This window comes from Adiantum capillus-veneris, chromosome 14 (assembly GCF_014529385.1).
Source record: "Adiantum capillus-veneris isolate H3 chromosome 14, ASM1452938v2, whole genome shotgun sequence".
Classification (NCBI taxonomy): Eukaryota; Viridiplantae; Streptophyta; class Polypodiopsida; order Polypodiales; family Pteridaceae; genus Adiantum; species Adiantum capillus-veneris.
The window spans coordinates 149,897,165-149,969,253 of NC_140944.1; the positions used below are offsets into that span (position 1 = coordinate 149,897,165).

Consider the following 72,089-nt stretch of genomic DNA (forward strand, 5'->3'; position numbering starts at 1 on the left):
AACAAAAAGTAGGTTACAAAGGGATTATACCCTTAATAGAGCTCCCACCTTGCTTCACTCTCACCACCTCACACCCACCTTGTTGCATCAACTTCACAATGCTACACAATGCTGCATTTTGTGAGTAGAAAAGGTCTGCTTTTATAGGCCACAAGGGCTACCCTCTCTCATGAGAGGCAACTATGTGTAGCCGCCCTTGTGTAGACAATTCCAAGCTGGACTCTCCAATGCGCCCATGTGTGGCCGTCCTTGAGAAGACAAGTCCGCCGTGAAATCGGCCATCGACCATTGACTTTTGACCACCGTCCACCGGCCATGTTTTCTCATCTACTTCTCAAACATCTCTCCCATAGCTATAGCCTCTTGTGGGCCTTTGCATGGAGGCTTAAGCTCAATTCCAATCTGTCTCTCTCTCTCTCTCTCTCTCTCTCTCTCACACACACACACACACACACACACACACACACATTTAGTATGTGGCACAAAGAGATAATAAATCTACTTTAATGGACAACATTAAGTTAGATATAAGGATCAAGTAGTGTGGGAAAGGTTATGTCATGTCACACTAACCTTAGGAATGATATCGTCTATCTAGTATGAGTGATTCGTGATTTGCGCCAAAATCTCTCAAGTCAATTATGTGAAGGCTAACCTTTCAACTAATGTGTGAATTTTGCCAATGGTGACCTATTCATTGCCCAAACTAATCGGTGGTACAACTTAAGTGTCCTACAATATAACCCAATGACATGCAAAACATAGTATATATGCCTTCAAGTGACAACAATTGTTAATATGGCTATTGGATCCATTAATTAACGATTAATAATTTGGTTTTACTTGATCATTTACCTCCTAGGCAACAAGGTAAGCCTCATGATGATAATTATCAATTGTTTTAACTCTCTACCTTCCTCTCCCCTAAAAAGAAAATTTTTGTTGACTTTTTGGTTAGCTAGTCAATTACTTCCCCACACAGTACATATACATATACACAAAGGTGACGGTATCATGTTCACAAAAAACCAACCTTTAGTACAATCTTGTACTAGATAAAATCACAAAATCCCGCACATATTTAAGGAGGAATTAAGTTCATCTTGAAGATAGGAGTGTAGCATGTGCTCTGATACCATTGCACGATGGGATTATGATGCACTTGTAAATATCAAAACAAACTTAGAGAGAGAGAGAGAGAGAGAGAGAGAGAGAGAGAGAGAGAGAGAGAGAGAGAGATTTTGTTGTCATCCTTGAAGATCAAATATGACCTATGGGACCAAAAGACAAATTGTGTGGGGTGTGTGGGTGATATAATGGAAATGAGTGTTGCCATAGAGAGTCCACATTATGGTTGGAGAGGAATGTGTGTAGGGAGAGGAGAGCTCATGGTTGAAAATGTGGGGAAAGCAAGCTCTAATGTATCAAAATTTGAGCACTGAAGTAGGGTGTGATGCTCATACTCACACACTTTATGTCTCCATAAAGTGCATAGTCGATGAGACTCATCGCTTGTGCCTCAACACAGTGTCTCACATCGTAGGAATGAGAGTCGAGCTAGATGAGGACCTAAGTTGCATTATGTGTTAAATGAAAAACAAATAATACACGTTTAATGCATGTTTTATACGATGGCTTGTATTAAACGAGCATAGTATACACTGCCACGTCAGACATTTTGTCGTTTCGTACAATTTTTTGTTTTTTCTATCGAAAACCATTTTCGATCGAAAGGCTCTTCAATAAAAGAATATTTTAAACAAAAACATTTTTTGATCGAAAAGTATTGTTATATATTCCACCACAGCAACCCTCTTCTCACAAATTCATTCATTTATGGTTTTGAATTCATCGCAAGCTAAAGAGTTTAGAAGGTGATTTTTCAAACTAAAACTATTTCAAAAAATTTGAGAGGTATTAAAATGAATAATTTAAAAAAATAGATTTGAATAGGTTAATTTGTTGTCTCTCTATTTTGTGTTTAAGCATAGCCTCATACTTAAAGAGAGACGTTAGGAACTAAATAGAGATTGTCTACCATTGTGTGGAGTGAAAGCTCACACTTGGAGATGGTTTAGGAATATTTACCTGCTATCTATCATTGTGTAGAGGGTAAATTCACACTTATAGATAGTTCAGGTTTAATTTAAATATAAATATTACCACTATTATGTAGAGTTATTAACTCACACTTAGAGGTAATTTAAAGTTTCATTTGTAATTTATTTATTCAATTTTGTTGTGTAGAGTCTATCACACTCCAAATTGAATAAAGAAATGGAGTTTCTCTCTGCATCTTTGTGCTCGAGCCATGGTCTCACACATGGATAGAGATTTACAATGAGATAAATATTGCTTTGCATGAGAAATATTGTGCAAAGTGATATATTAATACTTCAGAGATATTTTTAATATGTTATGTCAGAGCATATGTTCACACTTTGTATTGAATAGAGATATCTGTCCTATTGCGTTAAGAGTACAAGCTCACACTTCAGCTCGATAGTCACGACTTTGAGTGAAATGTTCAACAAAGCAAGGCTATCGTCCTCTTAATTTGGATAAACACAAGAAGCCATTCAAAGTTTAAAATTGTGGTCCTTAGACCAAAGTGTTTGCTTAAATCAACGGAAGCTCGATAGCTTTTCTTTACAAAATGTCAAGTTGTTAATAACGTGGAAAGCACAACACATAGAGATAGTAAATTGAATGAGCAAAGTGTATAGTGAATATGTTAGTTATTCAATAGGATAGACTTAACAAATTTTATTTATGATTTCATGTAATTTATTGTTCGTGTCCATCATGGTGAAAGGATCGGAGTGGAGTTATGAAGATGAGGTGGGGGTGAAAAAAACAACATCACGCTTAAGATGTAAGTCTTGTGCTCATTTTTTTAGCGCAAATGAAAGTAGAATAAAAAAACATTTATTTAAAGTACATGGCAATGTTGCATCTTGTAAGAGCATCCACCGAGAGAAATCTATGAAAGATTTTCCAAATATGCCAAGAAGGCGGAGGCAATCATATCCAATAAAGGAAAGGGTGCACCCAAGGGTTCGTCTCATCAATGGCCATGGAAGTGGAGAATTCTCTTAGAAATGAAGAGAGGCAACCAATGAGTAATCAATTTTCACCATCAATGAGTTAGAATAACTTACATCCTGCTGGAGCGTTGGGATCTACCTAAGCATCTCCATCAACATCAACATTTTCACATAGATCTATAAGTGTGTCAGCTCGTGGTGGTGCACAAATGCTACACCAAGCATTCAACAAACACTAGATGCTTGAGCTACATCTCAAGTGGATTCGAGCATTTGTCACATGCAGGATTTTGTTTAATGTGTTGCGCAATCTGATTTTTAAAGATGCATTGATGAGCAGTGCCAAAAAAGGGTTCATCATGCTAGATTATAATAAAATGCACATAGAAAACCTTGACAAAGTGAAAGATAGTTTTGAATCTATTCTCAAATGCACCTTGTTGGATTTTGTACCATCATATGGTTGCAAAATAGCACTTGATGGATTGACAAATTGTCAGAAGAAGCCATTGATCGATGTAATGTTAATTTGTCCGAAGGGGTCCATCTTTCTAGAGGCCATTGACGCATCCTTGAAAGAGAAAACTAGTACTTTTCTATCAAGGATTTATGAGAGTGCAATAGAAAAAGTTGGTGGTCCAAAAAATAATATGGCTATTGTTACAGACAATGCGTCTAACTATAAAGCAACTCGATATCAAATTTAGGTCAAATATCCCGAGATCACATGGGTACCTTGTACGGCGCACACATTAAATCTGCTTCTGAAAGATATTGGAAAATTGAAATGTGTGAAACAAACTCTCCTTGATGCAAATCACATAGTGAAGTCATCCGCGAGCATCAATTTTTGTATGCTCTCTTCAGAAGAATGTCTCCCAACAAGGCATTGCAATTTTTTTGTACAACAAGATTTGTGACAGCTTGTTATGTGCTATTAACATTGCAAGATATAAAGGCCACTCTGCTTGAAACAATTACTGACAAACACTGGGAAGCATGGCTCACCAAGTATTCTAACTATCAGGATGGGCCCATCAATGCTCTCAGTTTATTTATTCTTCAAGTTTTTGGAGAAATGTGGAGAAGATTGTGAATGTGACAAAGCCCTTTGTAGATTTGTTGCGGCTGGTGGACAGAGATTCATTTGTGTTTGGCAAAGTATATTGGTATATGTCTAAAGCCATTCAAAAAGTTACAAAAGGAACAGGGATGGTTGTTGCATTGTCCTCTTCTAGCAAAACCCCGTACACTCTAAAATAACATGCAACCTTGTTTTTTGAAATTTGTAGGCTGTTTTGTAAGTCTACAATGGTTGCTCAAAGGCTTGCCACTATCTTACCTTGGCTCACAAACTCTATCCCTTGTGTTGACATGGTCTCGATCACTGCGTGTTCTTTAGGAAGTAAGACAATTGGATGCTTGTGGGGAGGCAGGGGAGTGTTCTCCATGCTGGCAACCACTTTTTCTACAATTCGATCACGACCAACATCGGTTGTGCGTGGATGATCTTCCCAGTTCACTCGACTTCTTAAGATGTACTGGATGTAGCAATGCTGAATAGATGGCTACTTGATTATTGTTCGATAGCAATCACTCTTGATGTATAAACCATTGTAGCAGCACCCTTGTCAATCCCCCATGCTGGAGATTAGAGAGCTTTAATGGCACAATCTTTTTAGCGTTACCACTGACCATAAACAGGTTGGTGTGCACGAAGTGGTTGCTGCACAACTTTCTACACTCATTTAGGCTCAACGGCTCGTCCTTGAGCTCATCTTTGTCTTTCCGCTCGATAGATGATTTGTGCTTGCTCGTAATCTAATTCTTTGGCCATGACTGCAAACCAAAACATTGCCTTAGAGAATAGATTCTCTTTAGTACTTAAGTCATTAAAACCACACACATCACTTAATTCACTTGTACCAGTAAATTCTAAAGTCATTAAAATCAATTAATTCACTTGAATCACTCAAGTCATTGGCATGACTTGAAAACACTTAACTCACTTGAATCAATTAATCACTCACTTCATAAAACGCTTAACTCACTTGAATCACTTAATCACTCAAGACATTAAGCACTTAATTCACTTGAACCACTTAAAGTCATTAAAACCACTTGAATCACAGAATTCACTTACATCACTTAAGTCACTTATGCACTATAGTGAGAACGCAAAACATGAGATTTATATTCAATCATCGGCTGGTCGTAGACCAAAATTGGGTACAATATCATAACCATGTCAATGGGCTCCAGACATACATAGACATAGGTCAAATGCGTTGGGTCAACTTTCAAGATCATATCTTTTTTCGAAGATAAGGTGGCAATGCATCTTTTTTACAAAACATTTTTTTCCACGTTCCCCGGGATGTGGGAAACAATTTAGTATGTGATGCAAAGTGTGCCATACAATATATATGTGGGTTTCCTTAGAGAAAGGGGGAGGCTCGGTAGATATGCATTTTGGCGGAACCTAGGGGTAGTCTTTTCTCCTGCTTTGCCCTGACCTCCGATGATAGGGATGGAAGCTTTGGGAATGTCTTGGTGGTGGGAAAAGTGGTTGTCGACCCCCCCAATCACAGATGCTCGCATAGACGCCTTTGTCTCCAAAATGCAACATTAGGTTGCGACCATGCGGATCATTGTGAATGAAGTGATGGTTGTGGATAAACTTTATTGTCTACAAAACTGCATTGATAATGTGCAAAATATTGCTAAGGAATCTTTCTATTGTGCCACATGTGTCTAAGTAGTCTTTGATAGCAAGTTTGCTACCATCTAAGTTGCAACCTTGGATCCATTGCCGGATGTGGCCACCATTCTAGAGTTTGTATACAAGTGTAGGGCATGGACTGTAGAGACATATGGCCATTGACAATATCATCCCTTGATGTTGTATGTCTACCACCGTGGCTTCTTTAAGAGCTAGTTGCAGTGCCGACGTGCCATGAGGAAGGATTTTGAAACACTTCGCTGCACATATCGGATTTGGGAAGTGAGGATTGTGTATGGCAACTTGTTTCGCTACATCCCACCTACCCTTACCTAATTGTGACATCGACAAATGAAAAATGGCTTTGTCAGGAAGAAGATGTAGCACCGGAGGCTGGGTGCTCATTCAAGACTTGCTGCCTCTGAAATAGAAACTTGTGGCATTGCGAAGGCCACATGCTCCCTCTCTCCTTCGACTAGTGTACTAGATGCTGGCTCATTGTCTGTACGCTTGCACTTCGAACAAGACTCAATCTTTTCCTTGACCTTTAACTTTGCATGTGACTGCTTCATAAGTTGCATTCCGTCTCGCACACTAGGAAGTGTGTAAATGGGTCGGATCATGCAGCTATCGAATGAGACAATGATATGCCGACCATTTTTTGACTTGCATTTTCTATAACTCCATTCGAGATAAGGGTAGTGTGGAAGGAGCTGGTTAGGCATGCCTCCTGTAATTGAGCGAACGAGTGGTGGGAAATGTCTCTGATGAGACATGTAAAATTTGCAGGTGTGGTAGGCTCGATATGACGATGCAGGTCATTCTCATGCATCTGATGCAAAAAATGAACGCAACATCCCCCTATGTACTTGCAATGTATTCATGAACGTTTTGTCGCAACCATTCTAGTAAATACATAGCCATGTCAATGACAAGCACAATTAAAACAACAAAAATAATAAAAACTAAGGATAGACACACCAACTACCTTCAAACACCGTTACTATGTGAGACATACAGAGCATGTAGTATATACAGTCACGTTATTTGTTTTCACAAGAAATAGAAACATACAAAAGTGAGAGATAGAGAGGAAGAAAGAAAACATAGAGAAATCCAACCGTGTGAGACATCTATCTCTAACACAAACCTGGATGCTGCAATGGAAGTGCTGACAAATTGTTCAATCAAGCCATTGTTCGAGTGTGAGAACATGTCTCCAACACAAAGTAATAGTTGAGTAATTTTGAAAATACAAATTTAGCATTGGGACGCAAGTCAAACATGACAACTACGAAAATCTCAAAACTCTACACATACGATGCATCTAATAACTCGCACAATGATTGGAGACCAAGAGAAGAAAATTATAACTCAACGCTCGTCTCGTTGTTTCAGATACTAGATGAATAATATCTACACTCTCAAGCTACAATATCAGATACAGAGAGAAGATAAACTTCAACTCTATTCTTTTATCGTAGTTTGAGATAGAAGATATATAACAAATGTGAACTATTCTTGCGTAGCAAAGCACTATGTCGTGCAAACTGTAAACTGCAATCTAGAAATGTTAAATCTAGTTTGTGAAGTGTGAGGCAAGCCTCCGACACAGCACAAACTAGACACCAATCTATGCTCAAATCAGAAGTCTGAGGTTTCACAAAACCTCTAACACAGCATGAGTGAGACTCTATGCTCCATACCCACCCCTGGATCTTTCTAAACCCTCTTGCGAGTGTGACTACTAGAGTCTAACACAACACAAGATATGGAGTCTATCCACCCCTCTAAGCCCTCCCAGAAGTGTGACTTTGGACGTCTAACACAGCGTGGGATAGGGCTCTAAGACTCCCAGTGCTATTGCAGTGTGACCATAGGTCTAACACATGCAGTCCAACACTCTATGCACCTGCAAACCAACCTTGAAGGGCGAGGCATACCTATGCTCAACAAGGCTAGCACCAAAACATATGTAACATTAGATTAAAAAAACCTTGGTGAGGACAAAATAGCTACCTAAATTTTAATGTCGGCATATAGACTATTGCTATGCTATCCCTGCTACTGTTGCTAGTAGAAGCTCTCTCACACAAGTCACAAGAATGAGCTTTCGATCGAAAGTGTCGCCTGTTTTATCAGAATTTGTTTCCGATTGACATGGTTTTTGATGAAAGATCTTTCACTCGAAATTCATTTCGATAAAAAAAAAATCAAAATATATGGGGGGTACGTGTATAATTCAGATAATCGGCGTTTAATCTCGTTTTAAACGTATAGATTTTGTTATATGGGCATATAAGTGCAACCTAGATGGAGGCAATAGTACAGATTGCACGCAAGGAGAGGCTCGAGCATGCAAGGATGAGTTCGATTCCCTTATTCGGAGAAGAAGACAGTTTAGTAGTTATGTATGCGGTATAATGTATGAAGCATGAACCTCTCGATTTCTCCCAAGTCACGATAAATTGGCATTGTAGAAAAGCCTCATTTACTATGAGGCATCATGAAGCAAGTGTAATGCACCCCATCTTCCAAACCAATCCTTGATGTCTTGCACCCATCTTGCATCCATCTCGAACTTCATATTTTGCTTTTGTGTGCCTTTTGAAAAATTTTACTTGCTTCCCATGCAATTCTTGGAAGGGTTTTGTTGCATCTTAACAATGTACTCCACAACTCTCTCCATACCCATAATCTCAACGAGAAGTGATCCAAGAGGATATATGGTGTTTGTGTCTCATGAGAGAACACTTTGGGGCATTCTCAAAATTTTGCAAAGTAGATTCAGAGATGATACAACCCCATACTTCAACTCCATAAAGAAGCATGAGTGTTCCCAATGTGCCAAAGACATATTTCTTGAGAAACCAATGTTTAATCTCTCCTAAATTGCTCATGTTCTTGAACGGATATTAGGCTCTCTTTCCGGTTTCCAAGCATTGTTTATGAAAATCATTTTATTTATGATTGGCTGCAACCTCAAGGCCAAGGTACTTGAAGCTCTCTACCACTTAAAGGGGCTCTTCATTGTACAGTGCATGGCTACTCTTTCGTTGAGAGTATTCACAAGCATAACCTTTGTTTTGGAGCTATCCACAATGAGTCCACTATGCAATCATAAGCTTTTGTGCATATGCTAAAGTACGGGGCAAAAGGGCTACATCATCCACGTACAACAAAAGCATGATTACCACATTCTCGATCATAACCTCTTCAATGCCTCCTCACTCTAATACCTTGTGTTCCAAGTCGTCGATGAGCAGGCGAAGGAGAGTTGATGTATTAGTGTTTAAACAATGCTTAAAAATAACCTAGGATTGGTGTGACCCCACCTGCAAATTTTGAAATTTACCTCTAAGCACACAAAAATTTAAAGAAATTTAGTATTAGATATATTGGACTCTGGAGTGAGGGACAGGAGCTCCTGCACTGACCAGAGCCATGGCAAGCCGTAGCAATCCATGGCTCCTCAGAGGTAGTCACAGCTCACCGACGAGCAGACCCCTTCTTCGTCAGTCCCTTGTTTTTCTCGTAGCGTCGCTCCTTTTTCTGCTTGCAGCCTCATCTCTGCTCTCCTCGAGCTCCAGGTTTCCGCCTACAAAACCCAAGGTTCTGGCAGCCGAACGCTCATTTGTGAAGTCCTTGCAGAGCTTCCTCCTGAAGTATGCTCGAGGCTCTGGGATGGCAGATGAGAACATGGCCATCGAGGTTTCAACAGCAAAGGTCATCGATGTGGATACCATGCAAAAGGACACGTTCTCTGCATCTGCTGCGCAGGTGAAAGATCTTGACAGTGCTATTGGAAAAAGAGAAACTATAGATCTTCTTATTCCGAGTGGTTTGAATCGGCCCCTGAAAGTGTATGTGTACGATATGCCCAGAAAGTTTACATACGACCTTCTGCAACTTTTTCATGAGTCTTACAAAGAAACCGTTAATCTTACATCCAATGGCAGTCCTGTCCATCGGCTTATCGAGCAGGTACTACATTTGGGTTTGCATTGAGGTTGCATGGTTCAGTTTCTTCACGTAGACACAGTTCTTTGCAAACTTAATCTTGAAGATTTATGAGATCTTCCCATCGTTTCTTTTCAGTACTATTTAGCTAAAACGTTTGAGATCTCATAGACTGAAAAGAGGTTGCTTTCCATGGTTCGTGTACATTTTTGTGTGTTTTGGGAGCATCATATTTTTAGGTGAGATATTTCACTGGCTCTGATTCTTCTTTAGATGCATGTTTTGTCTGCACACATTAGTTATGCAGGGGGTAGAACTGTCAGTAAGCATTTCTTTGTGATCATATGCAAATTTTACAATGTTTAATCTGTTTTGCTTTGGACCACTGCAGCATTCCATTGACTATTGGTTATGGGCCGATCTTCTGGCTCCAGAGTCCGAACGTCTTGTAAAGACTGTTGTTCGGGTGTTTGAACAAGCGGAGGCTGACTTATTTTACATACCCTTCTTCACAACAATCAGTTTCTTTCTACTCGAGAAATCACAGCGCAGTCTGCTTTACAGGGTGTGGGCGCCAGTGCCAAGGTTTCCTTTTTTTGGCTGATAAATTATAATCAAATCAACCTATTGCGAGGATAAGGGCTTAGTCCATGCTTCTTCCTTGGAAAGGAATTTTTTATGAGAACAATGCATGGTTTCTAATCGTGACATGTCATAGTTGTTGACACAGAAATTGTGTGATATACAGGAGGCTTTAAATTGGGTGAGAAACCAGCCTGCGTGGCAGCGATCTGGTGGTCGGGATCATGTGCTGCCAGTTCATCATCCTTGGTCATTCAAGTCCCATCGTAGGTTCATGAAACATGCAATTTGGCTGCTTCCTGATCTTGATTCAACTGGCAACTGGTAAGCCCCTTTTAAACTAGTATTTTCTATATTTTGACCACCTTCGCTCTCCATCTACAAAGTTTTTTGTGTTGGCTTGTGAATTAGGTATAAACCAGGTGAAGTTTCCTTGGAGAAAGATGTTGTACTTCCCTATGTGCCTAATGTTGAGGTGTGCGATCACCGTTGTGCGGTCCAGCATGCGGCTGATCGGAAGACACTTCTTTTTTTCCGTGGTCGGATGAAACGTAATGCTGTAAGTGAATCTCATAGCTAGCAAAGTTTTGTTGTAGGGTTTTTTGGTTTCAACTCTTTCACTCCTTTGGTGTTAGCTTTTTTGCAGTGTCCATGCTCACCTAAAATTACCTTTCTCTTTTCGCTAGCTTGAGAGTTTCTGGCCATATAGAGGACAACAAAATTTTCTACCCTAGGACAATTTTCCTTTATCTCTTTTGCAAACCAGATTTAATGGGTTGTACCTTTCATTCATCATTCCAACCTTGTATAAAGCTTGCGCTATCTTGTTACAACTTTGCTAGTTGTATCTTTTGTTGTTTGTTTGAGTGCATGCATTGTAGGTCCCAAAAACCTTAGTTCCTTATTCTATGTTTGTCAAGTATCCACGTTTATGGTGTTGTGTAGCCAGTTCTATAATTAGAACCCACTCTCATGGGTAGTTCAAGTATTTAGATTTATGTGCATTGTGTAGCGAGTTCTAGTGCCTCAAAATTGCAACCCAATCTCATATAGTTCATGTTTAGAGTTTCACCTCTTGTCTTACGGTGGCTCTGGTATCTTCCAAGGCAGAAAAGGGAGTGGGGGCTGTTTTGTGGCTGTACCTAGCCCATGAGAGGTAGACATACCTCTACCGGGTGTGTTGAGCCATGTGTGGATAGCAACCTTGTAGGCTTGCTATTGGTCGATTCCTTTTCCTAGGTTCCTATGGGATCAGTGTCTTGTTTTTTTTGGTGATCTGGCATTTCGATAGGTTCCACACATTGGATCGGTCCCACACATGCACATACACTTGAAAATAAAGAGAACTCAATGAAGAGCAAAATGGGTCTCAATTGCTACCAAATTTCATGTCCAACTTCTCTCTTTAGAGTCGACCATTTTAGTGAGGGAAAATTAAAAAATAGTAAAAGGGTTAATAATGTAAAATGGGTAGTAAAATGTATTCCGAGACTTGAGATTTCAGTAGGTGAATGCATTTTATAGAAGTGCCAACACAATTCTATAAGGATTTAATTGGGATTTTACAGAATGAAACTGGATATTTATGAGTCCAATAGAGTCTGGAACGGATCTCGAAAGCACGTGAAAGTGGAAGTATGGCTAATCAAAAGGTGGGATGGGAGCCAAGGTTTTGTTATGTCACGTGCACATCTAACCCTATCTGCATGTGGACAAGCTATTCCTACTTCTAGGGTTTAGGTAGCCTAGGAAGTGTTCTGGAAACCTTGTGAGCTTGTACGCAGGCTGTGCATGTCTAGGCACTTAGAGTAGCTGCATACGCTCTGATCGCACAACCCATGATCACTAGCGTTACAGTGCATGAACCCCTTTTTGCCAAGTACACATGAACCACCTTATTTCACTTATTATTAATAAGTGACTTTTCTAATCCAAATCGTGGAGGCTGTGGGAGCATTGCTCGACCGAGAAGTTTGCACCCATATATGTGGGCCAAGGGGCGCCATTAAGAGGCAGAAGACTCAGGTGAAGAAGACCAAGGAGCGGAGACCATCAGTGCCCCTCAAGACCTAGCAGTGTGGCGCAGTGTGGCGTTTTCTCAATCTAGGTTTTTGCTAGCAGATGCATTAGCGTTTTCAGATTTCAGCCCCTAGCGTTTTGCATCAACAAACCAGCCAGTAGCTTCGCAGTGCCACACCATCCCCGTACCAGGTCCTCAGTGGAATCCACTAGCGCCATCAGATTCAGCCAGCGTTTTCAGATTTCAGCCATCATTGTTTTTGCATAACCTTGTTGTCCGGCACAGTTGCAGAATTCAGCCCTAGGATAGCGCTCAGTTTTCAGCCAGCCTTCAGCCTAGCGTTTTTCATTTTCAGCCCTCAGTCTCCGTAGTCGTCGTTGCCGACATCATCGCCATTGTCGTCGTCATTGTCTTCGACATCATCATCGTCAAGTACCACAACATCTAGTAGCATTGTACCACTTTGCAATCTAAAGCAAATACCTCTCTAGCAATAGAGAGGGGCCCTTGGAGGGGGGTTTGGGACCCTCCATTTGGTGTCGTCTCTTCCTCTCTCTCTAGCACTCATGCACTTTGCACTCAATTTTCCACTCCCTTGCACATTTTCTCTCTAAGCAAGGAAGGCTCTCCCTTCCTCTAGGAAAGGAAACCTTGAGCACTCACTGTTTTACTCATCCTGAGCTTACACCATCATTCACTTCCGCCGCACATTACATTGGTATCAGAGCTCTTTGGCAGTGGTCGGTATTATCACTCAAGGAAAGAAGCATAAGGAACCAGAGTAATTTTTTTCTGCTTGTTGTGGTCGCACGTTACCCAAGATCACTTGGGCGTTTCGATCCCTAATCTGTGTTTTTGAAGAGAGGATTTTCCGAGAGCATCGATCTTTTGAATGGTTTGGCACTCCGTCTCTTTGTTTATCTGCATTGCATGCACAGTCATTTAGGGAGAAAAGTATTTTTCCAGTTACTCTACATGGGATGGGTATGTTTATGGTTTTGTGTTGGAAATGGTTGCAATAATTTTCCTCCTCGGAGATTCTTAAAGAAGTTGGAGCCACGACCATAGACGCAGTTGGAGCATTGAAGCCGCAACACATCATTTTGTGTCGCTTTCGGCACAACCCAAAGAAGCAAGCATTGCAGACCTTCATGAAGTTCAAGCATCGCACGATCCACGCATCAGAGTGGGCCAGCGAAGAGTTCTTCGCAAGATTCCATGAGTTGTTGGTGCACTCTTTCGACGCTATACAGCTCGGTACCAGTATCTCGCTTTGAGGACTTGATGAGTGTAAGGTGCAGCGGAATGAATGTTTGAACTTTGCTCAAGATGAGTGCTCCGAACTGTGCTCAAGGTTCCTTTTGTTCTTATGGAAGGGAGAACCTTCCGTTCTTAATGAGAGAGTGCAATGGACACAAACAAAGTAAATGGACACTGTGAATGGAAGTGTCTGAGACTGAGAGATAGAGAAGAGAATACGACACCAGAGATGTTGTAAAACCCTCCTCCGAAGGCCCCACTCTCTATGGCGAGAGTGGTCTACTTATGATTGCACAAATCTCTACAATGCTTGGACTTGCCGACGAGGTCGACGACGACGAGACGGGCTGAAATGTGAAAACGTTAAGGGCTGAAATCTGCAAATCTTCTATCTGTTGAATTCTGACTCTATATCGGTGACGATGTCGATGACGACGATGCGACGACGACGCGCTGAAAACGCAGATGCTGAAATCTGCGTTTTCCGGGCTGAAATTGTAAACCTTGTAGAAACTGACCGTGCGGCGAGGAACTGCTGCAGGAAGGTGAGATCTGCGAGGTTCGGGACTTGATCTGCGGTGTCTAAAGGCTGAAAACTGAAAACGCTGGTTCTAGGGATGATTCCGTCGCAAAGATTTGCAAAAACGCCGAGGAGTCAGGCTGATGCAAAAACGCTAGGGCTGATTTGTCTTGATCTGCAAAAACGTTGTTGATCTGCTGGTGCAAACTGCTAACACTAGGGTTGATCTGTCTTCTGCTGTTGTCGGGAATCTGCAAGTGCAAAAACGTTGGTTGATCTGGTCCAAAAACGCTAGGCCTCTTGGGGGTTCTGCTGAGAAGTTGCCTGTTGAGCAAGGTGCTCCTGCTGCCTCGTCTGCCAGAAAGTGCTAACTCTGGTTTGCTTATATATTATCTTAGCAAAATTGCCCTACCTATTTTCCAACAAAATTCACTTAAAAATAATAAGTGAAAAATGTTAAAAATAGGGAAAATAGGCCTATGCATTGTTAAAATGCTACTGATGGGATTTGATTGGAATCTGATGGTCATGCTGTGTGCAACCAGAGGATATGCATCTAATCTAAGTGTATGGACATGCACGGTCTGCGAACAGACTCACAAAAGTGCCAGATCACTTCCTATTCTAGACTGACTTGACTGAACTTAACCTTGATCATGTTGTAGCTTGTCCATGGACACATAGGGTTGGATGTGTCACGTGACATCCCCTCCTTTTCAAAGTGAGGTACTGGTACCGAACTGTATGGCGTCGAGGGAGATCGCCAATAGCATCCGGAATCCTGGAAGGGACTCTTCGCTGGCTCACTCTGATGTGTGGGTCGTGCGGTACTTGAACTTCATAAAGGTCTGCAATGCTTCTTTTGGCCGCGCCGAAAGCGACAAAGTCTTCTGAGGCTCCTTCAATGCTTCAACTGCGTCGAGAGTCATGCTTCTTTCTTCTTCAAGAATCTCCATGGCTGAAAATTTCTGAAACCATTTCTAACACAAAACCATGAACATACCTATTCCATGTAAAGTGAGTGGAAAAAATCTTGTCTTCCTAAAAGATTGTGCATGCAATGTAGATGAACAAAGAGATGGAGTGCTAAACCGTTCACCACACACACGCAAACAATGAGATCTAATCTCGTCTTTCTGATCCAAATTAATCAACTCTGGCAATTCACAATGGAAATGCCCATGCTTGGTGCTCATACTTTCATGTGCTCTTTCTACAACCTTGTCGTGCCAAGGAAGAGACATGGAATGTGACGTCCTTGAATGCATAGTGTTCAGTTTTTCATGAACAATCTGTAACTAAGTCAGACTTTGTAAATAATTAATTTATTTACGAGAAAAGAATTATCTAATTAGTTGTGTGCACACCAGAATAGACCTAGCAGTTCTAAGGCCTCAGGTGAGCCTAAATGCGGGCCACAACACCTCAGAGGGACCTTAGCAGAAATTACCTTGAAGCCCTAGCGATTGGGAAATCGGGTCTTCAGAAAGGGGTAATCAGTAGCCTCAGATTTTAGGCTCAGAAAAATACGCGCGTCAATACAAGCACATGAATGAGATGGGGTCCTTAGAACAGTGACCCTAAGGCTAATAAAGCTAATAAAGCCTTAGGGTAAGTTTCGTTAAATTAAATTTAGCGGTCCGTGCCCGGGCGGGCGGTCGGACAAGTGTAAACAGGTAAAGGTGGTGCAGTGCCAGTGCGGCATTGCGCCGGTAAACCTTTGGTGTTCTCATTGAAGAATCATTGGTAGCATTTGTTAGTTAGTTGCACATTTTTAATTAATGAGCTAGAAGTTTTTAAAGTCAAAAGTTGAATGGTTTTTAAGTTTTTAAAGCAAGTGTGCCAAGTGGCACACGTACCAATGCAAACTTTCACTCTCACTCTCACTCTCACCCTCTCTCTTCCTAGCGCCCCCTCTCCCTGATGGCTATTTAGGAGCCCCCCCTCCCCCATTTTTAGGGTTGGCAGTGCACCTACCCCCCCCTAATGTGAGTGTGCTCTACGTGGTGGAGCCCTCCATTGAAGCTTGAGAGCAGCCCCTTGCGACATATGTGGTAGCCTTGTGCTCCCATTGTCAAGAACAAGGGATCTCACAGTCATAGACACCTTCTGGTGAAGTTTCATCGCGAGAAGCTGCCGTAGACGCTCTCTTAGCAGAGTGTGGCGGCTGTAATTCTCTGTTTTCAGCCCCTAATCACCTCGATTAGGGCTGTTTTCAGAAGATCAACCATAGAAATTCTCTTCTCTCTCCTTATCTTAAGCCTACATCAAGTTTGGTGCGATTCCATCGCGAAGAAGACCTCTGTTTCAGCGTAGGGGTGTGCACAGGTAAGAATTTCAGGTTATGTGCAGAAAATTACAGCAAGCATGTGCGTGTGCATTTTGCTTGTTTCTCTTTTGTGTTCGATGCATGACTGAATGAGCATGAAGGCAACACATAACGGAAGATGGACTCTCCTCTGTGAGAGCTTCTGATGAGCTGTTTTGGAAGATAGACTCTCTTTTCGAGAGCTTCCAACCAGTCTCGCAGAAGAGGGGAAATCCCCTAAGCAGAAAGAAAGTGGAAACACTTTCTCAGTCAGTAGTCAGAACATGACAGAAGAAAGAATAGAGGACGGGCGTATGCCTCGTTCTTGTGCTTGTAAAGATTCTCCCTTAGTAATAAAGATATTCTCTTTATGGGGGGGGACCAGCCCATCTTATGGTCCCCAATGAAGTGTCAAGCTTTTTCTCTCTCTCTCTCTCTCCAATTCTCTTGAGCATTTGAAGTACAATTAAAAGTCAGTTTACGCTTCCGTATTTTTGTGACAGTGGTATCAGAGCAAGGTCCTCTCTCTCTTCCTGAAGGGATTGACGACTCTTGGCAGACTGCAGAAATGGGAGGACGCGAGATAGAGTTCTCTCTCCTTCAACAATAGGTGGAAGAGTTGCAGAAAGCTCTCCCCCATCCAGAAGTCCAAAAGATTCTCCATACTCTTGAAAAAGGGAAGGAGAAAATGCCGATGGGGTCGGGAGAAATCCCGCAGAACCCAAAGGCGCCACAACCAAGGAAAGATTCTTTGATTGGAACCTCCCGCATGCACGAGAGGCAGAAGAAACCTCCAGAACGTCATGTGCGGTTTAATCCAAAAGTTCAAGAGCAGGATCCCCCTGATTCCCCTCAGTTCTCTTTCATGAAGGATCTGGACGACATAGTTGCTCCGGAAGACATGTTTCTCGACGATCCGTCGCAACAAGAAGTGCATTCAAGGGAAAGGACTCCTGTCCACAAGGAGTCTAAGCATAGAAAGAAGGAGCACCATAAGAAGAAGCACCACAGGCAGAAAACATTCAAGTCGGGAGATAAGGACGTGAAATTCGACACCTATGATGGACGGCGTGATAATGACAAAGCTTTGGCTTTCATCCGCCAATTTGAAGTTGCATTTGCAGAAGGGAATTTTAAGGAAAGATCCAAGCTTCGCCATGTCAGTTTGTACCTGAAAGGCACCGCCAGCAATTGGTGGTTAACCCTTATCCTAGAAAATCGCAAACCCCAAGATTGGACCGCTTTCAAGAAGGAGTTCTACGCACAATTCCTCCCTCCAGACTATGAGGAAGAGGTAAAGAAAGAATGGGATCGACTTTCACAGTCGGAGAACGAAACTGTTCCACGCTATGTGGATAGGTTTTGGGACGTTCTCTTGAAAGTCACTCCATTCAAGAAGATTGACGATTCGGAAAAGATGCGCAAGTTTGAAGTAGGACTGCATAAAGCCTTGCAAAAGGCTATGAAGCTTTACCCTCGAGGTAACTTGCAGATACCTAATGGAATCAGCCCGCATAGCTGATGGAATACATGACAAGGGTACTCCCAGGAAGATGGAGCAAAGTACTTACCATGCCAAGCAGAAGGCTCTCCATGAGCAGCCTACCTCTTCTACTTCTTCTCAAAAGAAGAAAAAAAACGCCTCCGAAGCAGAAGCAAAGCCAAATCAGCCCAAGAAAGGGAGATATCTCTCTCTTGCTGAGTTACGAACCTACATTAGTGAAGGAAGATGCTTCAAGTGTGGACAAGTTGGTGGTATGAAGGGTGACTGTCCTACCAAACCTCCACAACCACCCTCTTCCAATGCAGTCCCAGATGTAGAAGGAAATACAACCAAGGATGGAAAAGAAAGAGCTCTTCTCAAAGCATGGGGTAGTATCAACAACCAGCGGGCTCTTATTTTGTTTGACCCTGGTAGTACAGACAACTTCATCTCTACCAAGCTAGCTGACGACCTGAACTTGCAGCCCAATCGTTTTGGAGTCTCTATTCAAGCGCAATCTGCTTTCAAAGGGCAGAACTCAAACTCTACTCCAATCATAGGGAAGTTGAATCTAAAGGTCGACGACTACAAAGATCAAGAGTTTTTCTTACTAGCTTCACTTGAAGGATGCGATGTTATCTTGGGAATGCCTTGGCACTACAAGATGCATCCCATTCCGGACTATGTTCAGAAAACTTTATCCTTTGCTCATAAAGGAAAGGAGTATCTTGTACTTGCAGATGCAGGTGATTGGCGTATTCCTATTGCCAATCACATTGCCATCAAGAAAGAAATGAAAAAGTGTGTTTCAACGTACTTGATTTTTGCAAGAGAGAGAGATGTGTCTGTTTCACAACTTTCTTCCTCTTTAGAGCAAAAAAGACTTAAGTTATTAGAAAGTTATAAAGATTGCTTTGCAGATGAACTTCCAAATGAACTCCCACCTCCTCGACTTGAGGATCATACAATTTATTTGATCCCAGGAAGTTCTCCTCCAAATCAGCCCCCTTATCGAGTTAGTCTAATGCAGCAAGAGGAAATTCTCAAGCAGGTTAACGAACTTTTGGAGAAGGGCTTAATAAGGCCTAGTACTTCTCCATATTGTTCACCTGTCTTGCTAGTACAGAAAAAGGATGGCACATTCCGCATGTGCATAGACTATAGATCCCTAAACAAGTCACAATCAAGAATCGATTTCCAATCCCTCGGATTGACGACATTCTTGACAAGTTACAAGGAGCAAGTGTCTTTAGTCGTATAGACTTGAAGAGCGGTTATCATCAAATCCGCATAGCTCCTCAGGATGTGCATAAGACTTCATTTAGAACAACCTTCGGGTTGTAGGAATTTCTAGTGATGCCTTTTGGGCTCACTAATGCACCGGCTACATTCAACAGAATGATGGATAGAATCTTCCACTCATATAGAAGCTTCACAGGCGTTTTCTTTGATGACGTCTTAATCTTCTCAGAGACGGAAGACGAACACTACAAGCATCTCGCCTTAGTGTTTGAAGAATTACGCAAACACAAATTATTTGTGAATGCTAAGAAGAGTGAGTTCTTTCTAAAAGAAATCCACTATTTGGGCCATATAGTATCTCACAACCAGGTGAGAATGGACCCTGATAAGATTCAAGCAGTTGTAGAATGGCCTACGCCAACTACAGTACATGATGTACGAAGTTTCCTTGGCCTCTGTTCTTATTATCGACGTTTCATTCGAGCTTTTGCCGTGATAGCAGGTCCCCTCCATGACCTGACAAAGAAGCGGATTCCATTCCATTGGGGGTCTGGACAAAAACAAGCTTTCGCAAAGCTTAAGTATCTACTCAGTCACGGACCTGTTCTCACCGTCCATGATCTTCGCAAACCTTTCGAGGTATATTGCGATGCATCTGGAGATTGTGTACGAGCAGTTTTGAACCAAGAGGGTCACGCGATAGTCTATGAAAGTCGGTGCCTTAAAGATGCAGAGTTGTATGTCTCCATATACGAGAAAGAGCTAATGGCAATAATTCATGCTCTTTCCATTTGGAAACACTATCTATTAGGAGCTGATTTTATTATCAAGACAGATCATCAAAGTCTCCGCTACTTCCTCACACAAAGAAAGTTATCCGAAAAGTAGATGCGATGGACCAACTTTCTTTCCATGTTCCATTTTCAGACTTTTGGAACAAAGAATGCAGTTGCAGATGCTCTCTCCAGGCGTCCAAAGATCAATGCACTAATAACAATTTATCATGAGGAACTAGAATCTCTCAGCGAGATGTATCCTCAAGATCCAGACTTCGCCACAATTTGGGCAGATCTTCAAGCTGGTCACTCAAGGCCACCTTATTCCATTAGGGATACTACGCTCTATCGTCAACAAGCAATATGCATAGCTCAGCCCTTACGACAGAAGGTGATGGATGAAGCACATAATTCTCCTTATGTCGGGCATCGGGGAATTGCTTCCACCACTAGTGCCCTCGAAAGGTATTTCTTTTGGCCAACACTCCGTGCGGACATTAAAAAACATGTATGTGAGTGTTTAGTATGCCAAAAAGTGAAATATGACAGACATAAAGTTTATGGCAAGCTTCAGCCACTCCCTGTGCCTAACACGCCATGGGAAAGTATTGCCATGGATTTTATTACGGATCTTTCTAGATCCAAGAATGGAAATAATGCAATCTGGACTATAGTAGACAGATTCAGTAAGCAAGCCCCTTTTCTTCCAGTAAAGAAGACGATCAAAGCTGATCACATGGCTAGAATATTTCTAGCTCAGATTTTTAAACACCATGGATTGCCAAAGACTATTGTGAGCGACAGAGATCCCCGCATGACTAGTCTATTTTGGTAGGCATTGTTCGAAAACTCGGGAACTAAGCTTGATTTTTCATCAGCTTAAGCCTTATCATCCTCAAACAGATGGTCAAAGCGAAATCGCTAATGCCACTGTTTTAGATCTCCTCAAGTGCTATGTTTCGGAACGACAATCCGAATGGGAACAAGACTTACCAATAGTTGAGTTTGCGTATAATAATACCATACATTCCTCAACTGGTAAAGCCCCCTACGAAATTATTTATGGGAAGCCACTCTTACTTCCTATTATGGTAACCAAAGAAAACATCTTCGCCGCAGATGAATTTGTGCGCAATATTGATGTTGTCCATCAGCAAGTAAAGCAAGCGATTCTTCGTACTCAAGAGCAACAGAAGAGAAAAGCAGACAAGCACAGAAGGAATCTCAATCTTGAAAAAGGACAATATGTCCTGCTTCGGTTTGAAAAAGCTAGATTGAAAAAGCGGGTCGGCAAAGGGAAAGTTGTCAAACTTTCCCATAGATTTTTCGGCCCTTTCAAAATTACAGATAAAGTCAATGATGTGACTTTCAGATTGGATTTGCCTTCTAACTGGCGAATCCATAATGCTTTTCATGTCAGTCTCCTCCGACCATATGTTGGACCTCCTCCAGTGGCGCTCGTACAAGAAGATCCTCCAGAAGTCGAAGAGACTGAGGAAATCCTTCAACCTGAACAGATAATACACCACTCGGAGAGACAACTCAAGTCGGGGAGTCTACATCGAAAGTATTTAGTCCAAGTTCAAGAATTACACTCCATCAGATGCGAAGTGGATGACTGAGTCCGATCTGAAGGACTACCCCGACATGTTGCACAATTATGTTGACGCTCTACAATTGAGGTCAACTGTTTAGAACCAAGAGGGATGCAACTAAGTCAGACTTTGTAAATAATTAATTTATTTACGAGAAAAGAATTATCTAATTAGTTGTGTGCACACCAGAATAGACCTAGCAGTTCTAAGGCCTCAGGTGAGCCTAAATGCGGGCCACAACACCTCAGAGGGACCTTAGCAGAAATTACCCTGAAGCCCTAGTGATTGGGAAATGGGGTCTTCAGAAAGGGGTAAGCAGTAGCCTCAGATTTTAGGCTCAGAAAAATACGCGCGTCAGTACAAGCACATGAATGAGATGGGGTCCTTAGAACAGTGACCCTAAGGCTAATAAAGCTAATAAAGCCTTAGGGTAAGTTTCGTTAAATTAAATTTAGCGGTCCGTGCCCGGGCGAGCGGCCGGACAAGTGTAAACAGGTAAAGGTGGTGCAGTGCCAGTGCGGCATTGCGTCGGCAAACCTTTGGTCTTCTCATTGAAGAATCATTGGTAGCATTTGTTAGTTAGTTGCATATTTTTAATTAATGAGCTAGAAGTTTTTAAAGTCAAAAGTTGAATGGTTTTTAAGTTTTTAAAGTAAGTGTGCCAAGTGGCACACGTACCAATGCAAACTCACTCTCACTCTCACTCACCCTCTCTCTCTTCCTAGCGCCCCCTCTCCCTGATGGCTATTTAGGAGCCCCCCCTCCCCCATTTTCAGGGCTGGCAGTGCACCTACCCCCCCTTAATGTGAGCGTGCTCTACGCGGTGGAGCCCTCCATTGAAGCTTGAGAGCAGCCCCTTGCGACATATGTGGTAGCCTTGTGCTCCCATTGTCAAGAACAAGGGATCTCACAGTCATAGACACCTTCTGGTGAAGTTTCATCGCGAGAAGCTGCCGTAGACGCTCTCTTAGCAGAGTGCGGCGGCTGTAATTCTCTGTTTTCAACCCCTAATCACCTCGATTAGGACTGTTTTCAGCAGATCAACCATAGAAATTCTCTTCTCTCTCCTTATCCTAAGCCTACATCAAGTTTGGTGCGATTCCATTGCGAAGAAGACCTCTGTTTCAGCGTAGGGGTGTGCACAGGTAAGAATTTCAGGTTATGTGCAGAGAATTACAGCAAGCATGTGCGTGTGCATTTTGCTTGTTTCTCTTTTGTGTTCGATGCATGAATGAATTAGCATGAAGGCAACACATAAAGGAAGATGGACTCTTCTCTGTGAGAGCTCCCGATGAGCTGTTTTGGAAGATAGACTCTCTTTTTGAGAGCTTCCAACCAGTCTCGCAGAAGAGGGGAAATCCCCTAAGCAGAAAGAAAGTGGAAACACTTTCTCAGTCAGTAGTCAGAACAGAACAGAAGAAAGAATAGAGGACGGGCGTATGCCCCGTTCCTGTGCTTGTAAAGATTCTCCCTTAGTAATAAAGATATTCTCTTTATGGGGAGGGACCAGCCCATCTTATGGTCCCCAATGAAGTGTCAAGCTTTTCCTCTCTCTCTCTCTCCAATTCTCTTGAGTATTTGAAGTACAATTAAAAGTTAGTTTACGCTTCCGTATTTTTGTGACACAATCCGCATACATCCGTGCTCATTCATGAGTGAAACGTGGTCGACGTACAATATGTCATGCCTAGGAAAAGGGAGCACATAAAGACACTGACTAAAATATAGAAAACGATCACGAATGAAACACTCGAACAATGCGTGTTGACTAATCATGCAAACACATAGTACTTCCTGTGGGGGTTCTTTGGATCTAGGCTCGAGAGCCAAGATCGGTTCTTCCCGAGGGGGTTCTTGGGACCTAGGCTCGAGAGCCAAGATCGGTTCTTCGTGATTGATGGGATCTGCAATGAGGATAGTTTCACTAGACAAAGTATCAACTAACATATCATCCTTGTGAACAACCATATCATCTTCATGCAACTCATCATGCTTGTGAGAAATCACATCTTGATCATGCAAATCATCATGCTCATTATTATCATCCAAATCATCATGCTTATCATTGTCATTCAAATCATCATCATGCAAACATGTGTGTCATGCTTGGGAGAAGAAGGGAGTGAGAGAGGCCCCTTTTCCTGATTCTGTGCAAAGTACGCCTGCACTTGAGAAAAAAGTCGCCACAACTCTTTCATGTGTTGGTCGCCCTTCTCTTGTCTTGCTTCTCTTTATGCTTTTCTTACTTTGGCTTTCAAGTGTGCTTGCTCGCTCTCACGCGCTATGGTTGCCATTCTTTCTCGGTACTTACGCTCTATGGCTGCGATTCTGTCTTCGCTTTCTAACTTCTTGTCCTTCATCCTCTTGTCGAAAGCCTCCATAGGAGTTAGTGCAATCCTTGGCGTAGATGGGAAAGGGTCAGAAAAGCCTCCTAGTGGGGAAAATTCTTTGTCGCCTCTCTCATGCTCATCACCTCTAAGCGAAGTATCCATTCCGCTTCGAGTGATGACCATCCATTGAAGTCTTGCGTTCTTGTGGGTTCTTGTGGTCTTGGATTCTTAAGTTAACAGGAACTTGGGTTCTTGCGGGTCTTGGTTCTTGGGGTTCTTGAGTTCTTGAGGTTCTTGCGGTTCTTCTTTTGCTTGCAATCTGTGTTAGAGAAGGATTTTCTCTTCACCCGAGTTTTGCTCTTTTCCGCGGGTGCACCCCTTGGCGGCCTTGTGCTCACACCAAGGTTGCTTTTTTCCACCTCACGTCGATTGGCCCTCCGCTAAGTGCACGGTCCGCTCTCAATGAGTGAAAAGAGGCACAAGGGGAGGCTGGACAAGCCCTTCTTTCCTGGGATTCCTGTCACTCTTCAAAACACGATTAGGAATCGGCACGCCCAAGTGAACTTGGGTTCGTGCGACCTCAACAAGCAAAATTTTTTTCTTGTGTACGTTCTTGTGGTTCTTTCCTTGAGTGATACAGAACACTGCCAAAGCTTTGATACCAATGTAAGGTGCAGTGGAATGAATGTTTGAACTTTGCTCAAGGTGAGTGCTCCGAACTGTGCTCAAGGTTCCTTTTGTTCTTATGGAAGGGAGAACCTTCCATTCTTAATGAGAGAGTGCAATGGACACAAACAAAGTGAATGGACACTGAATGGAAGTGTATGAGACTGAGAGATAGAGAAGGACACCAGAGACGTTGTAAAACCCTCCTCCGAAGGTTCCACTCTCTATGGCGAGAGCGGTCTACTTATGATTGCACAAATCTCTACAATGCTTGGACTTGCCGACGATGTCGACGACGATGAGGACCAGGGTTGAAAATTGCAGGGTACCCCTGCTCTTCCCCAAGAAGGGAACTCTCATGTGTGCCCTTCCCAAAGGAAGGGCTATTAGACAATCCGGCATTCCCCATGCATGGGAGAAATTCAATGACCCTTCCAAACTTTGTATTTAAAAAATGTAATGTATAACTAGTTTGTGCAATATCACATACATGTCCTAATTGGAGTGCCAAATTATCACAAACAAACAAACCAGAAGCTCATCATACATGTTATTATATGAAGCAATTCTTACATGCCAATTATAAACATTCTCAAGCTTGAGACTGCCAGACAAGAAATATGAGACAAGAAGGAAATGCAGCAAATGAGACTATATCTGAGGGTAGTACCACATGAGTAACACACAAACAGAGAAGTAAACAAATCAAAATAGAAAAGCTTTCTTTTGTGTAAGCTGGCATTTACCAAGACTGAACAAAGCTCAATTTGGAATGAATTGTGTACCAGGAGAAATTCCACTTATTGTATAACTTGGACGCCTTCTCTTAGAAATCCTCTTCTGTCCACTTGTAAGAAAAGCCATACATTTCATCTATGGTAGTTGGGTTACGGGTATTGGTACTATTTTGCAAAGAGAAACCCAAAAGCTAAATATTCAACTTGCTCAAACTCAAAATTTACATGCAATTCTCGTTTCATATACCGATTGAAAAGTACCATCTTGTTTACACAAAGAACCAGCAAAGTAATTCAAAGTTCACACGTTTCAATAAAAGTACCACACTCTTTGCACTACTAACAAATCAAAACAGACCATGCAATTTCACATAATCAAGTTCAGTACTATTTCACCAACAAAATTGCAAAATTACAAAAGCTTTTTAGTCAAGGATTCTAGCAAGCATAATCAATGTACAAAAAGCCCAAAAGCTCTATGAGAGGCTACATAGCTTGCACGTTATCTAGAAGTCCATGAAATAGTAGAGAACACAACACGTTACATTGCGATCCTCTATGCTGCAACATTTATGAATCTCCTTTTCTTCTTGCTCCATAAGGAGAACATCATCCCAAGGCACATTTGAAGTGGTTTTGGGCCCATTCAAGCCTATAAACATATAGTTTTCCAACGTTGTCGTGTTCATACTTGTTCTATGGGCTGATTTAATGTTGTTTTGACAAGAGAACCCTTGTTCTGCAGCAGCTGTACTCACAGGAACCACTAAGAGAATCTCCCAAAGTCTCATTAAGTTGGGGAATGAGTCATGCATGATAATGTCATCTCTACATACTTCCCATGCATCACGGAAGCTTTTATGTTTAAAGTTGCTAGACAAAACAGTGGTAAATGAGTCCAGTTCTCCCATACACTTCTCTACACTCTCTCATATTGGCGAAGAACTTGCAACAACCATTGCTTGCTACAAGCTTCAAGCAACAACTCTTCACTTGGGTAGTGCTTTGGGCTAAAAAGCTTGCAAGCCTCGAAGATGGGCATGTCTTCTTGCATCCTTGTAGTCAAATTCTCCACGACTTTTATGACTAATTCTTTACCTAGATGCATGCAATCCTCAAAAGATCCACCTCTGCTGCTTCCCTCAATTTTGTCAAACCTTAACATGTGAACATGCATATCTCCACCTGCATCAGAAAAAGTGATTTGGCCACCTTTTGTTTGCTGAACAAACTGTTTCAAATACTTTGTTCCACAATCAGCCGAGTCTCTCAAGAATTTCTTCTTCAAGTTTTGTAACGCCGCATCAGCAAACCCTGATATGTTAGCAATATCCACAAGATTTGATTGAAACTGACAACTTAAAAGATTCAACTCTGAACATACGTCTGCTAATAAATGTATGTAAAACTGTTTTGCATAGAGGACAAGCTCATCATAGAGGCTTGGCTTCTCTTTTCCAAACTCCAAAAGCAAAGCGGGTATAACTTTTACCATGCGTTCCATCACATGTCCATGTGAAAGCCACCTCACAGAGTGGATATGTAGCATGGCTAACTCCGGCAAATTTAATGCTCCCTCAATAAGCTTGAAATCGTCCATCCTCTTTCCTGATGCATGAAGCCAAGTGTAGATACTTCTACAAAGCTTGTCCAAATGCACAAGTTCTGGAAATGAGTCAACAGCTTGACTTGCCGCGAGATTTTCACGATGGGCGAGACAATGCACGAGGAGGAGATGGGAGACATCTGCTCTCATTTTAGCAATGAGTCCATGTCTTTGACCCACCATAACTGAACACCCGTCAGTCGCAAGTGATACAAGTTTATGGATAGATAGCCCCATCTCTTTTAGCAATTTCACAAGAGCATCATATTTAGCTTCTGCTCCACCATCATCAGTTTTTATAAGCTTGACACTGTAACATGTGATACCACTTGTGACGCGACACGGTAGAGTGGAATACATTGATGAACAAGGAATATACAAAGTACGTATCGTAAATAGATGAAATAAAGAATTTGTATGAATAATAGTTACAAGAGGAGCATAGCTCGTTTCATAACCTCCCGACCACCCCCGAGCTATCTCAATCACACTCTCACTCTCAATCTCAATCTCAATGTTGTGCACAATCTCAATCACAATTACACTCTCACTCTCAATCACACTCTCAATCACAATCGCACTCTCAAAATCTCCGGATAGCAACAACGATCGTAATCCGAGTCGTAATACGATCACAATCCCAATATCATGACACCTCGAATAGATCTCGTTTCACACATCGATTTCTGCAACTTCTACAAAATAGCCAAAAGAACATACTCGTGCAACCAATTCAACATGATAATCAAATTCAAAACATTATTTTGTACCATCATAAAAGAGTATAATCACTTCTTGATTGGTTTTCACCTTTACCCCCATTTTTCAAATAACTGACATAAACAATGAGATGACCCTCTTTCCCCCTATTTGTACTATCATCTACCATGAGTGAGGACCAAGGGCTTGCTTGAATTTCTCCACATAAAGCATTCCAAAGCACGTCCCTGATTGCTTGTATGAATTTTATACCAGCCGTTTGATTTAATTAAGTACCATAATCTATATTGCGAGGCATATTTGGCAACCCTTGCTCAATCTGATGAAGGCAAAGCTTCTCAAAGAGCTCCATAGGCCCAGCACACTTCACGACGAAGTAAATTTGCCACATTATTGTGATCACACGTATTTTCTCCTCGTCTTCAAATGTTGTGACATACTCGGGAAGAGGAATGCATACCCTCTTTTCCTTGTTTGCCCACTTCAAGGCAGCTAGCTTATGCTCATCTGAAGCACTATGCTCATTTAGAGCAGGAAGTTGGAGTGTAGATTAACCTTTATTTGCAAAAGGGGTTTTTTGTTTGCAATAGACACACCACTCACACTTTACTCTAACCTGTCCCTCAACTACCACTGGATATGCCCATTTGTGCTCGAACTTCCAAGCTGGCCTCCATTTTCTTAGCTTTTTAGCTTTAGGAATTGGTTCGGAGCTGGTTGTATCTTGCACTTCTTGGGCTTCGTCATTATCAACTTGTCCTATCTTTGGGCCTTCTCCAAAAAGCTCCTCTATGACTCTAGCTTTTTGCTTTTGAAAAAACTCCTCTTTTCTCTTGCTTTTTCCTTCCACAGCTTTATAAAAGCTTGAAAGGTCTACTTGCTGCTGCTTCTTATCGCTTTCCATATTCAAATGAATCTACACTAATAATGCATAGCTGTCATTGCTACTCATTCAAGATGCAAGCAAGTTTTAAAATTAACTTTCATAATATAGAAAAGAGCACAGATAGCATGAACACAATACGCTTCAAAAGTAAGTTCACATACCAAGGTCCAAGCAAGGAATAAGCACTCTGGTCCTCAAGTAAAATATAGCTCCTCAAGTAAACATATAGCTGGATTCCAGTCTCTCAAATAAAACATCATAAATGAGATTTCTTTGTATCAGAACTGCAAGGCAAAAATGGTACATCAGTAGTTCGTCCAAAAAGTTTAGCATCTCTCTCTCTCTCTCTCTCTCTTTTTTTTTTTTTGCCTTTTTCATTTTTTCTCAGTTATGGACCAGTATATACTTTTCACAGATTTTCAGCTGGTTTTGTGTCTGCTCAGTTGTACACAGCATTAACTGAGGTCTTTAGGCAAGTGATGTCAGCTTTATAGATAAAGTAATATGTCATCATGCAAGAGACCATACTATACCATGGAGTTCAATGCAGGCATGATACGCTGGAGTCTCACTCCTCCATTAAGCTATACGAAACTTCGAAAAACCAAAACATGCACATGCTACTTTTGAAACTGTGAGATGCAATTAATAAATGGTAATCTTTGAAGTGACTAACTTGTTGAAAACAAACAAAAGACATCCCTTCTCCAACCTTTTCACAAGCCAAAACAATATGAGCACCTATGTCATGCTGCCATTGAAATTAACACCAGTTGATTGCTCTACTCACAAGAAGGAAGAAAGTGTCCTTAAATACCTTAGACATCATCTACAGCATAGCCTCCAAATTGCAATGCATATACTTGAATGCAAATTTGAGAAAATAAATGGCGAGATTTGTGTAGGACAGATAGTTTGCAGAAACAAATCCCTACCATCTCCTAGAAAACAAAACATATGTGATGTCGATGCGAAATTGGAACTTAGGTTCATAGAATCATCTGCAACTCAAGGTTGTGAAAAGTCCAGCTATATATTTATGATTCTAAAAGTCTTCTCTATAGGTACCATAGTTGTCCATGTTCGGAAAGGCCGCCAAAGAAACTGATACAAAGGCCTTTGTATGATCTTTGTAAGTGTGCAGCTTGCACTAGAGCCAGGTGATGTCCTCATATGACTGACGAACGCACCCACCCATTACTACAAATTTCAATAGCATACATCTATTCAATGCGCATATCTCAACTACGATGCAAGCGCACGCACACACAAGAAGGGACTTAGCGATTCGACGAGAAAAAGCATAAGATTACCTTTAGGCTTTGTTGAGATGTTCTTTTGCTACAATCAAGAGGCTTCAGGAAAGAAGCCTTCACCCTGTGTCATCCTTACACTTCTTGACTCCGAGTTTCGACTCCTAACTCAATGGCACGATCATGCGCAAAGACGACGCTTGCATCGACATTGTAGAATGCCATGACGAGCTTTGGGCGTCAATATGTAGCTGGCTTAATGTGTCTACATCCTCCTCCACAATGAGGGCTACATAGAGAGACTAGGGCTATGCGGCCAGTATTCTAGGACTAGGTGACGAGTAGTTTTGATCATCGTTGTTGCGCAGGCTGATGCAGCCCTCGCGACTCGCGAGTCGCATGCAATCTCTTGAGTCTCGACTGCTCAGTGCTCTGGAGTTTGAACTTTGAAAATTGAACGCGCGAAGTGCGCAACTGTATTGGTTCCAACTTCCCTCGCGAGTCACTAGTTGCGAATCGCAATTGCAAAATCAAATAGAGTAAGTAAATGGAGTAGGTGTGCTGGCAGCTGCATGCAAATCTCAAGGTTGTCTCGACCTTCGCAATTTTATTAAAGTTGCTTACCTTTGGGCTTATGCTATAAATCAAACTTGGACTCCCAGGCTCCAGTGTCCATTTAACCTTGGAAGGGCATTTTAAAAAGTGGCCCTTCCCGGGGAAGGCCAAGAGAATGCCATCCCTTCCTTAGTGAAGGGCTCCTCCGCCAAAGTGGCCTTCAGTGGGAAGGTCTCCAAAAATTTTGCTAGGCAAATGCAGGGCTAGGGATAAAGGAAGGGTGGGAAGGGTTGCAATTTTCAGGCCTGACATTGAGGACCAGATGAGACGGGCTGACATCTGAAAACGTAAGGGCTGAAATCTGCAAATCTTCTATCTGCTGAATTCCGACTCTATGTCGGTGACGATGTCGATGACGACGATGTGACGACCACGCGCTGAAAACGCAGATGCTGAAATCTGCGTTTTCCGGGCTGAAACTGTAAAGCTTGCGGAAACTGACCGTGCGGCGAGGAACTATTGCGGGAAGGTGAGATCTGCGAGGTTCGGGACTTGATCTGCGGTGTCTAAAGGCTGAAAACTGAAAACGCTGGTTCTAGGGATGATTCCGTCGCGAAGATCTGCAAAAACGTTGAGGAGTCAGGCTGATGCAAAAACGCTAGGGCTGATTTGTCTTGATATGCAAAAACGTTGCTGATCTGCTGGTGCAAACTGCTAACGCTAGGGCTGATCTGTCTTCTGCTGTTGTCGGGAATCTACAAGTGCAAAAACACTGGCTGATCTGGAGCAAAAACGCTAGGCCTCTTGGGGGTTCTGCTGAGAAGTTGCCTGTTGAGCAAGGTGCTCCTGCTGCCTCTTCTGCCAGAAAGTGCTAACTCTGGTTTGCTTATATATTATCTTAGCAAAATTGCCCTACCTACTTTCCAACAAAAGTCACTTAAAAATAATAAGTGAAAAATGTTAAAAATAGGGAAAATAGGCCTATGCACTGTAAAAATGCTACTGATGGGATTTGACTGGAATCTGATGGTCATGCTATGTGCAACCAGAGGATATGCATCTAATCTAAGTGTTTGGACATGCACGGTCTGCGAACAAACTCACAAAAGTGCCAGATCACTTCCTATTCTAGACTGACTTGGCTGAACTGAACCCTGATCATGCTGTAGCTTGTCCACGAACACATAGGGTTGGATGTGTCACGTGACAATGAGTCATGCGAAACGGGGTTTTGCCATTCATTAAAGCAGTTTGATCTACCCCACAGATGAACTCATGACGCAAAGGGCCGAACAGACTTCGACAAATGAAAGCGCAAAGGGCCGAACAGACTTCGACAAATGAAAGTAGAAACGAAAGAAAAGGATGCACGACCACAACTGACTCGTCGAGAGAGGATCAACTATATCAAAGAGGGAAACTGTTTTGAATGTGGGGAAACTGGGCAAATCTCCGCGAAGTGCCCTAACAAGGCACTGAATGAACAGCATGAAGAAAGGCCAGAACTTTCGAAAGCAGCTGAGGGACGTGGCAGAAAAGGCAGATAAAAGCAGAACTGGTACCAAATTGCGTGGTGTTGGAACCGAATCCAATGAATGAAAGGACAAACTTTGGCGTTTATAGGGCAAAGGGAAAGATCTTGAAGCTCTTTTAAAAGAGCCAAGGCAAACTTCTTGAATTGGCGGCTCGATTATACTCGACAGGCTGAGGCCACAGGCGGGGGTAGTTCGAGTGGTACCGGATAGGATGTTGCCATTACATCGATCATTGGCAAACTTCGTTTGCAATGACAAGGGTGTTTAGGGCACGAGGATTTCTAGGTAATTTCTTTGGGAGATTGTGACGTCCTCCTCGAAATCCCTTGGTACCACAAGAACAACGCCGTGGTTGACTACCGAGCTGAGAAAGCGATTTTGACAAATGAAGGGCTTAGAGATTGTACTTGATGAACTTTAGTTTCTTTACTCACTTTTTTTGGAAAGAATTGAACGATGAATGAAGGTCGAATATGTTTTGGCATGAATAAAGAACGCCAAGATTTTTCTCCACATTCATGCCGATTGCTTTTCAGAAGGTCTGCCAGGGAAGTTGCCACCAGCTCGTCCTAAGGATCATACCATTGATCTGATACTTGGAATCGCACCACTGAACTGGCCACCTTACCGTGTGAGCCGAGCCCAGAGAAACGCCTGTTTGGGACACATTGTCTCAACAGCAGAAGTACAGATGGACCCGGCCAAGATAGAGATTATCCGTGATTGGCCCGATTTGAAGAATGTCCATGAAGTTGAAAGCTTCTTTGGCTTACTACCGGTGGTTCATCAAAAAGTTTGCAGAGGATGTTTACCCCTTTGCACTTGACGACATAGAAAGGAGTCTCTCTCTCGTGGGGATCCACAGAACTGACTGCCTTTCGGGAATTGAAATAGAATTTGATTACAGGACCAGTTTTTGACTTTGCCGGATTTGCAGAAGTCGTTTGAAGTATGTTGTGATACTTTTGGTTGTAGTTTGGATACGGTCTTAATGCAAGAAGGCCAAGTCATTGCCTATGAGAGCCGATTGTTTTCAAGGCCGGAATTGACAGTACAGATATGTGAGAGAGAGCTTTTGGCGGCTATCCATGCTCTTACTCAGTGGCGACGTTACCTACTTGGAGCCGATTTTACGGTTTTCACAGATAATGGGAGTTTACGCTACTTCTTGTCATAGAAGCAGCTATCGAAAAAAGCAGATGCGGTGGGCAAACATCTTGTCACAGTTTACTTCCGGATTGTTCACATGCAGGGACAGAAGAAATTGGTGGCAAATACTTTGTCCCGAAAGCCGTTGGTTCTGGCTATTTCCGCGATACATCGTAGAAACTTCGAGAATATGGTCGGTAAGTATGCCGCAGATACAGATTTTGCAGATGTATTCAATTGAATACAGAAAGGGGAGATAGTAGCGGACTATTCCATTCGGGATGGCTACTTGATGAAGAAAATCATGTTGTGCGTTACACAGCCGTTGAGGGAAAAGGTTCTAACCGAATGTCGCTGTTTTCTTTTATGGGTCACTGCGGCATTGCTACCACCTTGAAAGGGGTAGAGAGATACTTCTTTTGGCCGAGACTCAAGAAGGATGTGGACGAGTTTGTGTGCAGTTGCTTGGTATTCTAGAAGGTCAAGTTTGACAGACATAAAGCACAGGGATTGTTACAGCCTTTACCCATACCCACTCGCCCCTGGGAAAGTATTGCAATGGATTTCATCTCCCGAGAACACAACGTGGGCACAATTGTTTATTGCCCAGGTCTTCAGATTACATGGCATGCTTGAGACGATTGTCTTCGACAGGGACCCCAGGTTCATGAGTTTGTTTCGGACGGCTATTTGGGAGAACATAGGCACGTGGTTGCAATTCTCGTCATCGTTCTACCTGCAGACTGACGGGCAATCAGAGGTTGCTAATTCAGTGGTACTGGATTTGTTGAAGTCTTCTTTGTTGGATCAGAAGACTACATGGGAAAGTTTTTTACCTTTGCCTACAGAAACACGATTAGCTCTTTGATGGGGAAGGTGCCATTTGAGATTCTTGAATTTGCTACGAAGGTTCCACCCTTCCTTAGCACGAAAGATAAGATTTTTCTCTGAAGATGACCGGTTCATGAGGGACTTGGTCCGGAAGGCTTTCGCGAAATCTCAGAAAAAGGCAGCAGCTTGACTTTGTCGTGATTTGAAATTGAAGGAGAACTATTGGGTGCTCTTACATTTTGAGAAGGCATGCTCGAGAAAGAAAAGGGAAAGGAGCGGCTTCTTTGAAAGCTTAGCATGAGATAGTGTGGACCTTTCCAGATTTTTTCGAAAAGATACATGATGCCTCCTTTGGATTGAAGCTGCCAGAATACTTGGAGGATTCACAATGCATTTCATGCGAGTCTCTTGAAGCCTTTTAAAGGTGATGTGTCTGAAGACGGGGAGCCTGATGAGCAAACCGTAGTGGAAGAAAACGAGGAGATCCTTGTTCCAGAACAGATATTGGCACAAAAGGACAGAAAGATGAAGGTAAAGTGAGAAGGCGGTTCTTGGTTAAATTCAAGAACTATCTTGCATTGGATGCGAAGTGGATGGAGGAGGAGGACCTAGCAGATACTCCTCAGATTGTGAATCTTTACCTTGAAGCTTTTGGTTTAGCATAGTCTATTCCAAATGGGACCCCGAACTCAGCTTGGCCGGAGATCTGGTGCAGTGGGTATGCACAAGAGGGGAGTTACTCCGCTCCTTTGTCAACATATGCCTCGATTTTTGATACTAGAGTCATGTAAGGTGCAGCGGAATGAATGTTGTATTTTCTCAAGATTAGTGATCTTTATTGCTCAAGGTTCCTTTTAGTTCTTTAGGGAAAGAGAGAGCTTTCCAACTTGTAGAGTGCTGTGGTCACGAACTGTCACAAAAATACGGAAGCGAAAACTGATTGTTAAATGCAATTTATATACTCAAGAGACTTTGGAGAGAAAGAGAGAAAGCTTGACACATCATTGGGGACCAGAAGATGGGCTGGTCCCCCCCCATAAAGAGAATATCTTTATCAGTAAGGGAGAATTCTTTACAAGCACAGGAACGGGGCGAAAGCCCGTCCTCTATTCTTTCTTGTCCTTCTTCTTCTTTTGACTGAGAGAGTGGAAGAACTGCTCTCCTGACTACTAAGAGGATCTTTCCTCTTCTGTGAGATTATGGGAAGCTCTCGTAGATGAGAGTCTATCTTCCACAAAACTCATCGAAAGCTCTCAAAAACGAAAGTCTATTTTCCGCTAACTATGTCTCTTCGGACATAATCATTCCTGCAGTTAACCCACGAAGGAAACATGCAAAACACACGCACACACGCTTGCTGTAATTTTCTGCACATAACCAGAAATTGTTACCTGAGCGCGTAGGTCCTTTTCGCGACGGAAACGCTCCAAACTTTGTGTGTGTGTGTGTATAGTAGGTAGAGAGGAATAGTTTCCTACTAAAGCTTTGCTGAAATTCACCCTAATACAGGTGATTAGGGGCTGAAAACAGAGAATTTGCAGCAGCTAGTAGAAAGAAAAAGAGTTTTCTACTACTTTACGCGATGAAACTTCTCCCACAGTTGCCTATGACCATGAGAGGCCTTGTTCTAGGTGATGGGTGCACAGAGGCTCCACATACACCACAAGGTGCTGCTCTCAAGCCTCAATGGAGAGCTTCACTGCGTAGAGGACGTTCAACTTAGGGGGGGTAGTGCACTGCCAACCTGGCAAGAGGGGGAGGGGTTGCTCTCTTATAGCCTCCCAGAAGAGGGGGCGCTACCATGAAGAGAGGGAGTGAGAGAGAGAGATTGCATGGGAAAGTGTGCCAAGTGGCACACTTACTCTAAAATTTAAAAACCATTCAACTTTTGACTTTAAAAATCCTATGCTAGTTAATGAAATGTGCAATTAAGTGCACAACTGTACACATAGATGCAACAAATGAAAACATTAGCTGCTCCCTAGCGCATTGCTGTGCAAGCAATGCTCTGGCATTACCTGTTCGCACTTGTCCGGCCATTTGGTCCAGCGCAAATCATTTAAGAATACTTTTAACTAACTTATCCTAAGGCCGTAAAATAATCAAGCCTTAGGGTTAATACTCTTAAGGACCCCATCTCATTCCTGTGCTTGCACTAGTGCGCGTGATTTTCTGAGCGTGAAATCTGAGGCTACTATCTACCCCTTCATTGAAGACCCGATTTCCCAATCGCTAGGGCTTCAGGGTATTTTCTGCTAGGGTCTCCTTGAGGTGCACTGGCCCAAACTTGGGCGCACCTGAGGCCCCAGAACTGCTAAATCTATTCTGATGTGCACACAACTAATTAGATATTTTTTTTCTCGTAAATAAATTAATTATTTACAAAGTCTGACTTAGTTACATGCCTCTTGGTACTAAACAGTTGACCTCAACTGTAGAGCGTCAACATAACTGTGCAGGATGTCTGGGTAGTCCTTAAGATCGGTCTCAGTCATCGACTTTGCATCTAAAGGAGTGTAATTCTTGAACTTGACTAAATACTTTCGATGTAGACTCCCCGACTTGAGTTGTCGCTTCGAGAGGTGTATTATCTGTTCAGGTTGAAGGATTTCCTCAGTCTCTTCGACTTCTGGAGGATCTTCTTGTACTGGCGCCACTGGAGGAGGTCCAACATATGGTCAGAGGAGACTGACATGAAAAGCATTATGGATGCGCCAGTTAGAAGGCAAATCCAATCTGAAAGTCACGTCATTGACTTTATCTGTAATTTTGAAAGGGCCGTAAAATCTATGGGAAAGTTTGACAACTTTTCCTTTGCCGACCCGCTTTTTCAATCTAGCTTTCTCAAACCGAAGCAGGACATATTGTCCTTTCTTAAGATTGAGATTCCTTCTGTGCTTGTCTGCCTTTCTCTTCTGTTGCTCTTGAGTACAAAGAATCGCTTGCTTTACTTGTTGATGGGCAATATCAATATTGCGCACAAATTCATCTGCGGCGAAGATGTTTACCATAATAGGAAGTAAGAGTGGCTTCCCATAAATAATTTCGAAGGGAGCTTTACCAGTTGAGGAATGTATGGTATTATTATACGCAAACTCAATTATTGGTAAGTACTGTTCCCATTCGGATTGTCGTTCCGAAACATAGCACTTGAGGAGATCTAAATCAGTGGCATTAGCGATTTCGCTTTGACCATCTGTTTGAGGATGATAAGGCTTAAGCTGATGAAAAATCAAGCTTAGTTCCCGAGTTTTCGAACAATGCCTGCCAAAATAGACTAGTCATGCGGGGATCTCTATCGCTAACAATAGTCTTTGGCAATCCATGGTGTTTAAAAATCTGAGCTAGAAATATTCTAGCCATGTGATCAGCTTTGATCGTCTTCTTTACTGGAAGAAAAGGGGCTTGCTTACTGAATCTGTCTACTATAGTCCAGATTGCATCATTTCCATTCTTGGATCTAGGAAGATCCGTAATAAAATCCATGGCAATACTTTCCCATGGCGTGCTAGGCATAGGGAGCGGCTGAAGCTTGCCATAAACTTTATGTCTGTCATATTTTACTTTTTGGCAGACTAAACACTCACGTACATGTTTTTCAATGTCCGCTTGGAGTGTTGGCCAAAAGAAATACCTTTCGATGGCACTAGTAGTATAAGGAGAATTATGTGCTTCATCCATCACCTTCTGTCGTAAGGGCTGAGCTATGCATATAGAGTGTATTATCCCTAATGGAATAAGGTGGCCTTGAGTGACCAGCTTGAAGATCTGCCCAAATTGTGGCGAAGTCTGGATCTTGAGGATATATCTCGCTGAGAGATTCTAGTTCCTCATGATAAATTGTTGTTAGTGCATTGATCTTTGAACGCTTGGAGAGAGCATCTGCAACTGTATTCTTCGTTCCAGAAGTATGTAAAATCTGAAAATGGAACATTGAAAGAAAGTTGGCCCATCTCATCTGCTTTTCTGATAACTTTCTCTGTGTGAGAAAGTAGCGAAGACTTTGATGATCTGTCTTGATAATAAAATCAGCTCGTAATAGATAGTGTTTCCAAATGGAAAGAGCATGAATTACTGCCATTAGCTCTTTCTCGTATATGGAGACATGCAACTCTGCATCTCTAAGGCGCCGACTTTCATAGGCTATCGCGTGACCCTCTTGGTTCAAAACTGCTCGTACACAATCTCCAGATGCATCGCAGTATACCTCGAAAGGTTTGCGAAGATCAGGGACGGTGAGAACAGGTCCGTGACTGAGTAGATACTTAAGCTTTTCGAAAACTTGTTTTTAGACCCCCAATGGAATGGAATTCGCCTCTTTGTCAGGTCATGGAGGGGACTTGCTATCGCGGCAAAAGCTCGAATGAAACGCCGATAATAGGAACAGAGGCCAAGGAAACTTCGTACATCATGTACTGTAGTTGGCGTAGGCCATTCTACAATTGCTTGAATCTTATCAGGGTCCATCCTCACCTGATTGTGAGACACTATATGGCCCAAATAGTGGATTTCTTTTAAAAAAAACTCACTCTTCTTAGCATTCACAAATAATTTGTGTTTGCGTAATTCTTCAAACACTAAGGCGAGATGCTTATAGAGTTCGTCTTCCGTCTCAGAGAACATTAAGACGTCATAAAAGAAAACGCCTGTGAAGCTTCTATATGAGTGGAAGATCCTATCCATCATTCTGTTGAATGTGGCTGGTGCATTAGTCAGTCCAAAAGGCATCACTAAGAATTCATACAACCCGAAGGTTGTTCTAAATGAAGTCTTATGCACATCCTGAGGAGCTATGCGGATTTGATGATAACCGCTCTTCAAGTCTATACGACTAAAAACACTTGCTCCTTGTAACTTGTCAAGAATGTCGTCAATCCGAGGGATTGGAAATCGATTCTTGATTGTGATCTTGTTTAGAGATCTATAATCTATGCATATGCGGAATGTGCCATCCTTTTTCTGTACTAGCAAGATAGGTGAACAATATGGAGAAGTACTAAGCGCTTCTCCAAAAGTTCGTTAACCTGCTTGAGAATTTCCTCTTGCTGCATTAGACTAACTCGATAAGGGGGCTGATTTGGAGGAGAACTTTTTGGGATCAAATCAATTGTATGATCCTCAGGTCGAGGAGGTGGGGGTTCATCGGCAAAACAATCTTTATAGCTTTCTAATAACTTAAGTCTTTTTTGCTCTAAAGAGGAAGAAAGTTGTGAAACAGACACATCTCTCTCTCTCTTGCAAAAATCAAGTACGCTGAAACACACTTTTTCATTTCTTTCTTGATGGCAATGTGATTGGTGATAGGAATACGCCTATCACCTGCATCTGCAAGTACAAGATACTCCTTTCCTTTATGAGCAAAGGATAAGGTTTTCTGAACATAGTCAGGAATGGGATGCATCTTGTAGTGCCAAGGCATTCCCAAGATAACATCGCATCCTTCAAGTGAAGCTAGTAAGGAAGACTCTTGATCTTTGTAGTCGTCGACCTTTAGATTCAACTTCCCTATGATTGGAGTAGATTTTGAGTTCTGCCCTTTGAAAGCAGATTGCGCTTGAATAGAGACTCCAAAACGATTGGGGTGCAAGTTCAGGTCGTCAGCTAGCTTGGTAGAGATGAAGTTGTCTGTACTACCAGGGTCAAACAAAATAAGAGCCCGCTGGTTGTTGATACTACCCCATGCTTTGAGAAGAGCTCTTTCTTTTCCATCCTTGGTTGTATTTCCTTGTACATTTACTGCATTGGAAGAGGGTGGTTGTGGAGGTTTGGTAGGACAATCACCCTTCATATGACCAACTTGTCCACACTTGAAGCATCTTCCTTCACTAATGTAGGTTCGTAACTCAGCAAGAGAGAGATATCTCCCTTTCTTGGGCTGATTTGGCTTTGCTTTTGCTTCGGAGGCGTTTTTTTTCTTCTTTTGAGAAGAAGTAGAAGAGGTAGGCTGCTCATGGAGAGCCTTCTGCTTGGCATGGTAAGTGCTTTGCTCCATCTTCCTGGGAGTACCCTTGTCATGTATTCCATCAGCTATGCGGGCTGATTTCATAAGTATCTGCTGTTGGGGTATAGGCGTCTGTGCCTTGCCCGGCTGCCCAGAGTCTGGGCGTCCATTGACTTGTATACCTTATACATAGCATAAGTGTATAAGGGGTTGCTCACTCTTTGGAGTCGCCCCACCCACATCGTGTGTGTGTCTCCTTCTCTCTCTCTCACTCTCCGTCTATGGTGCTCCCTGATCCCCTTCAATTGGTATCAGAGCGTAGGTGCGGAGGGAGCGCGTGTGTGCACAGTCACGACGACAGCGGAGAGCCAGTTTCATTCCCGAAATCGCGTCCGCGTGCGCGCACTATTTAGAGTGCAAACAGGGTTTCGACTTCGACATCGGCAAATTCAGCTTTCCGGGAGCATTTTCACCAGGTGTCGTGGCGTTTTACCCCCCTTTCGAAGCCATTCGAGCCATCAAAAACTTCATTCGAGCTACGGTTGAGGAGCTGCATTTTTCAGTCCGCTTTTGGCAGTTTATGCTGCGTTTTTGGGTCAAAACGGAGGTTTTTTGGCATAGCTTTCACACCCGGACTCAGATACATGTGATCCAGGAGTCTACCTTGGGGTTTTGGCATGCTCCGGATGTGCTCGTCATATCAGAATTTGAAAATTCTGAACGCTGAATTTTCTGCAGCAGTAGTTGTTTATTGTGTGTCGAGGATTCCACACATGGTTTGCTCTCAGATGTGAGAGTGATATTTGCTGCAAGTTTCCTCACAGGTGGGAGGATACGATTTATGCCTTATGTGGTTTGATGCTCAAGGAGACTAATGTGATTACATTTTGAGCTCGGCAATGTAGCCTCGAGCATGTTTTTTGGCAGTCACACAGGTAGAGCAGATATTTGTGTACTAGATTTGCAGGTGTTTGTAATGATGTATGCAAAGTGTGGAGATTGGTGCATGCATTTGGAGTGTGGTTTGATGCGCTTTGGTTGCTCATGGTTTTGAGCGTGCAGTCAGTTTGGTTATTGGTTTTGTGGCCGTTTTACTGACGAAACTCTGGCGAAATTTTCCTAGGAGTTTTATGCGCATCATTATGCGATCTAGGTAGAGATTGCGGGTTGCACTCAGCATTTGCGTGCGGTGTTCTCTGCAGGTGGGAGATTTGTGCGTGTGTATGCATCGATACCGCACAATGTGGGCTTGGTGATTAGCTCACGGTTTGACAGGCCTACAGTTATCTTGGCACACTCACAGGAGTGAGTATTGTGATGTATGCTTGTGTGGCTACGAGTTAGGTAGCCGGATTCGAGCACTAATGGCTTGAGGTTTTTCAGCAGGTTTCAACTACAGGTTTACAAGTTTACAGGCAGGTTTGAGGACTTATTTGGGCGCTGAATTTTCAGCCATTGTTTCCTCTTTGCAGGTGTCCATGTATGGCTCAGTTGTAGGCTGATCTGGGACACGTTTGTGACTTGTTTATGTAGCTGTTTAAGAGCTGAATTTTGGGGCTGTTTTGGGGCTGATTTGCAGCCATATTTGCAGACTTTTGTTGATGCGATTCGAGCCAGTTTAGGGCTGATTTGGTTGACATTTGCTACTCATTGTTGGTTGCTCTTTTGCGAGCATTATGACTGATTTTTCATTTGACTTCCAACGTTATGGTCTGACACAATTTGATGGTACAGATTTTGTTGCTTGGAAGGAGCATATGCTTGTTGCATTGGCGGATTTGGGGCAGGATAAACCCTTGTGTGGTTTATCGGCGAAGCCCAAGTCTATGCGTGATGTTGATTGGCAGGATCTTGATGAGTTAGCAATGTCTACGATTCGTTTGCATCTGGTTGAGTCTGTTGACTGGCAGGTCTCGAGGGAGACTACAACTCATGCTTTATGGCAGAGTTTACATGCTATGTACACGACATCCATGTCTACTGGGGAGTCTAGTCCCACTTCTATGTCCATGGGAGAGATTGGTCCCACACGCAAGTCTCGACGGCATAGAGACTTGACATGTTGGCATTGTGGACATAGAGGGCACATTAGGCGTCGATGTTTCAGGCGTTTGAGACAACGGAGGCGACAGATGCATGATGCAGATTTGGGCATGACAGATGCTAGTGAGATCAGTACGGTGGTTACTGAGTATGCTTGTGACGGCGATGTCACATTTACATCTAGCTTGTTTTCAGACGATCTTATGTCTACGGATTGCATATCGGATTGCACATTGTCTTCGCAGTGGTTGCTAGACGCAGATGCTATGTTTCATGTTACGTCGCATCGTGAATGGTTTTGTAGCTATTCTAGCGGGATGCTTGGCAGTGTACGTTTGATCGATGGATCGGTGCATGCGATAGCAGGTGCAGGAGATGTGAGACTGTCATTACCGAGTGGTGCATCTTACTTGTTACGACATGTGCGCTATGTACCAGATTTGACAGTGAGTTTGATCTCGATTGGTCAGCTTAGAGATTGTGGATGTCAGATTTCGCTTCGAGAGCGAGATTTTGTGATGCATTTGGGTTCGCTAGTGATTGCGAGAGGTGCCAGGAGTGATACAGGTTACCCATTGCATGTGGATCACGCGAGAGACGGTGTTGTCTCTGTGATCATGCAGCTAGGTAGACAGCGAGAGAGCAGGCGAGTCTCTTTTGCTTGTGGGTTGCAGGGTGCTTTGCATGGAGTGCAGAGTAGTGAGCTCGTTGTGCACAGAGTTAGGGCACAACTTGAGCAGTCACACAGAGAGGTGACAGAGTCAGACATGCATGCTTTGCTAGTGTCTGAGCAAAGCAGAGAGTCAGTTGTGCGAGATACTTCTATGCAGGATAGACAGGTAGAGTGGTCTTGCTCTAGTGAGTCACGACATGAGGATGTTGTGCAAGAGTCTATGCATACGGAGTTAGAGCATGAGAGCTCTAGTGAGTCACAGTAGATTGAGTGGTCATGTTTGCAGTGGATGATTGCAGAGGAGATTGAGATGTCAGCGATTATGCAATCATTCCTTTCTATGCTCGACAGTGAGCATTGGGATATAGTTGTGCAGGATATGTCTTCCAGCAGACACCTAGAGGAGCTTGTTTGCTTTGAGGTTGCACGACAGGTTGATGCGTCTTTTGCGGACAGCCAGGAGATACATGTGGCTGACACGCCTTGTCAGTCAGAGATGCCTATTGCCAGGGATATATATGTTGATGCATGCTCCGTAGAGCTAGCAGGGCCCGCTAGCATTGCATCGGCATTCGGTGGTCTCATGTATGAGATGTTGATCTTGAGACCGGATATCGCAGCTGCAGTGGGAGCATTTGCAGTTGGGGTTGTCAGTCGTTTGTTGACTGATGATGGCATAGTGCACGAGGGAGATATGCAGGTATTGCGTACATACTTGCAGTACGTGTGCGGTACGTCTGGTTGTGTATGGACTTACACGGGAGCAGGACAGCCGGATGCACACGATCACAGCCAGCCAGTGGCCATCGGTTGAGAGCGGTTTTCTCTCACCTTTTGTAGTCCTTAGACTAGGTTCCCTTGCTTAAAGGCATAGACGCCTTTAAGTGGGAGGTTGTTGGGGTATAGGCGTCTGTGCCTTGCCCGGCCGCCCAGAGTCTGGGCGCCCACTGACTTGTATACCTTATACATAGCATAAGTGTATAGGGGGCTGCTCACTCTTTGGAGTCTCCCCACCCACATCGTGTATGTGTCTCCTTCTCTCTCTCTCACTCTCCGTCTGTGGTGCTCCCCGATCCCCTTCATCTGCAAGTTACCTCGAGGGTAAAGCTTCATAGCCTTTTGCAAGGCTTCATGCAATCCTACTTCAAACTTGCGCATCTTTTCCGAATCGTCAATCTTCTTGAATGGAGTGACTTTCAAGAGAACGTCCCAAAACCTATTCACATAGCGTGGAACAGTTTCGTTCTCCGACTGTGAAAGTCGATCCCATTCTTTCTTTACCTCTTCCTCATAGTCTGGAGGAAGGAACTGTGCATAGAACTCCTTCTTGAAAGCAGTCCAATCTTGGGGTTTACGATCTTCCAGGATAAGGGTTAACCACCAACTGCTGGCGGTGCCTTCCAGGTACATACTAACATGGCGAAGCTTGGATCTTTCTTTAAAATTCCCTTCAGCAAATGCAACTTCGAATTGGCGGATGAAAGCCAACGCTTTGTCATTATCACACCGCCCATTGTAGGTGTCGAATTTCACATCTTTGTCTCCCGACTTGAATGTTTTCTGCATGTGGTGGTGCTTCTTATGGTGCTCCTTATTTCTATGCTTAGACTCCTTATGGACAGGAGTTTTTTCCCTTGAATGCACTTCTTGCTGCGACGGATCGTCAAGAAACATGTCTTTTGGAGCAACATGTCATCCAGATCCTTCATGAAAGAGAACTGAGGGGAATCAGGGGGATCCTGCTCTTGAACCTTTGGGTTAAACCGCACATGACGTTCTGGAGGTTTCCTGTGCCTCTCGTACATGCGGGAGGTTCCAATCAAAGGATCTTTCCTTGGTTGTGGCGCCTTTGGGTTCTGCGGGATTTTTCCCGATCCCATCGGCATTTTCTCCTTCCCTTTCTCAAGAGTATGGAGAATCTTTTGGACTTCTGGATGGGAGAGAGCTTTTTGCAACTCTTCCACCTGCTGTTGAAGGAGAGAGAACTCTATCTCGCGTCCTCCCATTTCTGCAGTCTGCCAAGAGTCGTCAATCCCTTAAGGAAGAGAGAGATGACCTTGCTCTGATACCACTGTCACAAAAATACGGAAGCGAAAACTGACTGTTAAATGCAATTTATATACTCAAGAGACTTTGGAGAGAAAGAGAGAAAGCTTGACACATCATTGGGGACCAGAAGATGGGGTGGTCCCCCCCATAAAGAGAATATCTTTATTACTAAGGGAGAATTCTTTACAAGCACAGGAACGGGGCGAAAGCCCGTCCTCTATTCTTTTTTGTCCTTCTTCTTCTTCTGACTGAGAGAGTGGAAGAACTGCTCTCCTGACTACTAAGAGGATCTTTCCTCTTCTGTGAGATTATGGGAAGCTCTCGTAGATGAGAGTCTATCTTCCACAAAACTGATCGGAAGCTCTCAAAAACGAGAGTCTATTTTCCGCTAACTGTGTCTCTTCGGACATAATCATTCCTGTAGTCAACCCAGGAAGGAAACATGCAAAACACACGCACACACGCTTGCTGTAATTTTCTGCACATAACCAGAAATTGTTACCTGAGTGCGTTCCAATGCCGAAACAGAGGTCCTTTTTGCGACGGAAACGCTCCAAACTTTGTGTGTGTGTATAGTAGGTAGAGAGGAATAGTTCCCTACTAAAGCTTTGCTGAAATTCACCCTAATACAGGTGATTAGGGGCTGAAAACAGAGAATTTGCAGCAGCTAGTAGAGAGAGAAAAAGAGTTTTCTACTACTTTACGCGATGAAACTTCTCCCACAGCTGCCTATGACCATGAGAGGCCTTGTTCTAGGTGATGGGTGCACAGAGGCTCCACATACACCACAAGGGACTGCTCTCAAGCTTCAATGGAGAGCTTCACTGCGTAGAGGACGTTCAACTTAGGGGGGGTAGTGCACTGCCAACCTGGCAAGAGGGGGAGGGGTTGCTCTCTTATAGCCTCCCAGAAGAGGGGGCGCTAGCATGAAGAGAGGGAGTGAGAGAGATTGCATGGGAAAGTGTGCCAAGTGACACACTTACTTTAAAATTTAAGAACCATTCAACTTTTGACTTTAAAAATCCTATGCTAGTTAATGAAATGTGCAATTAAGTGCACAACTGCACACATAGATGCAACAAATGAAAACGTTAGCTGCTCCCTAGCGCATTGCCGTGCCAGCAATGCTCTGGCATTACCTGTTCGCACTTGTCCGGCCATTTGGTCCAACGCAAATCATTTAAGAATACTTTTAACTAACTTATCCTAAGGCCGTAAAATAATCAAGCCTTAGGGTTAATAGTCTAAGGACCCCATCTCATTCCTGTGCTTACACTAGTGCGCGTGATTTTCTGAGCATGAAATCTGAGGCTACTATCTACTCCTTCATTGAAGACCCGATTTCCCAATCGCTAGGGCTTCAGGGTATTTTCTGCTAGGGTCTCCCTGAGGTGCACTGGCCCAAACTTGGGCGTACCTAAGGCCCCAGAACTGCTAAATGTATTCTGATGTGCACACAACTAATTAGATAATTTTTTTCTCGTAAATAAATTAATTATTTACAAAGTCTGACTTAGTTACACGAACAAGTGAGTGGATGTTGTGTGTGCAAATGAATGAGACTGAGAGAAGGAGAGAGAAGAGATACGACACCGAGAGGTTTGTAAAACCCTCCTCCGAAGGCCCCACTCTCGTCGGCGAGAGTGGTCTACTTGATTGCACAAATGCGTACAATGCAGATGCAATGGACAAATGCAAGGGGCTATGCCGATGACGATGACGACGACGACTTGATGGCTGAAATCTGAGATCTTTTAATGGCTGAATTTTGGTACTGTTTCGGTGGCTGAAAATGACTGTTTTGGCTGCGTTTTCTTGGCTGAAAAATGAGGTTTCTTAGGGCTGAAAACTGATGGTCTTTACGGGCTGAATCTGCTACACTGTAGGTGAATAATGCCGGTCTTAAATTGCTGCTGAAATCCAAAAACGCCAGGGGCTGAAATTGGTCCTTCTGTCGCCGGGGCTCTGCAAATGCAAAAACGCTAGGCTGATCTGCTGTGTCGTGATGACGCCGGGGTTGATCTGTTGTGCACAAATCGCCAAGGCTGATCTGATGCAAAAATGCTAGGTCTTCCGTGGAGAAAACGCCAGAGTAGTCGCGGGGGTTGGTCTTGTTGAGAAGTTGCCTGTTGAGCAAGGTGCTCCTGCTGCCTCTTCTGCCAAAAAGTGCTAACTTGGGTTTGCTTATATATTAACTTAGGAAAATTGCCCTACCTACTTTTGTTGGAAAATCACTTAAAAATAATAAGTGAAAATAACCAAAAATAGGAAAATAGGCTAAATGCACTGGAAAATTCCCTTAACTGATGCTAATGGATTCTGATGGGAATTCCGATGATCATGCTGTGTGCAACCGGAGGATATGCATCTATGCTAAGTGACTGGGCATGCACGGTCTACGAATAGACTCACAAAAGTGCCAGATCACTGCTAATCTAGACTTGATTGAACTGACTGAACCCTGCTGTGGTGTAGCTTGTCCACGGACACATAGGGTTGAGATGTGTCACGTGACAAGTCACTGATGTCTCTTTGAGCTACAGGGATAGTGAGAGTTGACAGTATTCTGTTGTACGACTTTATGAAATGGAATTCCCGAACATTATACTGACTTGTTCTTGACTTGTTTAAGTGCAGGAACTGATAGACGAAATGACTGCAACATTTTGGTCTGAATGATCTCGATAGACATGGTTGCAATAGGGGTTAGTCAATCGGGCATCTATGAGATCTTGAGTGGATCTAGATGCGGTTGCTAATTGCATTGCCGATAAATCATGATCTGAGATCCAAATGAATGTTGAATGTGATTTGTCATGTGATATCCTGTGATGTGACTGTCGATTGGAACATGTGCTAGAAGTGTGTTCTTAGTGTGTCGGTACTAACAGTCAGTGTCTGCTAAGACAGTTTATGGCTTCTGTCTATTTTGCAAGCGTAATCGAGGGCGATTACAATGCTTTCAAGAGGGGGGGGGGGGGGTATGTCACAAATTGGTGACGTGGTTGACCAATGCACATACAGATCCATTCCTACTGCTGAAAACGGCCCCGCGGAAAGCCTTGCAAAATTGTTGACGTGGCACTGCAGTGTACGGACAGCCCGCAAAACGCGACACACTTCACGAAATTCCGTACAGCCACATGGAAGATGGTACGGACGGGAGTGGGCTGGCTTTTCTAGCTACGCAGCGTGGGTTGCTTTTCTACGCAAGAGATGAGAGAGAGAGTCTTTTGCTTTATTTTAGCTCAAGAGAGCTTGTGAGAGAAAATTGAAAGTGCTTTATTGGCAAGCTTTTAATTTTCAGCTTTTGGGCTCTGCTTTTAGCATCCCTTGTAACCTCTTTAAATTGGTAGCTTGGGCTCTCACTTCTCACAGCATCTGGACGCCGAGTCTGAGAGTGAGTCCCGGCTACTCGCTTGTACTTTGAGTTGTAGATTAATACAAAAATAAATATTGAAAGGGGCGCCAGTCTTTGGGGCCAATATTTCCTAGGCACGGAACTCCGGCGGGCCACTGTCGAATCAATTGTGAACTGTGAACTGTTTTGAAGTGATTATTTGTGGTGTCGCGGTAGATTCTCGACTTGGAGTGTCCAAGTCTGCTACACTTTGCTCAAAGATTAATACAAAAAGAAATACCGAAAGGGGTGTCAATCTTTGGGGCCAATCTCTCTTGGCACGGAACTGCGCCACTTTGCTCAAAGATTAATACAAAAAGAAATACCGAAAGGGGCGCCAATCTTTGGGGCCAATCTCTCTTGGCACGGAACTGCGCCGGGCCGTGTCGAATCAATTAAATTGTGAAGTGTGGTAAGTGAATCTCTCTTATGTTGCGACATAATTTAGACTTGGGGTGCCCAACTTTGTTACACACAATTTTCCACTCCCTTTGTTTTGGTCATTGCACATTCTCTCTTTAAGCTAGGAAGGCTCCCTTCCTCTAAAGTAAAAGAAACCTTGAGCACTCACTGCTCACTCATCCTGAGCTTACACCATCATTTACTTCCGCTGCCACATTACATGTTATCCACACATGCAAAGCTAAAGCTAGTTGGAGATGAGGGAACACAAGCCTCATATGCAAGAGAGAAGGTAAATAGAGTAGCCTCCTATGCAAGAGAGAATGTAAAAAGAGTAGTTCTAAAAATAGAAAACTACCTCTAAAGGATTTAGTGTGAGTATTTTTAAAATAACTTGAAAGATAAGGCGTTTTCGAAAAATTGGCTGGTAGCCTTAAAGAAATGGCGAGATGAACAACTTTCATGTTCAAAGTTTTTCGATTTGAAGATTACAAAAGGGAGATTTCTTTTCGTTTTTTTCGTGGGACTGTACCAGAGAGAGCATAGGTACTTTTGTCTTCTTGGCTCTTGAAGCTCCATGCAATTCTCAGTTGAAGGAAAATTCTCTATGCTCTTCTCAAGGCTCATATCTTCTCTTTCTCTCTCTTGCACGAGTCTCTATGGCCATTTATATTGCTTACAATGGAACATGTATTACTTCTTACTTCTTATGTATTCCTCTTTTCCAACTTGAGTTCTTGCTTAATTTCCATAGATCTCATCATCCACGAGTTGTTTAAGGCCTTGGTATTGAGTCCTATGAGTTAATTCACAAGATGCTTAAGTCTCTATTTCTCTAATTCGAATAGCGGGAAGTGGGATTAACATTGCAAGTAATCAAATGCTTTTCGGTTGAAGAGAACTGTTAATACAAGTCCTTTTGGAGGGGGGTCTGCTCCAAAAAGTCCGGCCCTTAATTGGTGTTGAATTCCCTCTCTCTCTAATTGTGTTTCAGTTCATGTATGCATGCGTGATTAATCTTGATGAAATTATGCACGACTTTTCAAATGTTAGCTACAACATGCTTAGTTATACACAAAGTGATTTCTCCACAAATTAATCTCCATTTTTCCGTTGTTATATTGCAAATACTCTGACATCAATTAAGAGAATCTAATCACCAACATGCCATTAGAGAAGCATGCATCAATCACACAAGAATGAAAGGCTTGAGCTTGAGAGCTTGGAGAAGAAGAGATCTCTTGTTGGAGGTTAGGTCAAAAAGACATTTTACATCTTCAAGATGTGATTTACGAATTGGAACTCACTAGAGCCCGGGCTAACATAGGAATTGACACGGTGTCACGGGATGGGCACCACGTGCCAACAGAAAAGAAAAGATTGAACAATTTTCAACACTTCAAATAACAATTGAATTGAAAGAGATGCACGAAACACGAGACGGGGAGGGGCGTAGTTCCACCCCAAGAGAGCACTAGCCCCAAACCTTGGCGTCCCTTTCTGTATTTCTTTATATTGCTTGAACTCAGTACAATGCTGGTACTCCATCCTTTGCACCTCTACGCGGGAGCGTGTTGGAGAATGAGCCCTTGGCTCGTATTTAAAGACCCTTGGCCTCTCAAAAGCAGTTATATGAAAAGCATCACAGCTCTAAAAGCAACTGGGCCAAAAGCTGCCAGTGCATTTTGCAGAAATTTGTACAGTTGCCACGTCATCAACGTAAAATGTGGAAATCCGTACAGGTGCCACGTCAGCATGTTGGCGCGTTTTGCGGGCTGTCCGTAGAGATGCTGCCACATCATTATTTCTTCATGCTAGAGTTTTCTGTGTGTGTGTTGGTCTTGCTTTATTTAAATGTCTTTAGGTCACCGGGGCCCCATCGTACGGGGTCCCATAAGTTGGTGGGAACTCCTCTTTAGAAATAGGCAACTCGGCAAGACTTTGCGAGTCGGTAAAACTTCTTCTGCTGCTGCTTCTTCTTCTGCTACTTCTTCACTTACGGTTTAGGCTCCTCGGCGGGATCTGCATGTTGGCTCCGTTCTTTAGTGGCTTGACACGTCAATAGTTCGTGACATGCGCTCACCTGCAATGTCACTTAATGGTCTCCAAATGAACTACATTGCCCGCACGTTACAACATTAGCAAAATTGGGTGACAAAAACTCTTGAATTAGTCTCAAACTTATTGCTCTTGGTTCATTCTCTTCCTCTGCATTGTATTTGTCTCCTTCCTTGTGTGCTTTTCTCTTCATTCCTTGAGGGACAAGTGGGATTAGTCAGTAGTGAGAGGGTCCTCAGATGCTAAGGCTTGATATCCATGTGGTCATATGTCTTTTGTAGTTCAATGACATGATATGAATGGCTATCTTATTTTGTAGAGTCTGTTAGAGCCTATATGGCTTGTATCTCAACCTATTTTGGCAAGGATAGCCACAATTCTACAAGTTAAATTACGTTATATTTGGGAAAAAGTTGTCAGGGAGAAATTAGATCATGCATATTGCTCACATACTCGTTTCAATCAACTCAATGTTAATGTGGTTTGTTCGATTCTTGTGAACAGGGAGGAAAAATACGGAGCAAGCTAATGTCCGTTCTAAAAGATGAACCTGGAGTTGTCATAGAGGAAGGTTCAGCAGGAGATACGGGTAGAGCAGCTGCACAAAATGGCATGCGCAGGTCAGTAAGATGCAAAAAGCTTAGAAAGTTGACCCTAAGTGTTTGATGATATTTTTTTTGAATTATGTAGTTCTGTATACTGCTTGAGCCCTGCTGGAGATACACCGTCATCGGCTCGACTTTTTGATGCAATTGTGAGTGGATGTATTCCTGTCATAGTCAGTGATGAGTTGGAGCTTCCATTTGAAGGCATACTTGACTACAGGAAGGTCTGACATCATTGCTAAGTTGTATTTCATATCTACATATGAAGCTTGAACTATTAGTTGATCAAAGCTTTTGTTGTCAGAGGATAATGCCCATATCTACTACACTTTTGCAGATAGTCATTTTTGTGTCATCATCACAAGCAATCCAGCCAGGCTGGCTTATAAATCACCTACGAAGCATAAGTTCAAAACAGGTGTCACAATTACAATCCCAGCTCGTGAAGGTATTCGCTTTGATCTTTGATTTTTCAGTTAGCTCTCGGCCAATGTCGTGTGTGCATGTTTGCATGATGTGATTGGAAGTGTGGCACACAACGGCAAGCGATTTTAAATACAGATTCTTGGTGTCGTTAATGTGAACCGTTTTTTCAATATATGTATTACCCACAATCTTCTGTTTTGACAGCTGTCAAAGCATTTTGGGTACTCTCATCCCGCCCAGCCTTTGGGACCTGAGGACCTGACTTGGAGGATGGTAAGTTGGTTTGGCAAGAAGCATAGGATTGTTTCTTATTTGTTGAGTGTTTCCAGTCGTGCTCAGATTGGATTATGGTTTTTCAGATTGCGGGGAAGTTACCCCTTATCAAGCTACACATTCGTCGCGCACAGCGAGTAGTTGAAGGATCACGAAATGTTTGCAGCTGTGATTGTCACCGTGGAAACCAAACATCATCGTTGCTTTAGTTTCATGGTTTCATGCTTTAACACAAGATAGAGGCCCTGGGATGGGGTAGCAGCTTTCAGCTGTCTTGGGAAGTAGGCTCAAAAATGCATGACGTTGCAACTTGACTCGACATGGTACTTGCCAAGTGCTCTTCAACATGCTGCGGAATCATAAAATATGTATCTGCAGTGTCGAGTATTGTCATTACAAAAAAACGGGTCTGCTGATGTGATCTTGAGCATGCGTCATAGATGAGTGATGCTTTTAAATTATCTCTAGATGATCTGGCCATATAGAGCAGCATAGCTTGGTCTTATTTTTTGGGGGATGCAAGCTTTAAAATTCATGTTTGCGTGTGCAAAAAAAGATCGTGCTTTATTCGTCTTGCAAATTCTATAAGCAGAGCATTCGAATTACTATTTTGTGCAATTCTTGCTAGTTTTTTTACCTGTGGCCTCGTCACACGATGCTGATTGTGTGTATGTAGTCTGATGCTATTTACTGTAAAGGATGCAGGATCGTGGATGAGTTCTGTTTTATCTATTATGTTATTGAGTTGATTCAGTGAAGGTGGTGGTAGGCAGATGAGGTTGTAAGATGTCAGTAATGTGTTGGTTTTTTTGCCTCTTAAGAGTGGACAGTCATGGAGTAGCTGAGTTTCAAATGAAGCAAGCTGTAGGGCGATACAGTAGGTAGATTCTACAGACACATATAGAATCAAGTCTTTTATGACATATTCCTCAAGCGTAGAGTTCTATCATCATACATTGGCAGTCTTGGCCCTTAGAGTTTTGAAGCTCTTCTAGACTCATCATCGCAGTATGTTGCTGTTGGGAGATCTAGGAGAATGGGGGCCAAAGTTCTCGAACATAACATCCACTTGACACTTATCACCATCTCTCTCTTTTCAAGTGTACATGCACAATTTATGCTTGAAGCAAAGAAAATTTTCTTGAATTATGTACTTCATAAATGTGTGTACAAAACTTTCGAGCATATGTAACCACGTGGTCTCAAAATCATCTTGTGGTCTTAAGTATCAGACATAGATTCAAATGTGTTATCCAATTATTAAGAGGGTCTGTGACTCAAAACATGAGCTACAACATTTAGGTTAGTATTGAGTGTTTGGTTGAATACTCTAAATGAAGGCAATCAACAAAAATAGGTTTTATCATTTATTAAAGATTGAAACAATAAATATTTACTTTGTTGATTAGTTTTATTATTAAATCAACATCTATTGAATAATGTTTCTACATCTTTAAAGTATGCACTATAGAAGGTAACTATTTGTCATATGTACTGAATTTTGATTCAAAAAGTTTTAACTTTACGGCTCTCAAATATTGGTGGATAGTTATCTTGCATAAGAACTGCATCAATACCTTTTTCACTAGCATTACTTATGATAAACAAAGAATAGTGAAGCAAAATTAGGCAATTATAAAACAAATGCATTGGTTAAATGATTCTTTAGTAAATTAAATGAGCTTTCTTGCAAAGCACTCCATACATAAAGAATATTGTTTTCAGTAGAAGAGTCGAATTATAAGACTTATAAACAAAACTATGAACAATTTTTTTATAATGACTACGAAAACCAATAAATGAACATACCTCAAATAAAATCTTAGGTTTAAGCCATGATTGAATAACTTCAATTTTCTTTGAGTCGACCTAAATTCCCTTGTCCGAAACAATATGTTCTATATATATTCCAAATATTTTCTTAGAGTCAAATAATTCCCTTCTTCAAAACAATATCCTCCAAATATTTAATTTTTGATTGAAAAAATAAACTTCTTTTGGAATTCAAATACAAATGGTTTTGTATAAGCAGGTCAAATATACATATTAAGTGTTCTTTATGTTCTTATTCAGATTTATTAAATGCCAAAATATCGTCAAAAAAGACAAAAAAATCTCGGTGATCGATAAAAATTTTCTTCATCATGCGTGTCAAATGTCTAGTGCATTTGTAAAACCCAACGGCATAACAAGAAACTCGTAGTGCTTAGTTTGTGTCTTATATACAGTTTTATAGACATCTTCTTCAAACATCTTGACTTGATGGTACCCATATTTAAAGTTAATTTTAATGAACATGTTTGTCCCTTTCAGTTATGACAATCTGTGGACTTGTCGACGCTACAATTTGGATGCTTCCTATGTATTGAGTGCCAACAAATAAGCATAGATTTAATATGGAATAGAATTCTTTTCATTGAAAAGGGTTTGTCTGATGAGAAGTGATGTCTGTTATACGCGTTGTTACACTGGTTGAATGTATCATGTATGTTAGGTTTTGTTGTGTCATGGTGAGAATGAAGCAACTTGCATGAGCTATACAAGCGGCTCCCTCCACTTCAAGGAGAGGTTGAGGTAGACGAAGGCTCTTTAAAGGAAGAGAGGATTGCTCGAGCAAAATTTAGTATGCCTAAAAATTTTTAGAATTGAGTATGATAGGGTCTACAGGCGGGTCTGATATAGACACAACTTTGTTTTCAAGGCTGAAATCTTTCCTTGAGGAGGAGGCAATTGTGTTGTTGGCATGTGCTCGATCAAGCGTGGCGGTACTGTTTTCCTCCTTCACTTTTAGGTGGTCGTACGGATCATGGCTACATCCATTATAATGGTGCAAGCATTTTGTGCCGTGCCCTAAAGGCAAAAAAACATGCATACCTTCCATGGAATGCTTGGGTACTGCACGAAGGATGTGGACAAAGCATATTATAAAATTTTTTCTCACAACATTAGTCCATATGATATCAACAAGGGCATTGAGTTGTACACACGATACATGGTTGATGAAAGTAAAAAAGAGTGTGCTTGATGCACACAAACATTTTTGATTGTGCCCTTATGTATTGGAAGTTTAACTTACACACCTAATCGCCAATAATTTCCTCTCAACATTGCACCACATGCTTAGTTCTAGCAAGTTTTACCCATTGTTATCATGGATAGCACCTTTTCAAGGTTGTGATATGCCGTTGAAGAAGATAAGGGCACCTTTCCAAGGTTGTGATATGCCATTGAAGAAGATAAGAGCACTTTGGCAATGCATTATTTTCCCGTCCACAACCACAAACCAATATGTTATTGACATATTCATGCAGACGAGGCTTATGCAAATGTCCAATTTTGACTGGATTGGTTCTTGCGACGATGATAAGAAATACACAGTTTTACTCTCCCTCCTTCCTTGTTATTTCTTATGAGATTTGTTACTCAAAATTGTTAACCATTGTTGTTTTCTCTTGTGTGTGCCCAGTGGCTACGTAAATTTCTTAAGGACATGTGAAGGGTTTGTTATCAACATTGCGCTTGGAGATGTGCATGCAGGAAATGACCGACATAGCTTGGACGGGAACCCTAGAGGCTCAAAGGACAAGGCAACCATCACGCTATAGGATATCGACGATGAACATGATGGCATGAATTCTTGTTGAAATGTAATACTTTCCTTTTACTTCGTGTTCTAATAGCCTCTATATTGATCGCAATGTTGATGGCGTCCTCCAATCCTTGTGAGAGCAAAGAATCACAACCTCCAAAAGTGAAGGTTCCAATTAGAATGATGTATACAAGTTCTCATGAACTCTTGTTGAAATGTGATACTTTGCTTTTGCTTCTTGTTTTAATAGTCTCTATACTATTGGCAGCATTGATGGAGTCCTCGAGTCCTTAGGAGAAGGAAGAGACACAACCTCTAGAGAAAGATGCAATGATGGAGAGACTTCTGTAGATGTGGCACCAGCTATGTGGAGACGTTGCGGAGGATTCTATGCCACTCTGAACATTCATCAATAACTCCATAGCATTAAAACAATGATAAGCGAATACGAAATAAATGTAAAAGATGTGCAAGTCTCCCAAATAGGTGTTTAGAGGAGCAAGTACAATGTTTGCATAGGGAAGTTGAAAGTGCGCTTGTGTGCGGATGTGTGTGTGCACGGTGTGGTGCGTGAGGAGAAGGGGAGAAGCAAGAGTGCATGGCTATGTGGGTGGAGCAAACCTCAAGAATGAGAGGAGCTTCTTATTCTTTGGTATATTAAGAATAAGGTTAGTGTATGTACACACACTGTATGATTGAACACCGGACGTTCGGCCCAATACTTGCAATGGTTCTTGCTTGTTGCAGGTTCAAGACATATTTGCTGCCATAAAAGTTCTATGTATTCACCAAGTCAAACCTTTTGCCGGATGTAGAACAATATTTAACGCCTAGCAAGTGCATCCTAAAGTGGACTATGGAGTTGCAAGAGTATGAATTGAAGTTCAAAGTTGATCATTTTGTTAAGTCTCACCTGATGGACATAGTGGTACACAAGGGAGGGGAGCTACCATCTTATCCAAGAGTTGACAAGGATGATCACGAAGAGGAAGTGAATATTGTGGATGTGTGTATGATAATGTTAAGAAAGATAATTTAAAGAAACCGTTTTATGGCATCAAGAAGTTTTTGCATGAGTTTGAACAGATACAATTTAAGCATATTCCTCGTGAGCAAAATAAAGAAGTTGATGAGTTGGCACTAGGGACAAGCTGGATGCTTCGGTAGCTCCTTTAAAGGTCAAAGGGGCCTTGTATGTAGGAAGAGAGCCACTACAAGATGTATAAGTATTTCTTGGTAGAGGCCAATATTATTAGAATTAGGATTGCAGAGAAACACACACAGCTTGGAGAAGACGAAGGAAGCTCAAGGCACACAATAGAGAGTGTGTTACTTGGTATGCAATGGAAAGATAGATAGCCCTAGAGCGATGGGCGTATATACAATGCACGGGGGAAAAAACCTCCTAAACAGGGAAAAAATGCCCCGGCGGTCCTAATGTGTTCACATATCACTACCACATGTATATGGTAACAAATCCCCCTTAGCGTGATGCGGTGAACGAGAGCTGGCACATGAGTAAAGGGAAGTGCCATGCCTTGAGGACATGATCAATCCACAAAGGGGAGTAAGCCCAAAGCTTTGCGGAAAGCTTCAAGCTTCTCACGAGACAATGCCTTTGTAAAAAAAAAATTCTGCAAGGTTGTCCTGTGTTGGCACATAAGCCAAGCTGACCTCTCCTGCTGAGAGCCTCTCCCTGACATAGTGGTAATGCACCTCAATGTGCTTTGTGCGAGCATGTAAAACTGGGTTCCTCACAACTGCCAATGTGCTCTGACTGTCAGTGTAGATAGTGTTGGCAGTGTCCTGTCCAACACCCAAATCAGCCATAAGGCGTATGAGCCATACACACTCAACCGTAGCTATGAAAACTACCCTGTACTCAACCTCACAACTCAAAGTGGCCACAATAGGTTGCTTGTTGCTCAACCATGATATACATGAACTGCCAAGCATGAAACAAAAACCACTTGTGGAGACTCGCGTGTCAAAACAACCAACCCAATCTGAGTCCGAAAAAGCATGTAAATCTGGCGGCAATGATCCCCCCTTGGGATAAAACAAGCCAAGATGTAAAGTGCCACTAAGGTAGCGAAAAATCCTCTTGACAGCCTGCCAATGCTTAGACCCTGGGCTATGCATAAACCTGCTAACCTGTGAGACTGCAAACTGAATATCTGGCCTCGTGTTGCATACATAAATGAGGTAGGCAACAACAGTTTGGTAAAGAGTGACATCAGCAGGATCACCAGCATCATGTAGACTCAATTTCAAACCTGTTTCCATGGGATGGCAATAGGTTTGCAATCCTCAAGTCCAAGCTTACATAGCAATGTCTCTATGTAACTTTTTTGACACAAGGCAATACCACCATCACACTGCTTAAACTGTATGCCCAAGTAATGATGCAACAGACCCAAATATTTCATCTTGAAAGTAGCATTCAAATCAGCCTTAAAGTCAGCAATATGTCTCTCAGTTGGTCATGTGATCAACAAATCATTTACATAAAGAACCACAATGAGAAGTAAATCACCCTCACGCTTCACATACAATGTGCTTTTTGTTGGACTGTTACGAAAGCCTTGTTTGACCAAATGAGTGTCAGCTTTCTCATACCAAGCGCACGAGGAGATTGCTTCAACCCATACAAAGATTTGTTACATTTGCACAATTTGTCCTCTTGTCCTTTCTTGACAAAACTGCGAGGCTGCGTTACATAAACTTCCTCAAATATGTCACCATTCAAGAAAGTAGTAACAATGTCTGATTGATGTACATCCCAACCAAAATGAGCTGCCAATGCACATAGAAAACGCACAGTAGTCATACGATAAGTGGGAGCAAAGGTCTCTTCATAATCTATGCCTTTTTGCTGTGCATAACCCTTTGCAACAAGTCTACGATCGATCTCACCATCCGGCTTGCGTTTCAACTTGTAAACCCACTTTGTACCAATGGACTTTTGGCCAGGAGGCAAATCACATAAAGTCCATGTGTCATTTTCTATAAGTGCATTATATTCGGATTGCATGGTAGCCATCCAACTTTCTGAACGAGTATGACTAGACAAAGGTGCATCCAATTTACTGTCACACAAAATGTGCACCAGCCATTTTGGCATACCTCTAGCCTGCTCATTTTCAGCCCTTTCCTCATCAAGTACATCATGTACATTTGCATCAGTAATAGGATGATCTATAACATTTTCAGTAACCCCCATAGGCTGTACATTTGCCTCATTGGAACTTACATTCGTATTTCCACCACTAAAGGGAGGTAACAAAGTGTCATAAATGTCCTATGAGCTTACATTACTGTCTCTAGTACATGACAGCAAGGACTAAACAGAATCTTCCACAAACACTACATCTCGTGAAACCAGAATACGTTTTGTTTGCGGATGATACAACCTGTAACCTTTGCTTTCATTACTATAACCAACAAAAATACATTTGATAGCCTTATCATCAAATTTTCTGCGCTGTGTTTGTGGCACCAACGCATATGCCAAATAGCCAAAAACACGCATCTGCTCAATAGAAGTCTTTCTATCATGCCATGCTTCATATGGCGTAACAGACTGCAAAGCTTTTGTAGGACACCTGTTTAGTACATAAGTGGCACACATAATGGCCTCAAGCCAAAAAGAATGCGGCAAAGCTTGACTTTTGACCATACATCGTGCCATTTTCGCAAGTGACCTGTTTTTCCTCCTAGCCATATTATTTTGCTGAGGTGTATAAGGCACTGTACATTGGTGTTTTATCCCACCACTAGCTAGAAATGCATTGAATTCATGAGACATATACTCCCCCCCTCAATCGGAACAGAGGGTGCCCATAGTACATTTCAAGACATTTTTAGCCATAGCCAAAAATTGTTTGAAGCACATAAAAACTTCGGACTTCGCTGTAAGCAGAAATACCCATGCATGCCTGGAGTAATCATCAATGAAAGTCACAAAGTAAAGGTAATTGCCCAAGGACAGAGTTTGCATGGGCCCACAAACATCACTATGCACAAGCTGCAACCTGCATGTGGTTCGAACTGAACCATCCTTTGGAAACTTAGAACGCTGCATCTTACCCAAAATACAACCTTCACAAACATGTTTGACAGGTGCTTCAAGAGGCGGCAAAGAAGAACCCATATCAGATTTCTGCAAACGTAGCAAACTGGAAAAATTCAGATGATCAAAACGTGCATGCCAAAGTTTTGCATCTGAAATAGCCCTTGAATCTGCAATTGCATTTGCAAAATTTTGTCCACACTTGTCATACAAAGTGAGCTTATACAGCCCACGGCACAAAAGGCCAGATGCAACAATTTCATCACCAAAACTGAGATCATGAACTGTACATCTGTCATCCACAAATTTGACTACAAGTCTAAGTCTAGCAAGTGCGGATACAGACAAGAGATTCTTCTTTATCCCAGGTACATAAAGTGCATCAACAAGTGTCAAGGAACTGCCGTTAGCAGCAGTGAGCACAATCTTTCCAACTCCTTGAACTGGATAAGAGGCGTTGTTGGCACAAGTGACTGAATTCCCATGAGGGACAGACTCGAGAGAGGTAAAAAATTCACGATGTGAGGTAATGTGCTTTGTAGCACCACTATCAAAATACCATACATGTGAATCTACAGCAACAACTGACAAGCATGCATCATGGACAACAGAATGGTAAGTGCACTCTGCACTAAAAGCCTATTTTGCATCAACATCAGCATCACACTCTCCTTTTACAGAAGACTCAACAATGGCTGCATTTGTAGTGGAACCACCCTCTTTCTTCTTAACCTCTTTGGCCTTCAACTTAGGACACTGCTTGATCAAATGATCATTAGCTCTACAATAATCGCAAGGCATCTTCTTTTTTCCCTTATCACCAGAATTTCCAAATGAATTGCAGCCAGCAGAAGCATTAGGAACAAAAGTTTTGCCACTCGCAGCAGAACCATAAGAAGTGGCTGCATTGCTGTTACCACCCTTTCTTTGAGAAGCAATAAAAGCCTGTTCAACTGCACGCTGCTTAGTCCTATTTTTTCAGGAAAGTGACTCTTGCAACAACAATGTGCATAATGCATCAAACTTGACAACTTCAGGATTTTCTTGGGTCATTAGTCTCCAAGTACTAGCAAAAGTCTGGTATGAGTCTGGTAAGGCATCAAGAACAGTATGCACAAGGGAACTGTCTGAAATAACTTCACCTGTAGAAATAAGTTGCTCATTGATATCCTTGAAACTAGCAAGGAAAGTGTCCATATCATCTTCCTCATGCATAATCTTCGATTCTAGCTCTTTACGCAAGCAAAGCAATTTTAGCCTCATTGTGGCTTGCATAAAGACCTGCTAGAATATCCCAAGCCTGTTTTGCAGATTTTGCTGAACGAATGTGAGGAACAATGGTGCGCTTCACAAACAATGCAATCAATGCATGAGCTTGCGCATCCTTTACATCCCATCGAGCTTGTTCTACCAAAGGCAAAACAACTCTAATAGCATCAATCCTTGCAGCAAGACCTGCAACATCCTCAACATCGCCTACATCCTTAGAACCAAGACGTACATCAATGCCCTGCACAATATTCCAGACGCCCTTTGACACAAGAATGTGTTGCATCATATAAGCCCACATAGGGTAATTGTCTCCATCCAACCTGTCCTTAGCAACAAACATCTTGAAGACATCTGTGTTGTTGTCAGTCATGGTAAATGCTACACCTGATGTGAAGCTAGCAAAAAATAGGAGAAACGGAGCGAGAACAACACGAGCTATATAGCACAGGCACCTGTTATGCAGAAAAAGGCGCTGACAAAAATTTTGCATAAAATGACGAAATTGCCTGTGCAGACCTGCCTGTAGTGGAAACGGAGGCCGAAATGAGCCCGAATCAGAGAACTGAGCAGACTCAGCTCTACAAGCTTTCTCGAAATATTTCTTGACCTGTGAACGCTCGCCAAACCTCACTGTAATCGGAGAAAGTGAGCAGGCGTGTGCTGGAGCAGCTGGCGACTAAGCTCGGGAGGACGTAACCTGCTCTAATACCAATTGTTGGAATTAGGGTTGCAGAGAAACACACACAGCTTGGAGAAGATGAAGGAAGCTCAAGGCACACAATAGAGAGTGTGTTACTTGGTATGCAATGGAAAGATAGATAGCCCTAGAGTGATGTGCGTATATACAATGCACGAGGGAAAAAACCTCCTAAAGAGGGAAAAAATGCCCCGCGGTCCTAGTGTGTTCACACACATCACTACCACATGTATATGGTAACAAATATCTAGAGGGCATGTCAAAGATTCTGCATAAGAGAATAGTTGCAAAAGCAAGAAACTACACATTGGTGGGTGAGGATCTCATGTTTTATGGTAGAGATAGCATTTTGAGGAAAGTACCATATAGAGAAGAAATAGGAAGCACTACCATGAAGAAAGAGGTTATCAACGCAAGGACCAGGTTGTTTTTTGTATTTTGAGAGCTTGTTAGCCCTCCATGATGAGAGACACTTTTTCTTGGTGCAAGTCATGTCATGAATGCCAAGTGTTTGCAAATTGAAAGCTTTTGGCTGCCTCAAAAATCAATAATGTCTTTTGATGCATTTGCAAAATGGGGAGTAGATGCTGTAGGCCTGATGCTAAGGACCAATAATGGAAAAAAGTATATCCTTGTGGCTATGGACTATTGACAAAGTGGGTGGAAGCAAGAGCTTTAAAAGATGTAATAGCAGGAAGAGTGGCTTCTTTTTTGTATGAATAGGTGTGTTGCAGGTTTGCAACTCCTATGGTTATCATTTTTGATCGTGGACCAAAGTTTAGATGGAAACTTGTTGGTGCTCTCATGGAGAAATTGAAAATTCAGCATATGTATTCTTCTCCTTACTACCCACAATGTAATGGACTGGTTGAAAATTGCAATGGTCAAATTGTAAGTATATTGTCAAAGTATGTTAAAGAGCATCCTAAGGAGTGGGACCTGGACTTGGAAAAGTGTTTGTGGGCATTAGAAAAAATATGAACCTCAAAAGGGCCTTGTAAGAGCAATCAATTAGATTTTAGTCAACAATAGGACATAAGGGGGGGGGGGGGGGGGGGGGGGGGGGGGGGGGGGGGCGGGATTGATAGCCCATATCTACGTATGTCAAAACTATATCATGTAATATATCAATGGAAAGAGCTCGGTAATGCAACCAAAATACACTATTGTCCCAAAAATTTGCTCACGTTATGGCAATACTGGTGGGACTGTGGCCACACACCCATTATCATCGGTGTAGAGAGTATATTTCAAAAGCATCTTTGACTCTAAAGGGCCCTTTTGCTGTTCATATTCTTCCTAATGGCTTATAGGACTGCTTATAGAGTGTCTATACATTTTACGCCGTATGAACTTGTTTATGGACAGGAAGCTCTCATGCCTATACAAGTACAATTGGATGCATTGAAGTTATTGTGTAGCATTTGGTACCAATTCCCTATTAACGTATACTTTGAGACGCACACCATTTACCCTGTGTTTGAGATGTTTACCATTTAATTGCACCAACTGATAGGTACCATTGGGGAAACCTTGGTGACTTTGTATGGCCCTATCCACTTTTTCTTGAACTTCTTCTAGAATGTGAAGTTGAGAGAGATCTCATACTTTGTCACTAGATCTACCTTCTCTATCTCCTTCTTTGCAATCTCTAGTTGAACGTCCTAATTTGCTTCTCTCTTTGCTTCACATAAAAGTCTACCGAAGCCTCCTGGTCCATCCTTAATGCTTCAAGGTAGTGATGGGGGCTTTTCACAAGCCAAGCTCCCATACCCCTCTTCTCTCGTCCCCACCCCATGAAAACCCCCTCTTATGGAGGGAGTGATAAAAGGCATTGGAAAAAGTAAGAAAAAATAAAGTATGATTATGTAAATATATAAGAAAGGTAAAATAGGCCACCTCATGCCTGCAGGGTAGCCCATCCCCACCTTGCCTCCTTTTTCTTCACTGTTGCCCCGCCGGGTGTCCCTTTTTCCCTCCTCCACTCAAAAGGTCAACCCCCTCTCTCTTCCCTTTGTCCTTTCTCCTTTCTCTCTCCCCTCAAGCTACCCCACCTCTCACCAATAATGCATTATAACTCACCAATAATGCACCCTAACTCACATGCAACTTACCCTATCTTCCAAAATAGTATATCCCACCCCCTCTTTCTCTCTCCTATCATATCCCATGACCCAAATACCCCCCTCTCTCTCTAAAGGGCGCCATGTCTCTTGTCTTGTAGCTAAATAACCTCCCCCACACTCACACACACTCAGTTTCACTGAAAAAGGTGCCCACAGACCCATCCCCACCCAGTGGTTACCTGATTTTTCTTGTGTTCACACACATCTGCACACAGATTCACCTCTGAGCACACTCCCCTCTCTCCCCTCTTGTAATTACTTTATTCTCCATGTCACCTTTCACTTTTTTTTCATCAACCCATCTCTCTCTCTTAGTCTCTCTCTCATGAGACTGCTGTTCTGGCACATATACACACAGCCAGACAAGTGGGGCCCACAGTCACATGGCCTATGTAGATAATGATTTCTTCATTTCTAAATTCTAGAATTTCTCCCTCCCTCCTCCCCTATATAAAGAGGGGTCACCATCACACAAAAACACACAACATCACCAAAGAACACACTATGCACTGTGTGTGCCTAGTACACACACACACACACACACACACACACACACACACACACACACACACACACACACACACACACACACACACACACACACACACACACACACACACACACACACACACACACCATCACCATCACCATCACCGCAATCACCATGCTTGTCTTGAGCATGACCTCTACACCCTTGGCTATGGAAGATGAAGGGAAACTAAATGAAGGATGATGGCCATAATCCTCGTGCGAGTCTTCGCCATCAACTCCCACCTATCCGCCATGTGCTCTACCACTCTCTCCCTTCTCATTCCCCTACCCTATGCTCCCATTTCATCGCCTTATTCTCTAAATAAAGCTTGAGGTTTTGTGAGTATGTTTCTTGCAATGTTTTGCCCATGTGAGGTGTGCGGAATCGCCACCTAGTCTTGTGTTTTGGAGTGAGCTTGTGTATGTGTGAAGGGTGTGCGGATTCGCCATCCTTTTGTGGTGCCTAAGTACTAAGCCGCTATACCCCCTCCCTCACTCTCTCTCTCTCTCTCTCTCTCTCACTTGATCTCATTCCCTTTCCTCTTCATCATTACTCCCAAGCATCCATCTCTCTTGGATGAAAACTTTGTTATGGTGGTGTGTTGTTTGCGTCCTAGCCGCTGAAGCTAGGTGGTGCCCCCTGTTTGCTTTACCGTGACAGGTTTGAGGCGCGCCATTCGGTCCCCGGTGTTTTAGAGGCCGTCGGGGTTCGAGGTTCGTTTTGATCCCGTCATTTGGTGCCCCCACTGAGGATCTTTTCATGAAACCCTTCAGTTTACAAGACTGAAACCCTTAAACTATTGTGAATGGATGAATGGCTAGCAGGATTTGCTAATTGGACGACAGAAGAAGAAGAGCTTCAAGCACAACTAGACGAACTCCGCATCTCCATCGAAGCTCGAGTGCCAGGCGTAACGGTAATCGATTTGCAGTGGGAGAGGCAACCAACACGCCAAACCCAGTGGATATACATAGGCCAAGTGCCAAGAAGAAGAAGGAGAAGGTCGAAACCATGTCCGCAACCTACAACCAACCCACAACAACAAAATGGAAGGAGCTCTACACAATAGAGAATCAACACTATTCTACTTTGAGAATCGGGTAACTCAAGTCACCGAGGTAATTATCACAGTCAGTTTTCAAGTCGCACCTGATGCTGCAGCACAGATAACGGAAGCATTGGCTCACACTCTCACTAGAGAAACTAGGGATCTACTGAGTTTGTTTCAGGAAAGAACACCACCCTCTTCCACAAGCTTGGACAGTGACTAAGCACCTCTAAGCTTCACATCAATCAGTACAACCTATCTCAAGACAGATCACACATACCAACACGTGTACGCTCAATCAAGGTAATACTGGATTTGAAGGCTCACTACCAGCATGTCATTGACACCATGCCGGGTGGGGAGCGGTTTTTGGAGGTTCTGGCATCAGATCAACCATTTGTCTTACCTTTGGTACAAGGCAATGTACCGTTTGAAGTTTTAATCTATGTCCTAGTATAAGAGGGTATACACGCCTCCTTGTAAAGAAGAAAAAAACTTTTGCAAGTTAAGCAGTGTGTCTTTCTAGCTCTCTCTCAGTAATCATGGCAAGTGTAGCATTTCCAACATTTAAAGGAAAGAAGGGGGAGGATTTGGTAACAGACTTCCTAGATGACTTTGAAGTAGCATGTGTAGTGAGCAACAAAGATACGGATGAATCCCGGATTAGAATCTTTAAGCATCTCATGAAGCTAGAAGCTAGATCATGGTACAATGCACTTCCACAAGCAACCAAGGATGACTGGGAACCCTTAAAAACCGCTTTTAAGAGGCGCTTTGGGGGAGGTACCACTTCAGAAAAGTTGTGGGACAAGTTGAGAGACTTGAAGCAGGAGGGTCTTTTAGAATATGCCACCTATGAGTCCAAATTTGTGGATTTGTGGGAACGGTGGGTTGAGTCACTGGCTAGGGGGGAAGCTGCACCCGATTTTCTAAAAAAAGATCGGTTCACGCATGGCTTATGGCCGCTTCTCAAGGAGAAGGTGAAAGGTAGATTCCCGGCTACGTACGAGTTAGCCGTTGAGATTGCTCGCCTTAAAGACAAGAAGCTGCGAATGAAAGCCAAAGAAACCGAGTCAACAGAATCAGGAACATCGCGTCGACCAGCAACTACGACAACCACCATTCCACCACCACCACCGGCTCTTGGGGTAAGAGATGACCAACAAGATATGTTGGCCCGTAATACTGACCAATTGCAGAATTTGTCTGTCCACTTAATACAACAAGGGAGGAGTCAAGAAAGAGATCAAGACCCTGGAAGAGCACGACGACAAAACAGGGAGTATCATTGCTACAACTGCGGAGAAGACGGTCACGATATGTACTACTGTCCCAAACCACGACAAAACTATAATAGAGGAGGTAGGAGGAACCAATTGTCACCCCCTAGAGAAATAACGCCCCCACCCCGAGCACCACCCCCACCAACATAAATTCTACGTCCACCCCAGACACCACTACAAGCATCCATCCCACCTCTTCCACTAGCCCCACCACCTGATCGCCCTGTAAACATCATAAGGCTAGAAGAGAAAGGAAAAGCCATAGTAGTGGATCCACCCAGAGCAAAGGAGAGGGACAAGGGTAAGGAGAAGGTAACCTTTTTAGAACCACTTGAAGCCATGACTGTGAAAAGAGCTAGGAGGGAGAAAGCTACACAATCAGATGATGAGAGAAGCATGAGAGGAGAAACTAGCAAGAGGCCATCCAGGCCACGACGGAAATTGGGCATCACCGACTTCCAGCTAGGGGAAAGTTCTAAGCCCTATGATCTAACATTGGATGTGGCAGAGCAAGGACCGAAGATTGTAGACATGTAGTAGTGTTAGTGTGTATACGCGCTTCACCAGGGGCACTTTTCTCCCACTGGGTTTTTCCCCCTGGACATCTGGTGTGAAAGGACACCTTATCTCTTAGGGTTTCATATAAGCTTTGTAGCTCTGAGTTTGTATACACACAATTATTATTCCAATACAGAGAGAGAGAGACTACAGAGATCTCGTACACAAGCTCTGTGTCTTCTCCTTCTCCATCTTCTTCCTACTCTGAGTTGCTGTCTTCCTTCTGTTTCCTGTTTCATCATCTTCAACAATTGGTATCAGAGCAAGGTGATTTCCAGAGCCTCTACTTGCGTTTTCGCGTCCGCGCGCGCAATCGCAGTTTTCAGGCAGTTTTCGGAAAATTTGTTCGTGGGAGCATCCTCGACGTTCCGGGAGTATTCTGACCAGGCGACCTGGAGTTTTACCCCCCTTTCGAAGCCGTTCGAGCCCTCAGAATTTCGTTCTGAGCAGCGTAGCAGAAGTTACTTTTCCGAGGCGTTTAGATCAAGAGGGTGTGCTTTCTGACAGATTTTCTTCAGGTAAACAGTTCTTTTGGGAAGCAGCTTGTCTTAGCTTTGTGCTGAGATTTTGTGTAGAGTTTTGCTTGGATTGGAGAGGAGATTTGTGAATCTCTTGGAGGTTCTTTTGCTCTCTTGTGTGCATCTACAGTATGGCTCAATCTACGGAGAAAGAGATTTTTGGTGCGTTTACATCCGAAGACAAATTGGATGGTACCAACTATTCTCTTTGGTCTTTTATGGCCAAAAATGTTTTGGTTGGTAAAGGATTGTGGGATTATGTATCTGGAGATGAAGTTCGTCCAGGTAGCATTGCACCTGCCACACCTGGTCGTGGTGCAGCTGTTGGTGCAGGACCCTCACAAGTCACTCCAGAGCAAAAGAGATGGGATACTAAAGATGCACAGGCTATGGCTGTAATTGCCTTAACCATAAAGAGGACAATCACACCACATATCAGATCTTGCAGAACTTCTGAGGATGCTTGGAACACTCTGCAAGCTATGTTTGGAGGAAGAAACGCTGCCAGAATAGAGTTTTTGAAGAAACAACTTGACAAAATACAGATGGACGAAGGTGACGATATTGTCGAGCATCTTACAAAAATCAGGGATCTTAAAGAGCAATTGCTTAGCATTGATGAAGTGATTCCAGAGAAGGACTTGGTTTCCAAAACACTCAATTCACTACCACCATCTTATTTGACTTTTCAGACTTCTTTGACTCTGTCTTTGCGAGCTAATCCTGACCCTCTTCATTTTGAAGAGTTAGTGGCTTTGCTATTGCAGGAGGATCAATCACGTAAGAACAAGTCTTTACAGGTGGATGGTATGGATCATGCTCTTGTTGTACAGAACAAAAACAGGGGTAAAGAGAGTGCTCATCACTCCAAGTCTAGTGCAGGACAATCTTCAGAGAAGTCTAAAGGTGATTCCGACAAGTCCAAGAAGAAAGGTAAATGTCACTACTGCAAGAAACCTGGTCACTACATTAGTGAGTGTAAAAAGCGAATTGCTAAAGAAAAGAAGAAAGAGTCAAGTTTGGTTGTTTCAGCTTCTGGTGATTCTTCTACAGCTAAAGAAGAGTCTGCAAACTTTGTGCAGGATTCTTATGCTTTTGTAGTATGTTCAAATTTTTCTGCTTACAGTGTTGACAAGACACAAATGATTTGGTACTTTGATAGTGGTGCATCCAGGCATATTACTTCAAGGAAGGATTTGTTTTGTTCATTGGATGCAGCTCCAGCAGGAAAGAAGGTGACATGTGCAAATAATGCTTCTTATCCAATCAAAGGCGTTGGTAAGATTTTGATTACCATTTCAGATGGTTCAGATTTATGCTTGCCAGATGTCTTATATGTTCCAGGGATCAAGAAGAATTTGTTGTCTGTATCCTCTCTTGCAAAAAATGGTCTTCGGGTCATTTTTGAGGATGACAGATGTGTTGTACGAGATCGAGAGAATGGTTATTCTCTTATCACTACAGGTACGCTGGAAAATGGACTATTTGTGCTAGATCGTTATGAAAAGCAGATTCAGGTATGTATTGCAGAAACAAAGACTCAGGCCATGCAGGATGCTGAGTTGTGGCATGCTAGATTTGGGCATGTTAGTTATGGCAGTTTGATGACTTTACAACGTCATAATATGGTGCATGATTTGTCTTTATTGGAGATGCCACCAAGACATGTATGTGAAGGTTGCGTTCTTGGAAAGATGCACAGATTTGCATTTTCGCAGGATGGTTCAGTTAGAGCGACACGAAAGTTGCAGCTTGTACACAGTGATGTATGTGGTCCTATGAGGACGCCATCTTTGGGAAACAGCCTTTATTTTGTGACCTTCATTGATGACTTTTCTAGGTTTTGTTGGGTGTATCCACTCAAAGCAAAGTCAGACGTGTTTGCAGTTTTTCAACATTATGTCGCCATGGTTGAAAATGAAACAGGTTGCAAAGTACAGACTCTTCGTACCGATCGAGGAGGTGAATACATGTCAGGTGCATTTAAGGATTTTTTGGGAAAGAAAGGCATTAAACACCAATGCACTATGCCATACACACCACAACAGAATGGTGTTGCAGAAAGGAAGAACAGGTCTTTAATGGAGACGGCTAGATGTATGCTCAAGGCTAAGAGTTTGCCTCATAAACTATGGATGGAGGCAGTTGCTTGTGCAGCACATGTTTTAAACAGGTGTCCTACTCGTGCCTTGAAGACCATTACTGCATATGAAGCTTGGTATGACAAAAAACCTTCAGTCAGTTATCTTCGTGTTTTTGGTTGTCTTGCTTATGCTCACATCCCTCAGCAGTTACGTGGGAAGCTTGATGATAAGGCAATCAAATGTATATTTGTGGGGTACAGTAGTGGAAGTAAAGGTTATAGACTTTACAATCCTGCTACAAACAAGATTTTTGAAAGTCGTGATGTAATTTTTGCAGAAACTACTGCTCAACCTATGGTTGCTTTTGATGTACCTCATATGCAGACACATGATGTATTTGAAGGTTTGCTTCCTTCTTTTGTGGAGAATCAAGAATCACAACAGGTTGATAATCTTGATCAATCTTTTGATCAGCATGTGACACCTCATGATGTAGAGGAAATTGTGCGTGAAGAGCAAGAAGTTCTCAGGGAAGAAAGAACCTTGCCTAAATGGGTTCAGAAAACTTTGCAGGATAGCAAGTTGGATGCACCGTTGCCACGAAAAACACGTGCTGGTACTACTTTTGGCAGAGAGCAAGTAGATTTGGCTTGCTTTAGTACTCTTTGTGATGCAGATGAGCCTGATTCATTTGAACAAGCTTTAGAGTGTGTTCAGTGGAAAGATGCTATGCAGCAAGAAATTGATTCTATTCATAAGAATCATACATGGGATCTAGTGGACTTGCCTACAGGTAAAAAGCCTATTGGTACAAAGTGGGTTTTTAAGGTAAAAAGGAAACAAGATGGTACTGTTGACAGGTACAAAGCAAGGCTTGTGGCAAAAGGCTATGCGCAACAGAAAGGCATAGATTATGATGAAACCTTTGCTCCTACTTCTCGTGCGTCCACAGTTAGATCACTAGTTGCAATTGCTGCTCATCATGGTTGGAAAGTGCATCAGTTGGATATCAAAACTGCTTTTTTGAATGGTGATTTGCAGGAAGAAGTTTATGTAAGTCAACCAAGTGGTTTTGTTGTAAAAGGTCAAGAGCAAAAGGTATGTAGATTGCGTAAAGCTTTGTATGGTCTCAAACAGGCTCCAAGAGCATGGTATGAGAAGATACATACTTATTTGATTGGCCAGGGATTTCAGAATAGTCCAACAGAAAGTACTTTGTATGTCAAAAAGAGAGATGGAGTTCTCATTATGCTAACACTTTATGTGGATGATATGCTTCTTACAGGCAATACTGCAGATGAAATTGAAGCGTTTAAAGATGCTTTGAGAAAAACCTTTGAGATGTCTGATCTTGGTTTGCTACATTATTACTTGGGTATTCAGTTTGTGCAATCAAAGGATGGCATATACATGTTGCAGGCAAAATATTTGCATAAAATTTTGGACAAGTTTGGTATGCAAAATTGTAAGCCAATCTCTACACCCGTAGAAACTGGATCAAAGTTGAGCATGCACGATGCTGGAGAACCTTTTGATGTACATACTTATGCAGCAACGGTTGGTTGCTTGATATATTTGGCAGGCAACACTCGTCCAGACATTCAATTTGGGGTTTCACAAGCAAGCAGATTTATGCACAGCCCAGGTATGCATCATTGGCAAGCTGTGAAGCGCATACTTCGTTACCTTTCAGGTACCCCTAATCTTGCCATGTTCTTTCCAAGGGGGGATATGTATGGAAAGCACAGTTCTATGCAGCTTCTTGGTTACAGCGATTCAGATTGGGCTGGTGATTTTGACACACGACATTCCACAAGTGGCAATTGTTTTTTCTTGGGAAATGCATGTATATCTTGGCTAAGCAAGAAGCAACCCACAGTGGCTACATCAACTTGTGAAGCTGAGTACAGGGCAGCTTTCACGGCAACAGTTGATTGTGTATGGATACGCAGGTTATTGGCAGATCTTTGTGAGTGTCAACAGGCACCCACTACCATTTTCACTGACAGTCAGAGTGCTATGGCAGTTGCAAGGAATCCAGTATTTCATGCAAGAACAAAGCACATAGAGGTTCACTACCACTATGTCAGGGAAAGGCTACATGCAGGGGATATCACACTAACTTACTGTCCTACACAGGATAACATTGCAGATCTATTTACGAAGGCGTTATCACGAGAAAAGTTTGAAGCTTTCCGAAAAGCTTTGGGCTTACTCTCATACACATGATGATCTGCTACCTTGTACGGATTCACACTATCACTACAGGGGGGATTTGTAGACATGTAGTAGTGTTAGTGTGTATACGCGCTTCACCAGGGGCACTTTTCTCCCACTGGGTTTTTCCCCCTGGACATCTGGTGTGAAAGGACACCTTATCTCTTAGGGTTTCATATAAGCTTTGTAGCTCTGAGTTTGTATACACACAATTATTATTCCAATACAGAGAGAGAGAGACTACAGAGATCTCGTACACAAGCTCTGTGTCTTCTCCTTCTCCATCTTCTTCCTACTCTGAGTTGCTGTCTTCCTTCTGTTTCCTGTTTCATCATCTTCAACAAAGATTACATGGCCACAGCTGCTACATCTTGCACCAAAAGTAAGGCGACAATGGTCTAAAATGGTAAGTACAAGACGCTCCAAAACAAAGGTAGCCG

The 72,089-nt window shown here is 42.6% G+C and overlaps 1 protein-coding gene and 1 pseudogene across 2 annotated transcripts; one reads left to right on the plus strand and one right to left on the minus strand.

The window, feature by feature from the left end:
- The first annotated feature begins 9,165 nt into the window (after window positions 1–9,165).
- On the plus strand, window positions 9,166–52,264 carry LOC147443347 (Exostosin family protein). Of its 2 annotated transcripts, XM_086529230.1 has the most exons (10): window positions 9,300–9,549; window positions 9,654–9,753; window positions 10,121–10,294; window positions 10,478–10,635; window positions 10,723–10,870; window positions 50,854–50,969; window positions 51,040–51,178; window positions 51,292–51,402; window positions 51,585–51,653; window positions 51,740–52,264. In XM_086529230.1, exons 1-10 carry the CDS (start codon window positions 9,437–9,439, stop codon window positions 51,860–51,862), a joined length of 1,251 nt encoding a protein of 416 aa, XP_086385356.1. In that variant the 5' UTR covers window positions 9,300–9,436; the 3' UTR covers window positions 51,863–52,264. The 2 variants fall into 2 exon arrangements, with proteins under 2 accessions (XP_086385354.1, XP_086385356.1); XM_086529228.1 differs by having other exon boundaries at window positions 9,166–9,753.
- LOC147443348 (uncharacterized) lies at window positions 25,805–27,214 on the minus strand (annotated as a pseudogene).
- Window positions 52,265–72,089: the final 19,825 nt, after the last annotated feature.

Bases quoted from the DNA above. Each gene is read 5' to 3' on its own strand.
- LOC147443347 (XM_086529228.1), top strand. From the start codon at position 9,214: ATGGCAAGCCGTAGCAATCCATGGCTCCTCAGAGGTAGTCACAGCTCA. The intron at 10,636-10,722 runs GTAAGCCCCTTT...CTTGTGAATTAG, and splicing joins CTTGATTCAACTGGCAACTG to GTATAAACCAGGTGAAGTTT. The intron at 50,970-51,039 runs GTCAGTAAGATG...TGAATTATGTAG, and splicing joins GCACAAAATGGCATGCGCAG to TTCTGTATACTGCTTGAGCC.